This window comes from Bufo gargarizans, chromosome 7 (genome assembly GCF_014858855.1).
Source record: "Bufo gargarizans isolate SCDJY-AF-19 chromosome 7, ASM1485885v1, whole genome shotgun sequence".
NCBI lineage: Eukaryota > Metazoa > Chordata > Amphibia > Anura > Bufonidae > Bufo > Bufo gargarizans.
The window spans coordinates 175,827,181-175,899,269 of record NC_058086.1 but is presented as its reverse complement, the minus strand read 5'-3'; the positions used below and the strand labels follow the sequence as shown (position 1 = coordinate 175,899,269).

General features: G+C 45.8%; 1 protein-coding gene across 1 annotated transcript; it reads right to left on the bottom strand.

Annotated features, from left to right (window-relative positions):
- Nucleotides 1-15,153: 15,153 nt before the first annotated feature.
- PTBP2 (polypyrimidine tract binding protein 2) lies at nt 15,154-67,246 on the bottom strand. The gene is made up of 14 exons (XM_044301244.1): nt 67,118-67,246; nt 48,530-48,560; nt 46,995-47,070; nt 31,357-31,529; nt 29,813-29,956; nt 28,500-28,664; nt 28,290-28,400; nt 27,264-27,459; nt 25,018-25,157; nt 23,463-23,496; nt 22,917-23,009; nt 19,120-19,336; nt 18,880-18,957; nt 15,154-16,573 (listed from the first exon to the last, which is right to left on the bottom strand). Exons 1-14 carry the CDS (start codon nt 67,123-67,125, stop codon nt 16,444-16,446), a joined length of 1,596 nt encoding a protein of 531 aa, XP_044157179.1. The 5' UTR covers nt 67,126-67,246; the 3' UTR covers nt 15,154-16,443.
- Nucleotides 67,247-72,089: the final 4,843 nt, after the last annotated feature.

Here is a 72,089-nt window from a genome sequence, read left to right as displayed (position 1 = left end):
CTGTTGTGAGCCATCATTCTCCAAATCTCTATACAGTACAATATTCTGTACTGTACTTCCCAGCTCCTGAATCCTCATGGGAAGGAACTGTTTGAAGTTTTTCTATCCAAAGCTTAGATGTATGCAATATATACATCTCCTGTGGGTCACTGAATATCTTGTTGAGTGGCTTCATTGGACCTTCAATCCACAGGCTGGTTCAGCCTATGGACTGAAGGTGCAAAGAAGCCACTCAACAAGATATTCAGTGACCGACAGGAGATGTATAACAGTATATTACATCTAAGCTTTGGATAGAAAGAATGAAAAGAAGTAAAGGCTGGCACTCAAAATATGTGGGATCAAAAGAAGTGACAATTTAATATATAAAAGCCTATACAATACACAATCATATATAAAAAATACACAGAATAAAAAGTAATATAAATAAAATGCCGCAATATCAACGTGCACTGTGGGCTGCAATCCAGGGACAGCTCTAAATGAGTCTCTTGGTTTGCTCTTGTGATCGAGCTTGAGCAAAGTCTCACTGGAATGTGAGATAAAGTCCTCCTTAGGGTAATCCTCTACCGGGATACACACTGTAGTGAAAACGGCACTCTGGCCGAATAGTAATAGTGCGTCAGGAAGCAAATCAAGTCCCGCTAATGTGAGTCTATCACAGGGTCACTGTAGGGCCACTGAGGAAGGGGAGAGACGTCCCCGAAACGCGTCTGGCGAGTTCACCCCCAAAGAAAGACCCGGAATCATTAAACTAGTTCTTAAACCTATCGGATGTTGGAGCGCTCCACCAGATACCTAAAGCGAAAGTAGTCGGAGGAAAGAACAGACTGAACTTCCTGTAAGGCTAATCCCGCGAGACCAACGTCACGTGATACAACAGCCACGAGCAAGGACGCACAACAGTCTCGAGCGAGGACGCCGAACAGCGTGAGGAGAAGCTGGCGCATGGTGGTGAGTAGTGGTAATTTACCAGTGGTAAGAGGAAGAGATCTGTCAGCTACCGGACCCGATCCAACAGGGTAAGACATACCGGTTATACCTTACTCCACACCTGCAGCCCTACAGTGACCCTGTGATAGACTCACATTAGCGGGACTTGATTTGCTTCCTGACGCACTATTACTATTCGGCCAGAGTGCCGTTTTCACTACAGCGTGTATCCCGGTAGAGGATTACCCTAAGGAGGACTTTATCTCACATTCCAGTGAGACTTTGCTCAAGCTCGATCACAAGAGCAAACCAAGAGACTCATTTAGAGCTGTCCCTGGATTGCAGCCCACAGTGCACGTTGATATTGCGGCATTTTATTTATATTACTTTTTATTCTGTGTATTTTTTATATATGATTGTGTATTGTATAGGCTTTTATATATTAAATTGTCACTTCTTTTGATCCCACATAATTTGAGTGCCAGCCTTTACTTCTTTTCATTATTTAACCCTTTTGACTGATTGGGTGATCAGTCCTTAGGCTAGAGCACCAGCTCTGTCTGAGGAGGAGTGGTGAGCTATCCACTAGTGTGCTATTCAATTTGGATAGAAAGACTTCACACAGTTCCTTCCCATGAGGATTTGTTACACCGACTTCAGGCAGTCAGTTAGAAGTAGGGCAGTGGGATAAGTAAGGTTCTTGCACGACATCGATGTAATGAATTGTAAGGAGAGAATTATGTCAGTACAATTCAGTAAAAGCCTATGTCGGGCAGGGACACACAACATTATAAATCACTATAATGCCATGAGGTCCCAAAACAGGAGCAGATCGCAGGCCAGGAAATACCTGAGTGACACAGAGCGTTTTCTGAAGTAACCACGCTCGTCTGAAACTGTCCAACCCTGCACAAGATGTCATCATGAAATAATCTCTTCATGCACTGCACTTCATCTTGGCTTAGCAAAATAGAGTGGCATTACACAGGAAATGGGTGGGCTTAAGATGCTCAATTTTTCACATCAATTCTAGTGTAAATGTGTGTCTCACAGTAAGGACTCATGTGGTCCGTAACTTGCAGGTCCGCAAAACATGGATCCCAGCTGTGTGCATGCTGCGTTTTCTTTTTCACTTAAATAGACATGTCCAATCCTTGTCTGCAAAACAGACAAGAATAGGGCGTAATGGGCCAGATTTATCATTTCTCTGACAGCTCACTCCACTTTCACATATGGCTAAAGTCAGTTTTAGCCAAGTCAGATTTATGATCGGCCCTTTAAGACTGTAATAAATGTGGTTTGACGGTAGCAGTTTATCCGTCAGTAAGCAGCTTTACAAAAGTCGCACATCTTTACGAAAAAGTCGCATGTTCTATTAAAAAGTCTCATAAGATAAGCATGGTCCTCACTGGAGTGAAATTGCGACTTTTTTGCGACTTTTTAAATAGTCCCAATAGTAAATCTGTCTAGAGATTCATTTACATAAGAAAACACGCCCACTTTCAGAAAAATGGCATAGTGCAGAGCAGAAAAAAAAATTGTGCGCAGTTTTAGCGTTTGGGACTTTTTCACTCCATTATTCTGACCTGAGCTAATGATAAATCTGGCCCAATATCTTTTTTGCATGGCCGTGGAAGGATGGTGCAAATGCACACATTAAAATGAATGGGTCCGCAAAAAAATGCGGACTGGATGAGGAGCAAACATACGGTCGTGTACATGAACTCTAAGTCAACCAGCAGTTGGTAGAGTCACAGAAATGTGTCTATCCTTGCATCAAATTCAACATCCAGCCTGAGCCCCTGAGATAAATCTGGTGCAGGTCTAGACAGCCGGTCTAAGCTTACACCATCTATAGGGTTAGTAAATCTGGGCCATTGTGTAAGGGAAATACAAAAAGACTGAGCAGGGAAAGTAGAGTGTCATTCACTGTGCTTGGGAAACAAGGGGTGGAGCATGTCCAAATATACCAGAGGAAGAGCTCTAGTAATATCTGTCTCTCATTAGCAAAAGTAGTATTACACACTGGGGGATTTATCAAAGTAGTCTAAAGTAGAACTAGCTTAGTTGCCCACAGCAGCCAATCAGATTTCACCTTTCATTTTTCAGAGCTGCATTAGAAAATAAAAGGTGGAATCTGATTAGTTGCTATGGGCAACTAAGCTAGTTCTACTTTTAGACTACTTTGATAAATCTCCCCCAGTGTGTTCTAGCTTTTTTTTTTTTTTTGCAAAAAAATGCTGGGGCCAGAGCGTTTCTTTTCCCCCAGGCATTCTCCTAAGAAAATAAAATGCATGTTAAAAATTGAACAACAAGCCACCCAAAAAGAACACGACTATTTCTTGAAAGCAAAAAAAAAACTGTGTTGGAAGCCTTACTAACATGAAAATGGTACAGCTGAAGCAACGAGAGAAGGTTGGTTCTGATTCGTCTTTATTTTTTTCTGGAATATGCTTTTAACCCCTTAAAGATAGTTTGGCCACACACTCTGGCACCATATTTAAATTTTTTAGTTTTCGCTTATTTTTCTCACCATATACCTGATTAAGAGAAGTTGCACTTGCTAATGGGTTTATTTATTATTCCATATGATGTATTGGGAAACTGGTAAAAAAATAAGATAAAATCATGGGTGCAATTGTTTTTACAGGCTTTGTTTTTTATTGTGAGATAAAAACGTTATGTTATGCATTGCCATATCCTGACACCTTTTAAATTCCTGTTTACACAGCAGTTGAAGCAATTTTTACAAGACACGCTGTAGTTTTTATTGATACAATTTTTGGGGCACATATGACCACTTGATCCTTTTTTTTTATTACAATTTTTGTGAGATTAGGGACCAAAAAAATGGCAATTTGAGCATTTAGATTTTTTATCATGGCGTTCATCATATAAAGTGATACATTCTTTAATAGTTTAATACTTAAACCATTTTCAGATACCGTGAAACTAATGGTCAAATTTTTTTATTTTGAATCTTAAAATCTGAATTTTTTATATTTTTAAAATATGGTTTTATATTGTATAACTTCACCTGTAGCTCTCCAGGGTGACTTGAATTAATTGGATCACTTATACCATAAACAGCAATAAAATAGTATTGCGGTTTATGGCAAAAAAATAAAATAAAATATGGGGGAGATTTATTATAACTGGTGCAAATTAAAATTGGCTTAGTTGCCCATAAACAGATTGATCCCATCATTTTTCTCTGGAGAATTAAAGGATCAACCTTACTGGTTACTATAGTTTTGATAAAACACCTATGATGCCATTAAACCCTATGTAAAGCACGGCTTAAAGGGGCTGTGCCATAAACTACTTTTCATGTATATTCATCAATTACACTAGCTTTGAATCCTTTTTTTTTTTTTATTTACCTCATTTGCAGTTTTCTCTCATCTCCCATGCTTGAACCCCACTTCCTAGTTTATCATGTGTCTGCTGTGTAAAACAGCAGGTACCCACCGACTATATTGCCAGCTCAACTGTTAGGCTAGTGCCCTATCTGAAGACCTGACGTTTACAATACATGTATGGGGCCGCAAAGGAATTAAAGGGATTTTCCGGGATTACTATGCTCATGTAGTTGCTTACCTCATGCACATCTTCCAAATGCTTTTTTCAATCTGGACTCTCGCGCCCAGTTTTCACCATGTAAACAAATTTCTTTGGTTTGTTCCCATCCTGTATGTAACACTTCCTGTTGCTTTATCTGACAAACCCATAATGCAGTTCTCCTTTCTCTGCCTCTGCCACTGCTCCAGCACCACCACCCCCCCCCCCCCCCCCGCAACAATGCCCAGCTAGTTTATAGCTCCTCCCATCCAGCTACATAGACACTGCTCTATTACTGCTTTGACAGGCCCATAAGGCATGCCATCACAGAAAATAAAGAGGTGCACCAGCATGGTCATGTGACCACAGCCCAGAACGCAAGATAGGAGCAATAAAAGTAAAAGAAATTTGTTACAAAATTACTGCTACCTTCATAAAGGACTTTAAAGGATGTTGATGCAAACAGGACAACCCCTTTAAGGGATCAATGCCATTTATAAATGACAGCATTCTGGGTACATGCATTGAATATTTTGTTTATAAAATTGTTTTGTGGAGGTGACAATGGGGAAAAAATAAAATAAAAGTTCCACCAAATTTACATTTTATTTTGTACTATTGTTGCACAAAAAACACAGCTTTTGTTTTTTCTGTTGCTGTGAAATTGATGTTGTAGTTGCAAAGTGCAAAGCTCGACCTGCTGCCCCAGTAAATGGGTGGACAGGACCTCAGTTCTCGAGATTGGTGGGTGTCTCAGTGGTCCAACTCCTGCTGATCACTGAGATAACTTGTAAACTTAGCACAAATCTTTTAATAAGGCCTTATTTTTTTTGATTCTTCACTAGTGAGGTGAAGTGCCCACCTGCCTCTTAACTGACAGAGCCAATCTCTCTCCATACTCTTCTTCCGCTACTGAAGTAGCAATTGCACATGACCTGCTTCACTTTCAGTTGCTGCTCCAGTGATATCCAGCCCTGTCAATCAAGAGGAAGGTGGGTGCTTCTTCACGTGTGTGTGTGGGGGGGGGGGGGGGGGGGACAGCTCCTCACTGGTGTAGAACTCCTGCTGACAAGACAAACCAATTTGTTAGAATTTGGTCCACTCATCTATATCCAGCAGCACCAGAGTTGACCTGCAAATTTTAATTTGCTGCCATGGATCTGACACTAAAAGCCCCTTTATGCTGCCCGATATTCGGGCCAGATTATCGCTAACGAATGTTGGTATGAATGCTTGGTAATGATAATGGGCCTGTTTAAAGGTGCTGCGGATTACCCGAATAATGAGCGAAATGCAGTCATTGGTGCAGTCACCAGTTGCTTGTGCATCTTATTACACATTATTTACCGTATTTTTCGCTTTATATAGGGTTTAGAGAAGGAAAAAATAAATAAAAATTGGAACCAAAATGTGTGCTAAAATATGTTTAGTACATGGGTGTATTCCTATGGATGAAGGGGGTTAAGGTTTAAAATAAACACTTGGGCCAATTACGGTAGAATCCCTGGACAGTGTTTATATTAAATGTGACTATAACCTCCCTCATCCATAGGAATGCACCCATATACTGCAGTACATGGGTGTATTCCTATGAATGAGAGGCTTAATTCATGCATATTGAGGCTGCTGAGCTCCCCTTCATATCCTGTCTGTCACTTCAGGTGTAGACAGTCCCGGAGTCTCAAGGCATAGCACTGCTGCTGGTGGATTGGAGGGTCAGTAACACTCTCTCTTTCTACCTCTTATCCTATGGCAGTGGCGAGTGGCCGGCCGGGAGACTGAGCTGATTGTTTGAAGCAACCGAGCAGCAGTTCGCCGGCGCTTAACATCAGCTCAACATGCAGGTGGCACTGAAGAGGAGAGGGAGAAATAATACTCCTCTGCCTTGGAGCGTGACCCCAGCTGCAGAGGACAAGACATGCAGGCTGGCGGCATTCAGCTTCAATGGCTGCCGCCTGCCCCACACTTCTAGAGGGCGCCGTTACAGTTGCTGGTGGCACGCTCCTAGTTATGAGCTAGCAATGTGCCGCCACGTGCCTGCCATCTTTTTCAACATGCCCCGCCTCTTAATATGTGCAGTGCGGTGCCTACACCACGCGCACGCTGGGCAGGTTCGCTTTATAAGACGTGTGGAAAAGTGCGTCTTATAAACCGAAAAATACGGTATACAGACAGTAAGGTCTGGACTGGTGGTCTGAGTAGAGATCATATAACCTTGCTGCCTGTAATGACAGATATATGGATGCAACAGAGCTTGGATAAAAAAAAAGATTTTTTGTGAAACTCACCTGTAAAATCTTTTTCTAGTCTTTTCCATTGGGGGACACAGACCATGGGTATAGCTTAGAGGCATTAGTAGGAGGGACACTACGCAAATACAAAAGAGCTCCTCCTCCTCGGGCTATACCCCCCCCCCCCCACCCCGACTCCACCACGGGAAACTCAGGCGTTGCACAAGCAGTAGGAGAAGGAGCAAGAAAAATTGATGGAAACCATCGGACCAAGCCATAAGATCCAACCATAAACAGAACCTGAACTCTGAAGACCCCTCCTGCAACAGGCAGAATGGGTGGGAGCTGTGTCCCCCAATGGAAAAAATCTCCTTTTCTCGTACTTTTTTCCATTGGGGGACACAGACCACGGGACGTCCTAAAGCAGTCCATGGGGTGGGAAAAAATATCAGCACCGCCTGGAGGAACGTCCAATGGTAAAACAGGAACCACAGCCTGCAAGACCCTGCGGCCAAAGACAGCATCAGCCGAAGCCAGTGAATGCAACTGATAAAACTTTGTAAAGGTATATAAGGACGACCAGGTGGCCGCCTTACATAGCTGAGACGCAGAGGCACGATTGCTTCTTGCCCAGGAAGCCCCCACCGCCCTAGTGGAAGGAGCGGTAATCCTAGCCAGGGGAACTCTAACATGAGTGTGATAAGCCGCGGAAATAGCCGAGCGGATCCAGCGTGCCACAGTGACCTTGGAGGCCGCCAGACCCTTGCGAGGCCCCTCAGGAATCACAAATAGGGAATCTGAACTGCGGACGGAAGCAGTAGCCGCGAGATATACCTTCAGGGCCCGCACGACATCCAGGGAATGCAGAGTGCGTTCCTTGGGGTTAGCCGGAGAAGGGCAAAAGAAAGGCAGGACAAGATCCTCATTAAGGTGGAAGGGAGAGACCACCTTGGGAAAAAAGGAGGGGACCGGACGGAGCACAACCTTATCCTGGTGGAAAACCAGAAAAGGCTCCTGACAGAAAAGAGCAGCCAGCTCCAACCCCCTGTTTGATGGAAGTTATGGCCACAAGGAAGACCACTTTCCAGGTGAGAACAGTCAGACCTCCCTCAAAGGCTCGAAGGGGGCTGACTGCAGAGCGCGCAGGACCAAATTGAGATCCCAAGGTGGCAAAGGGGGAACATACGGAGGAACCGAATGTGCCACTCCCTGAAGAAAGGTCTTCACAGGACCTCTGAAAAAAGACGGCCAGCGCCGAAACCTGACCTTTCAGGGAACTAAGCGACAGTCCCTTCTTAAGCCCGGACTGAAGAAAAGACAGCACCATCGGGGTGGAAAAGCAAAGCGGAGGAAACCCCGAACTCTCACAAAAGGACAACAAGGCCTTCCAGGTACGATAATAAATCCAGGAGGAAGAAGACTTCCTCGCTCTGATCATGGTCCTAATCACTGAATCCGAGAACCCCCTCTTCTTCAGGATGGCGGTTTCAACAGACACGCTGTTAAACGAAGAGACCGTAAATTCTGGTGGAAGAGCGGGCCCTGAGACAGTAGGTCCTGTCTGTCGGGAAGAGGCAATGGGGCGTCCGCCAGCATCCGAGCCACGTCCAAAAACCATGCGCGGTGAGGCCACTCTGGGGCGATGAGAACGGTCGGGATCCCTTCCGCCTCGATCTTGCGTAGAACCTTTGGTAGGAGAGGAAATGGAGGGAAGACATAGCGGAGGCTTAAGTCCTGCCACGGAGACACCAGCGCGTCCACTCCGTACGCCTTCGGATCTCTGGCGCAAGCCAGGAACACTGGGAGCTTGTTGTTGAGCCTGGACGCCATCAAGTCCACATCCGGGCGGCCCCATCTGTGGCAGATTTCTTCGAACACTTCTGGATGCAGAGACCACTCGCCTGGATCCACCTTGTTGCAGCTTAGAAAGTCCGCTGTCCAGTTGTCCACTCCTGGAATGTAAACTGCTGACAACACCGGAACGTGCGACTCCGCCCACGCCAGAATTCTCGTCACCTCCTGCATCACCATCCGACTGCGGGTCCCGCCCTGATGGTTGATGTAGGCCACAGCCATGGCATTGTCCGACAGACTCACCGGGAGGCCCGCAAGGAGGGGCCCAATGGGAGAGAGTGGAAAATCGCCCTCAGTTCCAGAATGTTGATTGGAAGGCGAGACTCTGCCGCCGACCAAATCCCTTGTACCGTGCGCGACTGGAGAACGCTGCCCCAACCCAGGAGGCTGGCATCGGTGGTGATGACCGTCCAGGAGAAGGGATCTCCCCGACCTCAGGTTCAATGATACTATTCAAACTGATAGTGATGAGCCCCAATGGCGAAGCGCAGGAATCGTTGGCGAGATGAGATTCTGCGATCGGAACATGCAGATAAGCGTCCTGGATGCGAGGAACTCACCTGGAAGAAGAGAAACAATAACGGAGCGGAGGGATTCCATTCGAAATCTTCGCACCCGTAGAGATTTGTTGAGCAGTTTTAGGTCCAGGATCGGACGCACCGACTCCTCTTTCTTTGGGACCACGAACAGGTTTGAATAAAAACCTGTGCCCTGTTCCTCTGGAGGAGAAAAAACGTTCCGGTGGTCTGGACACGAACTCTATCTTGTAACCAGACATTACAATCTCTAGAGCTCATGCGTCCTGAACATGAGCCCTCCAAACCTGCTGATAAGAAAGCAGGCGGCCCCCCACCATGAGGTGTGGGGGCACCCCTTCATGCAGAAGATTGCTTGGGATCGGCAAGGCGGGTCGACTGTCCTCGGGCGCCAGGTAGGCTGGGGTTTAAAAGAGGGCTTCTTGCGGGAGTCCTGTGACCCTCCTGCAGAGGAAGCAGGCGACGACTTGTTTGTAGAGAAGCGGCGAAAGGACTGGTACCGAGAACCGGAAGTCCTCGCCCGAAAGGGGCGCTTAGCCCTAGGCTGGGGAAGGCGAGTGCTCTTGCCCCCAGTAGCGGCAGAGATTAACTCATCCAGTTGAGCCTCAAAAAGTATGGCACCCTCAAAAGGGAAGGTACGCAAGGGAACGCTTGGAGGAAGCGTCAGCGTCCCATACCTTCAACCAGACCTCCCTGCGTTGAATGACCGAAATACGGGCAAAAAGGGAACCGATGTCCATGGAAGTGGGGGGGCTGAGTTAAGAGAAGAGGGGGAAAGGTGATTCTGTCCAGGGGCAGGGCAGGAGGCACAGGCACCAGTGACCGAAAGTGGGAGCAGACACTCCATACAGGACCCCATTGGTCTGAGAAGAGGTCTTACCGGACTTAGGCTTAGGCATGATGGTCTCTTCACAAAAGTGACTGGAATCAGTACAGAGAGAAAAAATCCTACCGCTCAGGCAAGAGCACAAGCAACCAATACAGAGAGGAGCGGGGGAGCAGCCGTTCAGTGTGAGAAGCTTCTCAGCAGCAGCAGGAAGGAGCCGGAGCGCTGATTAGGCTCCGCCCCCCGATCGCATCATAGGAGCGTGCGCTCCGCTCTCTGTTTAAAGAAGGGAAATAAAATGGCCCCCGGCGCCGCTCTGCGTGGAAAAAAACTAAAGTAAAGCATCCCCAGCAAGGGGGATGACAAGCCCATAGAAGCGGAGACCGGAGGGGGAAGTGCGCTGCTTGGGAGATAAAGCGGCGCCGCTCAGAGACATGATATGCCGCCAGAGAAGGAGCAGGAGCGCCAAGAGACGTCTGCCCATTTAAGTGCCTCCATGTCCCTTGCGCCCCAGACAGAACAACAATGCCACCTAGATCCCCATTCACCCAGGAGGCCCATAGGTCTCAGAGCAGAGAGGTAGGGAGAGGGGTGACACACAGAGGTGCAGCTTCATACTTATCTGCTCCTGCAGATCTTCTCCCTCGACTCCAGGACCAGCATGGATGCACCGCTTCAGACATTTGACTCCTTGCTCAGGAGAGCAGTGCTCTGGTGGAGGGTGGCAGCAGTTGACCCAGTAGCTGGTGGGATGCCGGAACTGACAGGTCGATCCACTTGCCTTCTTGGGGGAATAATGGAGGCAGCCTGGCAACGTCCAACAGACGGCGGCAGGCACTCTATGGGGGACCAGGAAGGCGCAATGCCGACCCGCGTCCCCAGCTGGAAGAAAAATAACAAAAGGGAGTCGAATGAAAAAAGTGTCAACCTCCTTCACCAGACACTAAGCAAAGACTGAGTTCCTCCTGGTGGAGTCGGGGGGTATAGCACGAGGAGGAGGAGCTCTTTTGTATTTGCATAGTGTCCCTCCTACTAATACCTCTAAGCTATACCCATGGTCTGTGTCCCCCAATGGAAAAAAGTACGAGAATTTTTTATTTTTATTTTTTAAATACTACACTGATAGTGCCAAATAACTGCTCAGGGCTGTTGAGTCGGTAGATAAATGGTCCGACTTCTCAGTCTTTGGTACTTCCGACTCCCACCCCTCTGTATTTAATATGCAAATGTATTTTATACATTCCTTGAAGGAAAGAAAGGCAACATACATGTCATTACCACAGAACTACTGGCTAGGAAGCTGCTGCCTTTTCCTTTGTGTGCTGATCTTCTGCTGAAGATAGGGCAGTGGGAGGAGCCAGGAAGGGGTATTTATTTTAAAACATGATTTCCCTAGTAGAGTCCCATAGTCATGTTTAAAGTTTAAGCTAACAATCTGAGTTTACAAGGTTTTTATAGCCTTAGCTGAATGACAGCAGTTTTTTCAAATGGTTTACAGCTTCAGTCTTGAACTATTGACTATTTATTCCCTTCCCTTTGTCTAGTCCTACAAAAAACATATTTACTTAAATCAGTTATCAGTGAGAGGCTAGGTTAACCATAGGCGTTGCGTTCCCTGTAACAGCGGAACACAACACAATGGAAAGTATAAGTATTGCTGCTCCTTAACTGTGCGTTGCGTGCCATATAGTGAAGCATATGAAAAGCATGCTTCTTCATGGTCACTTAACGTGTTCGTTTCGCGGTAACATGACGTACTGCATGCATTGGCCTTTATTTTTACAGTAGAGAAGTACCGTATTTTTCGCAAAAGTGGGTGAAAAATAGCAGTGCATCTTATGGGGGCGAATGCTGCTACCGTACGGTGAATAGGCTGAGGGAGGAGGGACTGGGGGGGCGGCGTCTGTTTCTGTAATGGCAGCGGGGCCCGGTGCAGTCCCTGTATTCTACTACACCAGGTCCCGCTCACTGTAGTATACTGGTAATCATATCTAACTTGTGGGTATTGTTAATGTATTCCAATCATCTTAAATCTAGCGCTGTACTACTTACTACTCCTTGGCAGTCAGGAGGCCGGGTGGGTGCTCGTAGTGTAGCTCACTAAGTCACGCGCCTGCTCCGCCCACTTTATGAATGAAGCAGGCACTGGGCCCCGCTGCCATTACAGAAACAGATGCCGACCCCAATTCACTACACAGCGACACTGTTATGGGGGGGAATCTGTGGATGACACATAAGATAAGATGCTATATATGTGTCATCCACAGATGCCCCCACAATGATCCCCCAAAACAGTGCCACCCACAGACCACCATTAGTTCAAAACCCACCAAAAGCACACCTTTTGGTTCAAATTTTATTTTCCTCCTCAAAAACCTAGGTGCGTCTTATGGGCAGGTGCATCTTATAGGGCGAAAAATACAGTAATTATAACTTTTTGTGAATTGGGACATTTAAACTTTTTAATTTCAATTTAAATCTAGTAGAAGTCGGAGTCTGTTAATTTTTTGCCGACTCCGACTTCAGGTACCCAAAATTGCCTCCGACTCCACAGTCCTGTAACTGCTGGAGTGCTTATTTAATGGCGCTTTACATTCCTAATATATCATTCTTCGAGTATTGTCATGTCTTTGCTTCAGATCTAAGCTGGAATACTACTGAAGGCAAGAGAAAAGACAAGTAATACTCCAACCGCTCTTCTTCCATATGGCCGTATCAGAATTTCATAAACTTAAGCAAAGGGTGAACAATCCAATTAAAATACATAATGGTAAATTATGTAAGATTAATTGAAATTAGAGAAAGACTTAACAGTAGAGCTGTATGCAATAGGGAAAGTTTTAGAAGAAGCAATATAGATTTGAGATAGAAAAACAGCAGAGGCAAACAGAGAAAACGGCAAGACATAGTATAAGGTCAAGACTGAGGAAGGTATAAATATTCCTAGGCAATGCATGTTGGCAGTGATGACCAAGCAAGTCCTGTACTAATAGTTTACGTCATAAATGAAATTCTAGGGGTGCAGTCATGTTCTGAAATCACAGCTACGATGAAGCTGTTCAGGAAAGACATTAAATTAACTGAACACGAAACTTGGAGGGGTGATCACATTGATGAAATGTTAACTAATAAAATTAATAAAAACCAAAAATAATCTATAAAATGTTTGGGGGTCTTTTAAGTGCTGCAATTAACACATCTGTTGATTGGGTGTATTAGATTTCCTTTTAACTTTCATCTCTAGTAGCGACCTCCTCCCATGTTAGCAATTGAAAAGAATCTATCTGCAGAATATATTGCTCTAAATTGTACACTGAACCCGACAGAGCGGTTTGATGTACAACCCTCATCTTTTTATGCCTGACAGCTCATTAACCCAGGAACTTGATATTGATAACCTATCCTCAGGAATCCATGCATATCAGCTGTTCAAAGAGGCCACAGCCCTAGGTGAGCATTCAGACCCCTTACTAGTTCAGTGATTTCACTCTACATTGGTCATGAGTCCTATTCAAGTGAATAGGGCTGAGCAGCAATACCAAGCACAGCGCTATGCTTGGTAAGTGGTGAATAGATGGCAGCAGCCTCTTCAAACAGCTGATCAAAAAACAGGGGGGGGGGGGGGCTGTCGTCAGACCCCACCTGATCTGATATTGATGAACTAACCTGAGCATAGGCAATCAATACCAAGTTTCTAGATGATTCTTAAGCCATATTCGTATCAGTTTGATCAGAGATTAGCTATGAGCGTTTATGAGCTATTTAGGAGTTCAGAGGTAATACATACAGCAAGCCATCAGAGCAGCAACCTGACGGATTCAGCATGAAACTGAAAGCAAGGACACTCTGCAGACAAACTTAACCTTGTAAAACAAACACTGTTGATTTTTTTTTTTTTATAAAGAATAATTGAAATAAATATTTTTGGACCAAAATTATTGAATTGCAATCATAAAAATAAACGTCCCGAAGGTGTTAAATGGCCTTTAAGTAAGCAGCTCATGAATTTACAGGCATTTTAAGAATCTGCTAAGCGCCTTGAGGTTGCCAAGAAACACATCTTACGGCACTGTTACATTTAGGGAAGTATCCTTTTGCCTGCAGGGTAACAAAAAGTATCTTTCTGCATCCAAGAAAGTTGCAGCTGCCTCATGGAATGAGACATTCTTTATTTGATGTGCTCTTAGGTAAATTTGAATTCACATATTATAGGCTTTCCAGTAATTTGCCAATTTTGGAAATATAGAATTAAAGGGTTTCATGAGAAAGAACATTATGTAGCTGACTGACATTAGCGATGTGCTAATGTCAGCAGTACGCTTTATAACTCCCTGCCTGCCGTCGGTCTCTTAAAATAAAAACTTTTAAAATATGCTAACGAGCCTCTATGTGCTCTTAGGGCGTTGCTTCAGCACCTAGAGGCTTGGTCTACGCACACTTTGGCACGCCCAGGTCCAGTTGATTGACTCTCGAGTTCTCCTCAGTGCCCCGTACATCCTCTCGCCTGCACTGTTCATTTTAGTATTCGGCGCAGTGAGTGAAGGACACGCTCCTGCTTCCTCACTGCGCCGAAGGAGGCTGGCAGCAGAAGCGCGTCCTTCACTCACTGCGCCGAATACTAAAAGGGACAGCGCAGGCATGGGATATACGGGACACTGAGGAGAACTCGAAAGTCAATCAACTGGACCTGGGGGTGCCAAAGGGTGCGTAGACCTAGCCTCTAGGTGCTAAAGCAACGCCCTAAAGTGGTAATATTGTCCAAAAATGAATAGGTTATTTTAACCTTAAAGTAACAGCATATTTCTAGGATATGCCATTACTTTATGGTTGGTGGAGGTCTGACCGCACCTCTGCAATCTTTCCTGAACAGCAGCGCCATTCAAATTAAGGGATGCGGATCCCAGCGTTGTGCAGGGAACCTAATCAGTGGCCTCTCATTAAAAATCCAATAGGAATGGTCTGTAAAAGCATGAGATTGGAAAACAGTGGAAAAGAATTAAGTGTGAGTTGCTTGGTTCAAATCTTTCATTATCAACAAATGTGTGTTATTGACTTTAGGGTAATAAAATCCTTTTTATGCCAGTTAAGTAAAACTGTAATGTTTCCCACCCTGGAAGAGAATTTAGAAAAATAGTAGAAAGAAACAGAGCTGAGGAAAGAAGAGGCAGCGAGAGAGACAGAAGAGAGAATACAGAGCTACAGAAGTGTTTATTGAGCATGCTACAGAGGTAAGCAGAATACACACAAGATGAAATCAAAACCACCGTCAAACCTTCCAACTTTGTTAGAAAATTAATTTTTAATTGTGCCGCAACCAAACTAGACTGAATTTTACATTTCTAAAGATGTAAAAACTTAACTAATAGAAAATATACATGACCATTTATTTCCTACATAAACAGAATCTATGGATTTTAACCAAATACATCAATTCGAAAAATGTACTTGTCCTGCACACAGTCAAGGTAGCGAATCGCTGAAAAGATGAGCCGCTCTCCTGACTGCAGCCTGTAGATTCTGAGCCATGTCTATAAGTCAGGTCTGTTTCTAAATACAAAATATTTCTGTTCTTTATTAAAACATAATATTACAATGCAAGGAAAAAAAATTAAGACTAAAGGCACATAAACTTTGGTCCCACCTGGTTGTCAGTTATCAAAAACTGCCACTATTCTCTTCACTAGTCAAAGGCTCCCCCTGCCATAGTAAAAATACATGCGCCAGTTTCGGAAATTGCTTGACCGGTCTGCACATGCTCAGAAAATCCACAACTATATCCAAGTAGAATTTACAAACAGAAGATGGCAATATATAGGTAAATGCACATCAGTCATGTCAACTTCAAAAACTACAGAAAATATTCAGCCACAAACAAGACATTACTTTAGTGCCGACATTTAAATGATACGTCTCACAAGAGTGTACAAAAGGTTAAGGTTTTCTATACCGTGGTCAACACTTTAGGGATCTTTCTCAGTCAAAAAAATAAAATAAAAAATTTAGTCCTCTGACAGTAAACAAAGAAACCTACAAAATGGAACAAAGGCAATTAACAGGGGCAGAAGGAGGGGAAAAGGAAAAATGAAAATGGCAGATGAATCAAAACTTAACCTTTTTACACAACTCCTGGTGCTTAATGCAGCTATACACATGTAACAATGTGCCCATGAGGATTCTCCCGTGTTCTAAAATGGTAGCACGTAAGGAAAAACAAAATACACATTTTTCATAAGGCACATGTCCATGGAGAGAAAAAAATAAGAAAAAGAAAATTGAAATGGGAACTTAAACACAAATGGCTTCCCTAGTCACCGTGCACAATCTGCAGCTAAATGTTAACTGCGGTTTAAATCATTTATATAAAGAACCAAGGAATGATAACAGAGTGAAGAACAAAATAGGGTCTGGTCCCCACTTTTCTGAACAGTCTATTGGTGACAACACACTGAACAATGCAACAACACCAGACGCTTTTTTCTTTTTCATCCTCCTCTCTGGTCTTTTAAATGGTTGATTTGGAGAATGAAACTCTCAGATGGTGATTATCACCAATGTTGTAGTTGTGGAGGTCAATCAGTGCCTGTATAGCTTCTTCCACAGTGGACATCTGAAGGAGGGCCATTTTATGGTCCCTAAAAATTCAGGAGGGGAAAAAAAAAAAAAATGAATGGTAATCTCACAGTGGATTCCTAAAACATTTAACGAGATGTTTAAAAAAAAGGAAGGATTTCTAAATCACATACACGAAGCACTTAGTGCATTATAGGGGTGGGCGATATAGGCGATATGCGATATGAATTTGGGCCACGATATGGATTTTCGCCATATCGCCTATATCGCCGGACCGCGATATGATCGCGCGCACCATGTTCTGAGCCGGCCGGCACAGCGGAGGGAGGAGGAAGGAGGAGGGAGTCCCTCCCTCCCCACTGTGCGCGGCTGCCGCTGAACACCAATGAGGACCGAGGAGGAGGAGGGGAGGGACTGTGGCCACTGCACTACCAATGAATGTGCCGGCCATATCCCTCAGGGTCCCCCTCCTCCCCCCCATCATTGGTGGCAGTTTGCAGTTCCGATCGGAGCCCCAGTAGTGTAATGCTGGGGCTCCGATCGGTTACCATGGCAGCCAGGAGTCACGCTGCTGAAGTCCTGGCTGCCATGGTATGTTAGTGAGCAGAGAGCAGCGCATTATACTCACGTGCGCTGTGGCCGCCGGTCGCTCCTTCTTCTGTCTGTGCGGCGGATAGCTAATGCTTACAGCATTAGCAATGCGCCGCACAGACCTATGAGAAGGAGCGACCGGCGGCCACAGCGCACGTGAGTATAATGCGCTGCTCTCTGCTCACTAACATACCATGGCAGCCAGGACTTCAGCAGCGTGACTCCTGGCTGCCATGGTAACCGATCGGAGCCCCAGCATTACACTGCTGGGGCTCCGATCGGAACTGCAAACTGCCACCAATGATGGGGAGGGGGACCCTGTGGCCACTGCCACCAATGATTAATACTGGGGAGGGAGGGAGGGGGGGTTTGCGTTACCAGAGGGGGCAGATCAGAGGTTGGGGAAGGGAGGCAGATCAGAGGCTGGGGAAGGGGGGCAGATCAGAGGCTGGGGAAGGGGGGCAGATCAGAGGCTGGGGAAGGGGGGCAGATCAGAGGCTGGGGAAGGGGGGCAGATCAGAGGCTGGGGAAGGGGGGGCAGATCAGAGGCTGGGGAAGGGGGGCAGATCAGAGGCTGGGGAAGGGGGGCAGATCAGAGGCTGGGGAAGGGGGGCAGATCAGAGGCTGGGGAAGGGGGGCAGATCAGAGGCTGGGGAAGGGGGGCAGATCAGAGGCTGGGGGGGGCAGATCAGAGGCTGCCGCCATGGTCAGCTCCCTGCTGTTGTGTGCACTATGCACAGGGCAGCAGGGAGAGTGTAAAGTCCTATTCACCCTAATAGAGCTCTATTAGGGTGAATATGACAAGGGTTCTAGCCCTTAAGGAGGCCAATAGTTAATAAATAAAAAGTAAAAAATAATAAAATTTAAACACCCCCCCCCCCCCCCAATATAGAAAACAATATATCGCAATATATATCGCATATCGCACATGCTTAAAATTATATCGCAATATAGATTTTAGGCCATATCGCCCACCCCTAGTGCATTATACACTTTTTGGAGGCTTTGTACTCTAGCAATAACCAAGTACACTTGAAGATTGCATTAGCGTACTTGAAGAACGGCCGCAAACAATTTTATTCTCTGACCTGCTAGAAAGAAACATGATGTAATCTTCTTACCAGTATCTGTATTCGTGAACTCTCAGCTATGTCATGTGACCAGCAATCAGACTTTCCAAATAACACAGCGCCTTATGTGTGGACAGGAAGTCAGTTTCTCTATGTATTTCTATGGGAGCCTCAATGTCAGTCTGATAGGAATAAATGGAGAAGGAACCGACTTCCTGTCCTGTGTGAGTTGGAGATCAGAGAGTTGGGTCACATGACACAGCTACAATTAGGAGAGAGGGGATAACTCACAAATACAGTCACTGATGAGAAGATTACATTCACTACAGATTACATCATGCACCTTTCTAACAGGTCAGAGAATAAACATTTTTGTAGGAGTTCTACTTTTAGCAGACATGTCTGGAAAGCTGAAAGGTCCTCTTTAAACATTAACCATATGATACAGAAAAAAAAAGCCTAATGCCGGCTGATATTCTGAATACTCTAAACCAGGGATGTCAAACTCTGGCCCTCCAGCTGTTGCAAAACTACAACTCCCATCATGCCTGGGCATACTGCAGCCATCAGGGAATGCTGGTAGTTGTAATTTTGCAACATCTGGAGGGCCATGAGTTTGACATCCATGCTCTAAACCATGTACTTGACTGGAGGTACTGGCTCTCAGATGAAGGTTGGTTTTCAGTCTAGAAATTAAATTAACTTACTGAAAAAATTTGAAAGCTTTAACAGTTCCCCCTGTGTTTGTAAAAAGTGTGCGCAAGTCGTCTTCAGTAATGGTTTGCCTACAGGAAAGAAAAATATATTAAAAAAGAAGAACAATGAAGTTTATTTGTCTACATTTTTCTCTCATTTTGTTCTGCAGCCATGAAAACATTCCAAAACTATTAAAATATAACAACTACAAGACAAGATGAAACATGGCCACAACATGGACATTGACTTACGGAATGTTCGACAAATGAAGAGTTGCAGAAGGTGGGAAGATATTCTGAAAATTTTTTGAACCGGGCTTTTTGAAACGATGTAGCTGAGAGTTGCCGAAATCCTTTGTTAGCCCTTGATCATCCAGCCCTTCTCGAGGTAGCTGCACTGTCTGATGCTTGGACAATGTAACCCTGATAATCTTTCCGTACATCTTCTGCCCATTAAGGTGACTCATAGCTGACCCAAAAAAAATAATATATATATATATAGCACGCAGATATTACAGCTGTACATAAAGACAATTTGAATACAGTCACGGGCAGCTTACTCATAATTTCAGGTTATTTCACAGAGCACACAGTGTAACAAGAGAGTTTAAAATTGCAAGTCAATATGATCATATTCTACCTAGTTAAAACATTAAAAGGAAAATTAATAGTTGAGCTTGCTTATATTGTGGCAGGGCTAGGTTTCTGTGTTGCACTAGCTCCAATACACGCTCTGTGAGCATGAACCTTATGAAATTCTGCACACTGGGTGATGCTACAAAGAGCATAGTAGAGGGGGCATCACTGGAAATGTATCTTTCACTGTATAGCTATAACTAATGCGCCCCCCCCCATGAAGTCAAGAAGGGTCTGTGCTGTGCTGGAAATGTACAAAATGTTTGCTTCACTACATCCTTCTATACAGTCTATTTGATGCAGGACTTTTTTTGTTCATTGTCAACCATCCTCCATATACTCGCACTTCTTTGTACTCTCTGTAGGGCCATCATTTCCCAACTTCACTACAGAGAATCAGGAACCTGCTTTAAACCCTCAAAATGTGTATTAGGCTACTTTCACATTAGCGTTCGGGGCTCCGCTTGTGAGTTCCGTTCAAAGGCTCTCACAAGCAGCCCGGAACGCATCCGTCCAGCCCTAATGCATTCTGAGGGGATGCGGATCCGCTCAGAATGCATCAGTCTGGCAGCGTTTGGCCTCCGCTCAGCAGGCGGACACCTGAACTCTGCTTGCAGCGTTCGGGTGTCCGCCTGGCCGTGCGGAGGGAAACGGATCCGTCCAGACTTACAATGCAAGTCAATGGGGACCGATCCGTTAGAATTTGACACAATATGGCTCAATTTTCAAACAGATCTGTCCCCCATTGACTTTCAATTTAAAGTCTGGACGGATCCGTCTGAAGCTACTTTCACACTTAGAATTTTTTCTACAATATAATGCAGACGGATCCGTTCTGAACGGATCCCATCGTCTGCATTATATGAGCGGATCCGTCTGGGCAGACCCCAGACGCTCTGAACGCAAGTGTGAAAGTAGCCTTAAATGGGCGTTCAGTCTCCAGCACCAAACCCATATGTGACTGTCAAAGGAAGCAGCAGAAAGCACAGCAGAAGGGTTCACGTGACTGGATTGCGGAGAGGGTAAAAGCGGCGATCTACCTAAAGACACTATATTAAAGCGAGAGATCACTGCACATTATAGTGTATGGTAAACAAACAATGGAAAACCCCTTAAAGTATATTCAGCACGTTTCTGTTGTAAACGAAAGATGCTATAAAAAACCCTGTGCTCTAGCACTATACCTGCCTCATTTCTGTCATTTTCATTGGTAGGCTAGAAGTCTTCATGTGTTGTGTTCCATACCCACAAAGCTTCTCCTAGTATGCATCATTAATGAACAACCTATTCTAGGATCTACACTTGCTGTGCTTCACTCAGCAGACAGAAAAATCCCTTTCCAAATTATGTATTCCCCCCAAAAAAACAACAATATTGCTTTGTACAAGAAGACATCCTGCCTTCATCCCAGGAGTTGTGTCTTCCTGCAAGAACATTACTCAAATACCTTGAGAAAAGTGCTTTAAGTAGACAGATTAAAAATAGTCTAAAGAGGTAAACCCTCTAAATTATATTTTCCCCCACTATCTTCCCATCTGTAAATGTGCTGCTGTACATAACTGCTTGTTTAACAAGCCTACATATGGATTTATTAATGTATTTCCAGCTTACATGACATTTGCCAGTTGGATCATAGAACCCTGATGAGACTCCCTGTCCCACAAAGTCTGCTACGTGGACAGGAAGTCAGATTCTCTATTCTTCGCTATGAGAGCCTCAGTGTCCGTTTCACAGGAGTGGAAAGAAACTGACATCCTGTCCAAACAGCAGACGCTGTAAAATTAGTCTCATCGGGTCACATGACCTAAGTGCCAAAAGAAAAAAAAAAAAAAAAAAAAAAAAAAAAAAAAAAGGAGGCTGAAAATACATCAAGAAATCGATACAGAAAAAAATAAAAAATAAAATAAAAAAGTCCTTCAAGTGTAACTGCTGTTTCATGTTTTTTTCCCCCCATAAAGAATAGTAAAGGCAAACACAAGAAACTTTGTAATACATCTCATCAGAGAAAGATGTTTTCTTCTGTTGTCAGGGTCCTCTCCTGCTCCCCCTCCTTCTCTAAATGTCAAATCACCACTTGAAGATGTGCCGTGTGCTCAGTGAAGGATCAGATTACATAGAAGTCTATGGAGAGGGGAGGAGGAGAGGTAGATGGAGGGCCTGCTGCATACACGCACAAGCAGAAAGAGTGAGGAGCGACTTGTATGTGATTGACTGTCTTATTTCACTGCTATATTCACGCCTAAGCTGCTCAGTTCTGCTGTGTAATGTTCTGATGCTTTGGAGGGTGTGCCACAGACAATTAGTGAACAGGTACAGCTCTTTATCCACATCTGCTGTTGTGGTAGACACGATCAGCCAGTTTCCACCCGACAGCTCTAACAAAGTTGATAATTTTCAGATTGTGGAGGAAATTATTCTAAATATGCTTGACAAAAGTATAATAATGTCCAGAAATAGTGGCATTCTTAATGTACACCCACATGGCAACTTATTCTGAAAAATTATGTAAAAGGACATTCAAACTTTAAAAAAAGTTATCCTACAAAAAGGTAATATAAGAGTGAGAGGGGTCAAGTCACTGGGACCCACAGCGTTCCTCAGAATCAAGGTTTCCCTATCTGAATGGAACAGCAGTGCGTTAGCCAGTCCACGGCTCCATTCACTTCTACGGTATTGACATAGATATCGCTCTGTCCCATAGAAGTGAATGGAATGGTAGAAAACCATGGGCAACATGGTGGCTCAGTGGTTAGCACTGGCGCCCTGCAGTGCTGGAGTCCCGGGTTCAAATCTGTCCAAGGACATCATCTGCATGGAGTTTGTATGTTCTCCCCATGGGTTTCCTCCGGGTACTTCAGTTTCCTCCTGTGGGGACCTTAGGTTGTGAGCCCCTATTGAGCGACAGTGTGATGTGGAATATAGTAGCAAAGTTATATAAAAGAGAGTATAATAAAATAAAGAGACACAGAGACAGAGAGAGAAAGATAGAGAGACAGACAGAGAGAATAGAAAATAAAAAATTCTCCACTATAATAAAATGAAACTTTGGTACAGACATTGCATGTGCTTATATTTAAAAGGAACTGATCAGGATCTATCAAAATATCTAATATTAATAACCTGAGCATAATGACAAACATAGCTCTGCTAAACCATGAATTATGGCAAGAAGGGTTCCAACTAAGCTTTTCCTAGATTTGACAAGGCCGTGAAGTCTTCTCAGTTTATCCCTGCCTCGGATTGTGACGAAGGAGGCATAAACACATTACTTGATGACCTTTACTTTACCTTATCTTTCACAACTCCAGGAAAATCATCTCAAAACACGGGGCATTTAACAGGTTAGAAAAATAAAATTATATTTAGCTTCTGGCCGTTTTTTTAAGAGCTTAATGCAAAAAGACACATCTTACCCAGCTGTGACTGGTTGCCATCAGCCATCTGTATAAGAGCACTGTCTTTCTTATTGTATAAAATCTTCACGCGCTGCACATCGCCATAGACACCTTTTATTAAAATTCAAACACAAGAGGGTAAATGGCAAGTAGGAGTTTGATTGCCAAGTTTAAATTTGAAAGGTCAAATGAAACAACCAGACACCAAAAGGACCATTCAAACAGGCCTAACATACACAAGAATGACAGATCTTGAACAGTGAATTTTTGGATAAGAAAATATTTGATATACCCTCAAACCTATGTGAATGACAAATAAAAAATAAATAAATTAATTAATAAAATACCATGCAAAATAAATTCACATGCATTAAAATAATTTCAACTATGGTGAGTTTTTAAAAGAAGAAAGCAATGATAAGAGAAACAAATTGTAAGATAAAAATAAATAAAAATAAATGACTATTGAAAATTACACCAAAGTGCTAGCTACAAATAAAAAATAAAAAAAGGTGAAATAAAAATGAAATTAATAATAAAAGTACAGTGCTAACAATAACATACCGAAGAGGGTAAACAGACTTTGGGGCGAAACCATCTTTAGAAGGAGAGAAGAGCAAGCAGCGTAAGACAAGAAGAGAGAAGAGTCGAGGAAGAGCGGAGATGAACAGATCATCCATAACGAAGGGTGGTTCCCGTAGAATGGTGAAGGTGGTCATGGATCATGGTTCAAGGCAGTTAATTGGGGCAAGTTGGTCCGAGGAACATATTGTTCAAGCAAACAAGCATGAACACAAGGAGAGGGGAAAAGGGGAGGGGAAAAGGGAAGGGTGGGGTAGGTAAAGACAGACACATAAGATGGGAAAAGTTTGACAGCAGTAGTTGGAAAACAATAAGTAACAGGAGGAACGTCATACACAAGGAGGAGAAGGATGTAAAGGGGGGGGGGGGGGAGGGGTTGGGAGATGATGCACAACAAAAAGAAAAAAGAAGGGAGAAAATAAAATAAAGGTCAGTACAAAGGAAATGCAGGAGTTTGGTCAGAATAATGGTTGGCTTATGTACTGTACAAGAAAAACTAAAATGTAGTCATCCAAGACAAATATGGGGGAGGAAAAAACCAAAACACATTCATCAGAGTTCACAGTACTAATCTGGTTTGACGTTGGGAGGCATGCTGTAGAAACAAACTATGTTTTACATTTTAATGCATAAAGCATGGCTGGCTTTGAAATGAGTAGGAAGTGTCAAACGTGGATGGCTGGCTAATTATTTTAGACAATGTAAAATGACGAGACGTGACCTATGCTTCCCAGAATTGGCACAGAAATGGACAGACCTTTTAGAGTGAAGGAAAACAACTTGCACCCCTCCAGGATCTAAGCCTCTGAAAGCAAGGCCTGGAAAGCAGCAAGTCGCTCGCCGTCAATCTAAAATGTGGCGACACAGGAAACAGAACGTGAGAAAACAGCCATCAGGGAATGTCATCAAACTTCCCACATTTCATCCAGTATACTCAGCATCCAAACAGAAATGAAGGAGAGAGTACTGCCAGAGGAGAGACAGGTCTCAGAGATAGATACAGCGACAGAGAAGGTGAAAGTGTGGCCAGATACTGGAAAGAATAAGAGATTACTAAGACAGGAAGAGAGCTTCATCAAAATCTTTGGGAGAACCTTGAAAGAAAAATGTATTAGAGCAGTTGATACAAATCGAGATTTGTAGAAATAATAATAGAAAATAAAAAAAAAGCACATATGGAGAATATAGAAAAAAGGTAACTGATGGAAAATAAATCAAATGGAGGAAAGAAAAAAAAACACAAGCATGGCAAGAACTCATACAGATGATGTGGCCAATACAATTAACAGAGAAACTAAAAACAGGACCAGAGGTTTCAGGATAACCATAACTGCGCCCTGGTCGTGGCGACCTTTCTACAGCATTTACAATAACTCCACTTCACCTGTGTAAGTTTTTCCACGTTAGTCCAATAGCGCAAAGTAAAAAGTTTTAGCAAATAATGAAATAAGGACTGAATGTTATAAATATATATATAAAAAAATAAAATCAGAGTAGTCATGATTACACACATTTAACTTGAATTTGTGTCACTGACCTCTTCATTCAGATTGCTTACAAGAAGAACAGTGTTACCACCCGTTGTAACACCATGCATGCCAACACGGCCCGCGGCGGCGGCTGCAGCAGCAGCAGCTGCATTGGGTATTCCTAATGGGCTTAGTGCACCAGGAACAGCTGTAAAATTGAAACATACATGAACAAAATCTCACCCAAAAAATCCTTTTTTAAAAAAAAAATTTTTATTTATTAACCTGCAGTGTGATTAAAATGAAAAAGCTACGGGGAAGTCTAACAGAGCCCTTATTCATAATCCCCCCAGAAGCATGGACAGAAACTAAGAGGGGTTGTCTGAGTTCTTATGTTATAGTTCCAACCTAAAGCAAGAAAAAAACTACAGCAGCCCCCTCTCCCATTCATGTCTATGGGGCCGACGGAAATGGCCGAGCCAATGCGCAGCTATTTTCGGCAGCCCCATAGAAATCAATGGAGGGCGGCTGCACATGCGCAGTGCACCCTTCACAATGTTCCTCGCTCTGTTCTTCGTGTAGGTGCGAGTCCCAGGAGGTAAGACCCGCACCTATCAGACAATGGGAGCATATCCTGGTGATATGCCCCCATTGTCGGCGATAGCAAAACCCCTTTAAAGGGGAGCAGGTGTAATTACAGCTCCGCCATCCCATTCATTTCAATAGGACATTTCCCTCCTATTCAAGTGAAGTGAACAGATTACACCTGCTTGCCACTACAATGTCAACAGCGAGCAGGTCAACAAAAAGGACAACAGTGCTGCATTCCCTTTAGGCTACTTTCACACTAGCGTTCGGCTGTCCGCTTGTGAGCTCCATCTGAAGGGGCTCACAAGCGGACCCGAACGCTTCCGTCCAGCCCTAATGCATTCTGAGTGGACGCGGATCCGCTCAGAATGCATCAGTCTGGCGGCGTTCAGTCTCCGCTCTGCTCAGCAGGTGGACACCTGAACGCTGCTTGCAGCGTTCGGGTGTCCGCCTGGCCGTGCGGAGGCAAACGGATCCGTCCAGACTTACAATGTAAGTCAATGGGGACGGATCCGTTTGAAGATGACACAATATGGCTCAATCTTCAAACGGATCCGTCCCCCATTGACTTTCAATGAAAGTCTGGACGGATCCGTTCAGGCTAATTTCACACTAAGACATTTTTTGACAATATAATGCAGACGGATCCGTTCTGAACGGAGCCACCGTCTGCATTATATGAGCGGATCCGTTCAGAACGGATCCGCTCTGAACGCTAGTGTGAAAGTAGCCTTAAACAGCTGATTGGCAGGGGTGCCGGCAATCAGGTCCCTACTGATCTGATATTGATGACCTATCCTAAGGATAAGTCACTGATATAGCATAAGCAGAAGACCCCTTTAAGGAACCTATTGTGAGGACCACTGGGGGTCTCAGCAGGCAAAGCAATCCTACATTTGCCGCCTATCCTGCAAATAGGAGATAAATGCTGTTTGTGGGATAACAACCTTTCAGTGCTCACCAAGCTTAAGTAGTGATATAGTGAAAAGGAGGTTGGAATCTGTCTCTTCCCTCTTCCCATAGCTTTTCATTCACTTCCATATGCAGACATCATGCCTATTTACACATACTCATCAGCCCCTGAAAACAAGCCGTCCTTTCAGGATTCTACACCCAAGAGCGAGGCTGAGCTGAATGTATTGGAGTGGTAGTCTTAATAATTTACACTATGATTCTAATGTCAAACTATAGGCATTTTCAACATATTTTGGTAAACTTGCCTTTAAGATAACAAAATATTAGTAATGAAGGAACTAAGAATAGAAACCCCCCCCCCCTCCCGAAAACTGGAATTGTCAGTGCATGTCCATACAGACAGCGTCAGCTATTGAGAAGCACTGGAAATTGTGTCTGTAAAGCTCTTCTATGGCATGCGGTCAGCTCTGATACTAAGCAGACTGTACTGTATGAAATTTGTGGTTTACGAGGGAACCCATCTACACAGCCTGGCTTTAAATATCACTGTTTAAACGCAGTTGTCCTGAGGGGATGGGGTGAATATTTCCAGATGCACAGAACAGTTTACATCAGTCTCTTTATTTATGCAAGCACACCATATTAGGTTAACATCAGGGATCTGGAGCAGAACTGCAGCCACATAAAACATTGCTATACAGCACAGAAAACTATCAGATCATGGAGAAGAAAGCTGTATAAGGTAAAAGCAACGTAACATACGAGTATGTTTGGGACTCCACTAATGTGGAAAGACATTTGAAAGGCATACCTAGGAGGGACGTTTCCTTGGCAAAAGCCGCAGCTATAGCTGGATCTAATGCAGGCTGCCCATCCCCAGACGGCAAGTCTGGTCGTGTATAGTCTCGACTTTTGTCATTGTTGTACTTCACATTTAGGTTCACCAGCTTGGAAAAATCGATCCGGAGGGTACAACAAGCATTGTATATATTTTGCCCATCTAATGCCTGCAAAAAACAAAAACAAAAACACATTTAATATGTAGCACACTGTTAGTTATGCTCATTTCTCAAGTTTCATGTCATGAAGCTTATAGAGAGTGCCTAAATGGTGCAAGGAGTCTTATAGGCCAGGCAACGCTCCTCTGGAATTTTGGGAAGATATGCAAATGAGCTGTAAGCAAGCTCTGCCTCTACTGCCACCAGATGGAAGGTAGCTTTCCTATAAGTCAACGTTCGACCTTTTAAATGGACCTCGAGACATGACTTAGATAATATTTAAGCCAGCACCTCACCTGCAGACAGTTGTTTTGGGGAGACTGCCCCTTATCTGTGCCAAGCAGAGAGTACTGGCTTAACTGGGTGAGAGGCCTAGGTCAGGATTAAGGTGGTATACTATATCTCCTTGTGAAGATACACTGGTGCAGAACTGAGAGACTTAAAGGGGTTTTCGGAGATGTCAATACTGATGATCTATGCTCTGTATAGGTCTTCAGTATCTGATTGGTGGGGTTCCCCTGCCAATCAGCTGTTTGAGAATGCAGAGGCGCTCACCGTAACGCCGCAACCTTCTCGCTGCTTTCCATAGGCCAGTGACGACACGTTTGTTGGTCACATGGCCTTAGTGCAGCTCAGGTTTATAAGTGAATGCAGCTGAGCTGCGATACCTAGCACAGCCGATATACAATGTACAGCACTGTGCTTGGTAAGCATGGAAAAGGCAGCGGCACTCACTGGAGTGTGTCGGACCCCTACCAATCAGAGGACAGGTCATCAATATTAAAATTCCGGAAATGTATTCACATCCTTTTTAATGATTACACCACGAGGTCACCTACCAGCTTTGCCTGTTGTGCATTCACTGGGTCGGCATATTGAAGCAAAGCTTGAAACTGATTGTTTTTTGTGAATGTGATTATCTTCAACACTGTTCCAAACTTGGAAAAGATCTAGGGGTTAAAATAAAAATTAAAATAAAAGCATTATTAAAAACACTTACCTGCACAAATCAATTCATGAAAACAAGGAGAACCATTTGCTTCACAAACCTGGTGCAAGACATCAAGTGTTACAGGGTAGTACATGTTGTCAATGATGATTCTGAGCACTGGGCTGTGAGCAGAAGATACGGCATTCTCCGTTCCTGCTGTGTTAGCCACAGTGGAATTGGTAGTCTGAACGGCAGATACCGCCTGAAGCACTGCTTGGGCGCGCTGAAAGAAAAACACAAACAACTTTGAGGTGGTGGGAAAGAGCAGCTGCATTGTACAAGGCAATAAAAGGACATTTGCAGACACCACGTATTATATGGCAGAACAGGGAATAATACATAAGCAAAAGTTTGTTTAAATCTCAGTGAACCATTAAGCTATAAAGGCAGGCTTTCTTAGAGGCAAAGACGTTTTGACTCTTAACATTGGCATCTGCTCCTTCAAGGTATTCTCTGTGCATTACAATTTTGATTTTCCCACAACAGAATGTCCAAAAGACATTTACTTGGTTTGTAAAATTAACAGATAAAAGAAGCCCAGCATCTGGCGTTCACAGGATGCACAGCGCCCATACGGTATTCTGCATCACCAGGAAAAATGTTATCCTCCCCCAAGTCATTAATTTCGTACATCAGTTATACTGATTAAAAGGGAATCAGTCCCTGACAACTATCCTCTAAAGACTCGCTCAGACCAATCATTTCAGATTTCTGGTAGAACAGACATAGTTTACACTATATGGGAGGTTATCTTTTTATTGATCTGTTTGCCTTAAAGGGTTTCGGTCACCAGAAATACCTAAATTAAAGTGTCTGACATTAGAGATGTGCTAATGTCAGCTGAACCCAAGTAGCCTATATTTTTCTCTATGTCCCCATTTCTCCATATATGTAACTTTTAAAATATGCAAATTAGCCTCTAGGACTGGGGGGGGGGGGGGGGGGGGGCATTGCTCCTGCTCCTAGAGGCTCCGTTCTCCCACCTCTGTCACCTCCCACAAGTATTGATTGACAGGGCTAGACAGCGTTCGTATCCTCCTGTCGGCCCAGAGTGCACGTTAAATCTTGCGCCTGCGCAGTGCAGTGTTTGGTGCAGGCATAGCGAAGGAAGGACGCTCACTGGCTGCCGACTTCCTTACTGCGCTGAATACTGATCGACGCGGTACAGGTGCGAGATTTACCATGCACTCAGGGCCGGCAGGAGGATCCAAACGTTGCCTGGCTCTATCAATCAAGACTTGGAGGGAGGTGATAGAGGTGGGAGAAAGCCGCCCCCGGAGCAGAGCAACAAAAAAATAAAAATAATAATAAAAACTAAGAAAAAGGCTTTGAAACTCAAAAGGAAAAAGTTATGTAAATGAATATAAATACCTGGTTCAGTGCACTGTCTGTCTTAAGTTCTTTATGGTTAGAGTACTGAATATAGATTGGTTGGTTACGTAGGTGAGGTGTCATGGAAGTGTAATAGTTAACCATTGTGGAAGCAGATTCCTCTGTTGCCAATTCCAAAAAAGCCTAGAACATCAAGAGACTGGAATTAGGCAAACACAAGACATCAAGAACAATAGAAGATATTACACGGGGAGAACATGTATTCATATTAGGTCTGGATTTAAACTAAATATTCATGTTCAAAATTAGCAGATTAAGGAGATTCCCAGAATAAAGTACCGCTAATTCCACAGCTATACTGAAAAGAATGGTGTGCACAATATACCCTGTTTCCCAGCCTCAAACTACTAGGCATAGGACTGCCTAAGATGGAGCAGACACTGGATCTGTTTCGCTGAGAAGTGACATTTACTACAGTTCAGCAGGCCCAGGGAAAAAAAAAAATCTCTGAAAGTTAATGTCTCATGAGAAAAAGGGAGCTTTAAAAGTTAGAGCTTAAAGGGGGTGTCCCTTCTTGCAGTTTCCTTGGAGGGACCAAGCACCAGTCTGGATGGCTGGGCTTAAGGGGGTTGTCCGCTTTTTACTAATGACAACTTACCCTCAGGATAGGTCATCAATATCATATCAGTGGGGGTCTGACTCCTAGCCAATCAGCTGTTTGAAGTGGAAGCAGCACTCATAGAAGCGCTGCCTTCTCTTCATTGTTTGCCTGCTCGCCGCAACAATTTAAGTGGTGAGCAGGTGTAATAACAGGTATGGCGTCCGCATTCCGTTCTACGGAACAGTTGTCTGTACAAGTGAATACTACAGAGCCATCCCATAGACGTGAATGGGGACCCGATACATCTAATTACACCTGCTCACCACTGCAATTGCTGCAGGAAGCAGGTAAACAGAGCAGAGAAGGCAGCGCTTATATGAGTACTGCCTTCTCTTCAAACAGCTGATCGATGGGGGTCCAAATCCAGGGAGTACAGGTCATCAATAGTAAAATGCAGACAACTCCTTTAAGAAAAAAGCAGAGTGGGCCAGGGGGTCAGGAGTTACAGAAGCAGTGTGGCTTGTTCCACTATGCCGATTGCGAAACTACCATTGACTACAACTGGCGTCGGCGCTTAATTCCATCTTGCCATGGAAACAGCAGGATGTGACAACTCCTATAAGAAACAGTAGCACTTTTGGGTAAGGGCTCAGTGATTTTCATTTCAGACAACACAAACCAGCACAATACCCTTTTTCCCTAATCCCAGGGGATGTCTCTGCAGAAATTTTTTAAAATAAGGGTTATTCGGCAATCTCTAGAGTTGCAGTAGACATGTGCAACCACCACTCTATTCAAACCAGGAAATATGGGACCCCCATTTTTCATGATCGTGATGCCCCCAGCCAGCAGACCCTCATGCCCCTACTGTGTATAGGGGGTGGCTTTTGTGGGAAAACCTTTTTAAGCTTGTAGAAAATGGTGCAAGTGTTGTTTCATTTTGTATCGTGGTGAAGTGTGAAAGGGGAAAAATTAATTTTACCTGATTTTTTCCTTTTAACATCAGGATATTTGTTACTTTCCCAAAAGGCAACCCCAAAGCAATGACTTCAGTCTCTGTTACTTCACCGGGAAGTTTTCGGATATGAAGCACCCGGGAAGGTGCATTTTCCATTTTATCATCTCCTTTAAATTTTTTGTTATCATTTCCATTGGCTGGAAAACAAAATCAATAATGACATTAATCAATTGGAAAACATCTCAACTGGACCCGTAACCTCTTCTGACAGGTTTGTTTCAGTAACTACTTGCGTATCTGGAGCATCTATTCTTAATTGTGCCATTCCTTTATTATTCCTCATAGACCTTTTACAGGTGACTTGCCAGCAGTAATGGTCCATCTGGGTGTTACCAGTTGAGGGTGTGTCCCTGCGAAGCCCGACACTGACGGCACTGATTGGAGAGTGTCAGACTGTGCAGGGACGCACCCCCAACTGGTAACACTCAGATGGACCATTACTGCAAACAATTTAGTCAAACTTCTAGTAGGAATAATAAAAGAATGGCACAACAGAGTCATATGAAAAACCGCTTGAGAATTATTATTACAATTAGTTACTGAAATAGACATGTCAGGAGAGGTGACAGGATCTCTTTAACAAAGTCAAACAATCTTTACTATGAAGCTGACAGCCGTCAGTATAATGTTCATAACGGAAAAACAAATCAAAACGCTGCTTCAATCATTACGTAATCTTTTGTAAAATTTCTAAAGGATATAAAAGGCAATTTTTCAATTTAATAGAAACTTCATTTCAAATAACCTTTCTAACATGGCAGATTCCCCTATCACCAGGAATCTTTCTCCTGGGAGGTGGCAGAATCAACTTTTTGGTATTGGTAAAAAAGTTGCCCGATAGTGCAACTGCCAGGAAATCGCTGCATGGCAGAGCTCAATGAAATGACGGGGTTTGTATAGGATTAGGAAAAGAAAACTTTTTAGCAGAAAAAGCACCACAGCTTCCACGGGTTGTCTGGTATTGCAGCTTAGTGTGATTGAAGTGAATGGGGATGAGCTGCAATTCAACACACGTCCTGTAGTCCAGTTTGGAGGAAATCTGCTGGGCTTTTCAAATTCTTGTCAACCCCTAGACATCTGTGCTTTGTGAAGCTTTGGGACACACTTCAAATTAGTTGAACATATACTAGTAGGAAGGCAGACGACCTATGTAAAGTATTTGCGCGGTAAGGACAAATCTTAATAGGGTATTCCCATCACATACAATGGGGATACAATTGCTAGGACTAGGAGAGCGGAGCGGGGAGAGCTGTGGCTGGAGGACCCTAGATTTACCGGGGTCCATCCACCACCAAGCGCCGCTCCCATATAAGTGAATGGGAGAGCACCACACACGCGTGGCCCCTGCTCCCATTCATTTCTATGGGGCAGACGAAAATAGCCGAACCAGCGCTCGGCTATTTTCGGCAGCCCAATAGAAACGAATGGAGGGTGGCTGCACATGTGCAGTGCGCCCTGCGTTAATCTCCCCGCTCCGTTCTCATTGTATCAGACAGACAATGGGGGCATATCCTAGCAATATGCCTTCTTTTTCTGAGATGGCAAAACTCCTTTAAAAGGGGCAATAAAAATATGAATGAATGCTAAAAGCAAGCAAGAAATCTGGTTTCACATGTGGATTGTCAGTTTGCAGCACTATGTGTCAGGATAATGCAGAAATGTAGATGTCCTGCATCCAAGTCTACATGCACATGGCAGTGAAATAAAAATGGCAAAGAAAGCCATTCTGCAACCATTTTTCGTTTCCGTTTTTCTGGCCATTTTTAATGCCAGTTTTGCATCCTTTACTTTAAAAAATGTCACTAAAAATGGATGATAGTCACTGGCTTTTTTATTTCAATCTCAGCCCCTGGCATTACTATTATCCACCATAGTGGCACCCATCATTACTAATGTGCAGCATATTGTTTTTAAGCATGCACAGGGACTGTTGTTCTTCACTTGATGCAGAAGGACCTGCTATCCCAGCGTGATGAAAACGCTAAAAGCACAGGTCCTTCTGCATCAAGAGAAGAGCAACTGTCTGTGAGTGTAAGCGGAGGAGGAGTCATTTTTATTTTAAATCCTAAAAGGCAATTTTTTTACTATTTCACGGATGCATTTCCTGTCTAAGCCGTGAAAACAGCCAAAAATAGGACACGTCCTGCCATAAAAAAAAAAGAATAAAAAAATAAAATAAAATATATATATACATACACACACACACACACACACACACACACACACACACATATAAAAAAAAGTCTTGTGAATTGGCCCATAGACTTCAACTGCCTCTAAAAACATGTTTGACGTTTTTTGTGTCGTGTAAATGCAGCCTTAGGCTGGAGGCTGAATCAATCTTTGTCCTACTGCACACAGGACTCGTTAGACATTCTCCTGCTTTAGCCACTTGTCTTACAGCTTGTCACACAAGGGGGGACATGGATGACAGACTTATTCCTTACATATTTCTCAGTTTTACTTGTAACATGAGACAACAATGCATTTTCTGTTTTTAGAATTCCTTTTAACATATGCAATGTTCATGTTAGCCCCAAGGCTCTTGCTACTAATGGAGCCATGACAGCACCGATTGATCCGACTCAATATAGGTTCTAAAGAAAACTTAATGAATCTTTTTTAAAGCAAAAACAGCGCAGGCCAATTTCACCAATTTTCGTTTCTATTTTCCGGTATCGAGGTCTGTCATAGGCTCTCAATACTGGGGAAAAATAAAACTTCTGTTTTGTCCCTATTCATTGTCAATGGGGTCAAAGTGTAACTGAACAGAAGGGAGAGCTCCAAAATACATTCTGTTCCGTTTGGTTGCGTTCCCATATGGGCATGCTGCGGTTTTCTTTCCGTCATGGGATGCAGAGCCAGACGGATCCATCATGACCCACAATGCAAGTCAATGGGAAAGGAGCCATTTATCTCTGACACAATAAAAAAAAGGGAACCGTCCCCCATTGACCTTCAATGGAGTTCATGACAGATCTGTCTTGGCAATGGTAAAGATAATACAACCGGATCCGTTCATAACGGATGCAGACGGTTGTATTATCAGTAACGGAAGCATTTTTGCTGAACCCTACCGGACACAACAAAAACGCTAGTGTGAAAGTACCCTTAGAAAAGTATGTACCCCTCCTTTTACTATACCACATTTCAGGACTGTTCCCATACCTGAGTAAACTGTACAATGAAGTGTTCAAAGGAAATCCTTTCCATAAACAAACACTAGCACCCCAAATATCTATAATACATAAAGACGGGAAGGACCTGGCTATATGTAATAATTATCGACCGATCTCTCTTCTTAAGGGTCCATTCACACGTCCGTTTTTTCTTTCCTGATCTGTTCCGTTTTTTCAGGAACAGATCAGGACCAGATCTGGACCCATTCATTTTCAATGGGTCCTGGAAAAAAATCGGACAGCACAATGTGTGCTGTCCGTTTCCGTTGTTCCGTTCCGCATGTCCGTTTAAATATAAAACATGTCCTATTCTTGTCCTGAAAAATCGGATCCTGGTACAGTACAAAGTCAATGAATCCGCAAAAAACGGATGACATTCGGATGTCATCCGTTTTTTGCGGATTCCGTTCCTGGAAACACAACATATTTATTTATTTTTTTTCTATTTTTTTTCAAAGAAATCCAAACAACTTTATTTGATTATTGAAATGTATACATGTTTCCGTTTTTTGCGGATCCGCAAAAAACGGATGACATACGGATGACATACGGAAACATTTTCAGGAACAACGGATCCGCAAAAAACGGACCGTTTTTCAGGATGAAAAAAAACAGGACGTGTGAATGGACCCTAACACTGACTTGAAACTTTTTTCAAAAATTATAGGAAATAGGTTGCAGAATATCCTTCTCTCTCATTGCCCCTGATCAAGTCGTATTTGTGCCTAAGGCCTCTTTCACACTGGCGTGTGCGGCCGGTTGCCGTATTGCGGCCTGCAATACACGAGCGCAATCCGTGGGGCAGCCGCAGCGGATCGCGGACCCATTCACTTGAATGGGTCCGCGATCCGGCCGTTCCGCAAAAAAATAGGACATGTTCTATCTTTTTGCGGAACGGAAGTATGGGATGTACCCCCACGGAAGCACTCTGTAGTGCTTCCGTAGGGTTCCGTTCTGCATCTCTGAATTTGCGGACCCATTCAAGTGAATGGGTCCTCATCCGTGATGTGGAATGCCCACAGAACAGAACCCGTGTACTGCAGATCCGCAAATGCGGTCTGCAATACGGCAATGAGGCGTACACGCCAGTGTGAAAGAGGCCTAATAGAGAGGGAAAAGACATCTATAGGGTTTTACAACTGATCTAATTTGCCAAACTCACAGCCAAACCTTTGATGCTGCTCAGCACCGATGCCAAAAAGGAATTCGACAGGGTTGATCGGGACTACTTATTATCTTCGCCTTTAATTTCTACATGATTTGCTCCTGATGTTCTGTAGATTTTATTATTTTCCCTTATAACATGGCTATAAGGGAAAATAGCATTCTTAATACATAATGCTTACTAAAATGTGCCTTGAGGGGTTAAAAAAAAGGAGATTTTTGTATAACTTACCAGTTAAATCTCTTTCTCGCTCTTCCTTGGGGGACACAGACCTTGGGTATAGCTCAGCTCCCTAGGAGGCGTGACACTAAGTAAAACTGTTAAGCCCCTCCTCCATCAGCTATACCCTCAGCCTGGAGATAGAGGCTACCAGTTGCGTGTCCAAGTAGTGAAAGGAAAACAACCAATAACAGGAACAACCAACCAGCAACCCAACGGGGCGCCAAACCATAACCCTGTAACCAAACACAGAAGGGTGGGTGCTGTGTCCCCCAAGGAAGAGCGAGAAAGAGATTTAACTGGTAAGTTATACAAAAATCTCCTTTTCTCGCCCATTTTCCTTGGGGGACACAGACCTTGGGACGTTCAAGAGCAGTCCAAGAAGGGAGGGACCACAAACCCAAGGCGGAACACCACCAGTGCATCAGGAAACCGCTGCCTGCAAAACCAGGCGACCCAAAGCAGCATCCGCTGATGCATGCGTATGCACTCTATAGAACTTTGTGAAAGTGTGCAGAGAGGACCAAGTGGCTGCCTTGCACAACTGTTCAGCCGAGGCCCGATGCCTCTGCGCCCAGGAAGCACCGACTGCTCTGGTGGAATGAGCAGTGATGCCGAAAGGCGGAGCTCTGCCCTTGGCTCGATAAGCCTCAGACACCGCCAGTTTAATGAAACGGGCAATAGCCACCTTGGAGACCGCCAAACCCTTGCGCGAACCCTCCGGAACCAAAAACAGGGAGTCCGTGCGCCGAAAGGATCCGGTGACCTCCAAGTAAATCCTCCACGCCCTGACCACATCCAGACGGTGCAGCTCCCGTTCCCTGGGGTGGGAAGGAGAGGGACAGAGCGACGGAAGGACGATGTCCTCATTGATGTGAAAGGCGGAAACCACCTTTGGCAGGAAGGTCGGGACAGGCCGAAGCACAACCTTATCCTGGTGGAAGACCAGGAAAGGGTCGGAGCAAGAAAGAGCCGCTAACTCCGACACCCGTCGGAGAGACGTGATGGCCACAAGAAAGATGACCTTGCAGGACAGAAGACGAAGGGAGACTTCCCGTAAAGGCTCGAAGGGGGTGGATTGGAGCGCCGAGAGCACCACATTCAGGTCCCAGGAAGGAACTGGAGGGCGGTACGGCGGAACAGAGTGAGCCACCCCTTGTAAGAAGGTCTTAATGGGCCCTAGAGGGGCCAGGGGACGCTGGAGAAGAATAGACAGCGCCGAAATCTGTCCCTTCAGAGAACTGAGGCTCAGCCCCAGGTCCAGACCCGACTGGAGGAAGGACAGGAGTGTGGGAAGGGAGAATCGGAGAGGAGGGATGCTCCGGGACTCACAGAACCCCAGATAGGACCTCCAACCCGATAGTAGATCCTAGAGGACACGGGCTTACGAGCACGGATCATGGTGCGGATTACGTCCGCGGAGAAACCCCGTCGCGCTAAGACGGCGGTCTCAATAGCCACGCCGTCAAACGAAGCGAGCCTAAAAGCTCGTGGAAGATCGGTCCCTGAGAGAGAAGGTCTTCCCTGGAGGGCAGTGGCCACGGTGTGCGTCTGCCAACAGCAATATTAGGTCGGCGTACCAAGACCGGCGGGGCCAATCCGGGGCGATTAAAATCGCGGGAACGCCCTCTGCCGCGATCCTCCGAAGAACCCGTGGCAGGAGGGGAAAAGGAGGAAAGACGTACAGAAGGGAGAATTCGCGCCACGGAAGGACGAGCGCGTCGGCGCCGTATGCCTTCGGGTCCCGTGCCCTGGCCAGGTATAGGGGGACCTTGTGGTTGAATTTGGAAGCCATGAGGTCCACGTCGGGGCGACCCCAGCGAAGACAAAGGGCTTCGAACACCTCTGGGTGCAGGGACCATTCTCCCGGGTCGATGGTGAACCGGCTGAGGAAATCCGCCGCCCAGTTGTCCACCCCCGGGATGTAAATCGCGGATAAGGCCGGCACGTGCGTCTCCGCCCAGAGGAGAATGAGGGTCACCTCTTGCATCGCTGCGAGTGCCTCCCTGATGGTTTATGTATGCCACAGCCGTGGCATTGTCCGATTGGATCCGAACAGGGTGGCCCTTCAGTAGATGGGTCCAGTGTCTGAGGGACAGAAGAATCGCCCTCAGTTCCAGAATATTGATTGGAAGTCTGGACTCCGATAGAGACCAAACGCCCTGGACGGACCGGGGAGGGAAAACCCCCCCCCCCCACCCCCGTAAGCTGGCATCGGTGGTAATCACCAGCCAGTTCAGTGGGAGGAAGGACTTCCCCCTTAGAGGGATATGCAACCACCAGCTGAGGGAAGCCCGAGCCAGGGGAGGCAGCAGAAAGGTCCTGTCCAGACTCCCCGGTGATTTGTCCCAGGCCGACAGAATTGCCCTCTGAAAGGTGCGGGATCGGAATTGTGCGAACGGCACCGCTTCGAAACAGGCAACCATCTTCCCCAACAACCGCATGCTGGATCTGAGGGAAGGGCGGCGATGACGGAGGAGACTGTGAACCGACCCGCGCAGGGCCAGACGCTTGTCCGACGGGAGGCGGACCTCCGCCAACTCTGTATCCAGGAGCATCCCCAGGAAGATCAGCCGTCTGGAGGGGATAAGGGAAGACTTGGGGTGGTTGATAACCCAACCGAACCGCGTCAGGGTCTCCAGGGTGAGTTCCACACTGCCGGATGCCTGAGCGAAGGAGGGTGCCTTGACCAGGATGTCGTCCAAGTATGGGAGAAGAAAAACACTTCTTGAACGTAGAAGGGCCAAGACAGGGGCCAGGACCTTGGTGAACACCCGAGGAGCCGTCGCCAGACCAAAGGGAAGGGCGACGAATTGGAAGTGATCGTCCCCCACCGCGAAGCGCAGGAAGCGGTGATGACATGGAGCAACCGGAACGTGGAGGTATGCATCCTGAATGTCGATCGAAACCATGAAATCCCCACTTTCCAGGGAGGCCACTGCGGACCTGAGAGACTCCATCCGGAATCTCTGCAGTCGGAGAAAACGGTTCAGGCGTTTTAGGTCCAAGATCGGTCGCACTGAGCCTTCCTTCTTGGGAACCACAAAGAGGTTCGAGTAGAACCCCCTGAACCTTTCCGTCGGAGGCACGGGGGCGACGACACCCTTGTCCATTAGAGAGCGAATGGCCGCGAAGAAGGCGGCCGCTCGTACGGGATCCCGCGGAGGACGGGATCGGAAGAAACGGTCTGGCGGAATGGACGCAAATTCGATCTTGTATCCGCAAGATACAATCTCGAGCGCCCATGCGTCTGAGATGTGGGCCCGCCATACGTTCCTGAACAGGAGAAGGCGGCCCCCCACCCGGGTGGGTGGGGGCGCACCTTCAGGCAGAGGGCTGCTGGCCTGTGGGAGCCCGTGCAGGCTGGGACTTGCGCCAGGTAGGTTGCGTCCGAAAAAACGGCTTCTTGCGTCTATCCTGGGCTGGGCCAGAGGAAGAAGAACTGGCCGCGGGTCTAGACCCGGTGGTCTTGCGAAAGGACCGAAACCGGGACGAACCAGCGCGACCACGGGGGGCGCCCTTTGGCCTGGACTGGGGGAGGAGAGTACTCTTCCCACCCGTGGCCTCTGATATAAGTTCGTCCAGACGGGTCCCGAACAGGCGGGAACCCGTAAATGGTAGGCCGGCCAAGGAGCGTTTGGAAGCGGCGTCCGCCGCCCAAACCTTCAGCCAGAGTTCCCTCCTGACAGAAACTGCCAGGGCAGAGGAACGGGCAATGAGGGCACCCGCATCAAGGGAGGCCTCACAGACGAATTTTCAGGCCTGAACAATTAGTTGGGCTAAGGAACGGAGGTCCTGAACAGGGACGTCCGACCCTAACTCCCGTTCCAGTTGCAAACCCCATTCAGAGACCGCTTTACCAACCCAGGCGGAGGCAAAGACCGGTCTAAGGGCTGAACCAGAGGCAGTAAATATGGCCTTGGAGAGGGATTCCGTACGACGGTCCTCAACAGACTGGAGGGAAGATCCGTCCTGTACCGGAATAGTAGTGCTTTTGGACAGGCGAGCCACGGGAGGATCAACCTTAGGCGGGGATGTCCACGTGGTCACAGAATCCGCTGGAAAGGGATAGCAAATGTCCAGCTTTTTGGGTGTAATGAAGCGGACGTTAGGCCGGGTCCAAGCCTTGGATACCACAGAAGAAAAATCAGCGTGTATGGGAAAAACCTTGGAGGCCTGTCTGGGGCGGAGAAAGGACACGCCGGCCTGTTCGGAGCTGGGGGGGGGGGGGGGGTCATCGTGTATCTGAAAGGTATCACGGATACTAGCGATAAGATGCCCCACCGCGGACGCCAATTTGGACGGAAGCTCTGAGTCCATGTCCACTTCCGAATCTGCCAGTTCTCCCTCAGAAAGCGTATCCCTTTGAGAGGATAGACTTGACTCAGCTCGCACGCATGGCGGAGAGAGCGAAGCATCTGGAGAAGATGTGCGCTCAACCCTTGAACGTTTCTGAGTATGCCGGGCCCTGGAAGATTCGCTGGGAGGCAGGGAACCAGTGGGGGCGGCAGAAACGGTAGTCCCAGCGGGTGCGACAGGGATTGTGGCAGCCTGCGGGAGAGGCGGTCTATCCACGAGACGGCCCACTACGTGTGTAAGGCTTTCCACTGCCTGAGACAGAGACCTAGCCCAGTCAGGGGGTTCAGAGGCACCGGGGGTCGCAGCGGGAAGCGGGCCCTGCACCGGGGCCTGACATGCAAGGCAATGCGGCTCAGATTGCCCACGCGGAAAAAGTTCCTTACAGGCGGTACAGGCATGGTACCAGGGTTTGGGGGCACCCGTGGGATCTGACATGCTGAAAGGTGGTTGTACTCTAATACAGAGACCACAAGGGGTTATAGCAGCTATGACCAGGAGGGTTAGGAGAGGGTTAACTGTCCTACCAGTGCCTCAGAAGAACGTCAGGAGTAGAGATGGAGCAGATCAGTAGCAGCAGAGAGCAGCAACAGCAGTGAGCCAGCAGATAGCGCCCACAGAAGCCGAGCGATGTACACAGGAGTTTAGAGTCCCCCACCGTGTCTCAGCTTCCTGTCAGGAGTGAGGAAGCGCGGGAAATCTCAGCAGAATCGCGGGGAAAACAAGCTCCGCCCCCTCCTGAGCTTGCTCCGCCCCCAACATGACGCGCGTAAGCCACGCCCCCTGCTGCCGAAAATGCTCTCAGGGCTAAGTAGAAACCAGACGCCAGAAAATAAAGGGCCCGCAGGCCCCTAGAGTGCGGCGATTTGCCCAGGTGGGTGACCCTCTGCCACCAAGTCCCCTGTTCCGCCGAGAAACAAGCTCCGCCGCGATTTGCCCATGTCGGGCATAAGCCCCGCCCCCCGATCGGAACGGAGCGGGCGGCGGCGGGAAGGGAGACCGGGCTGAAGAAAGCAGCGTGGGGGGAACGGCGTTCAGTGGGAGGAAGGCGGCCCCCCTGCTGAGGATAACCTGAGGGGAGCTGGGGAGGGTCTGCTTGAGCGCTCAGAATAAGCGACCACGGGTGCCCCCCTTACCCAGAGGGGTAGGTGCTGCAAATAGGGACGGGGTATGGGCTGGAATAGCCATCTCACCGAACGACGTCTTCACCCTCAGTTCCTTCCAGCAGGGTCGCCCCTTCAGCCACTGGCACCGCAGTGGCAGGAAGCTGGTAGAGGGGCTTGGCGTGCGGGCAACCCCCTAGCTGGCGGGATGTAGGGGAGCCATTGCTGCCCAGATCCTCCTATTGCTTCTGTGGGGGAGGCAGCAGTGCAGATAAGTTGGCACTGGCGCAGCTCAACCCCGGGAGATCAGAGAGGTCCATGCGTCTCTGGTATCCCTAGGAAAAAGTAAAATAACATAAAATATCAAGGAGAAAACAGCCCTGCAGTAGCAGGGGGTGTCTTGCCTCCTTGGACACTAAGCTAAAACTGGTAGCCTCTATCTCCAGGCTGAGGGTATAGCTGATGGAGGAGGGGCTTAACAGTTTTACTTAGTGTCACGCCTCCTAGGGAGCTGAGCTATACCCAAGGTCTGTGTCCCCCAAGGAAAATGGGCGAGAAATTAAATTAACTCACCTCATCCACTTGATTGCGCAGCCGGCATAGTCTTCTTTCAGGACCTGCAAAAAGACCTTTGATGACGTAATCACGATCCCCACGTGGTAACGCCAGCGCAGGTCCTGCTGAATGAAGATAGAAGGATCTTCTTACGTCCAAGGTCCTTTTGCAGGTCCTGAAAGGAGAAGGAAGACTATGCCGGCTGCGCAATCAAGTGGATGAGGTGAGTTAATTATTTTTTTTTTAACCCCTCAAGGCACATTTTAGTAAGCATTCTGTATTAAGAATGCTATTATTTTCCCTTATAACCATGTTATAAGGGAAAATAACACAGTGAATAGACTTTAATGGGGTCCAGGGTTGCTCATCCCCATCACCTCCTAGCAACCATGCGTGAAAAATAAATAAAATCGCACAGCACCCGCACTTGCGATTTTTACGCAGACCCATTCATTTCTATGGGGCCTCCTATGTGTGAAAAGCACAGAATATAGAACATGCTGTGATTTTCACACAATGCACAAGTGATGCGTAAAAATCACCACTAATCTGCACAGCCCCATTAAAGTGAATGGGTCCTGATTTAGTGCGGGTGCAATGTGTTCACCTTAAAGGGAACCTGTCAGGCTACTTTCACACCTGCGTTCGATCGGATCCGTTCTGAACGGATCCGCTCATATTAATGCAGACGGTGGCTCCGTTCAGAACGGACCCGTCTGCATTAGAACTTAGAAACATTTTCTAAGTCTGAAAGTAGCCTGAGCGGATCCGTTCCGACTTTACATTGAAAGTCAATGGGGGACGGATCCGCTTGAAGATTGAGCCATATGGTGTCATCTTCAAGCGGATCCGTCCCCATTGACTTACATTGTAAGTCGGAACGGATCCGCTCGCCTCCGCACGGCCAGGCGGACACCCGAACGCTGCTTGCAGCGTTCAGGTGTCTGCTCACTGAGCGGAGCGGAGGCTGAGCGCTGGCAGGCGGATGCATTCTCAGTGGATCCGCCTCCACTGAGAATGCATTAGGGCCAGACGGCTGCGTTCAGGGCCGCTCGTGAGCCCCTTCAAACGGAGCTCACGAGCGGACACCTGAACGCAGGTGTGAAAGGAGCATCACCGGGATTTTGTGTATAGGGCTGAGGACATGGGCTGCTAGATGGCCGCTAGCACATCCGCAATACCCAGTCCTCATAGCTCTGTGTGCTTTTATTGTGTAAAAAACCTGATTTGATACATATGCAAATTAACCTGAGATGAGTCCTGTATGTGAGATGAGTCAGGGACAGGACTCCTCTCAGGTTAATTTGCATATGTATCAAATCAGGTTTTTTACACAATAAAAGCACACAGAGCTATGGGGACTGGGTATTGCGGATGTGCTAGCGGCCATCTAGTAGCCCATGTCCTCTGCTCTATACACAAAATCCCTGTGACAGGTTTCCTTTAAGCATTGCACTCGCACGGAAACCTCACCTGTGTGAAAGGGGCCTAAATGTAATACTGATGTATTGTTTATACTATTGATAAAACTAATAAAAAAAAAAAAAGAGAGAGTTTTGACGAGAAAAGAAACATATGCACCTTGCAAATGTGTAGCAAGCCTAATGTACAGGAAGGTGAAAACAACAAAAGTTCTATTAAAGCACTTCAATGCGCAAAACATATCCATAAAGAGGGTTTTGTTCTTGCCGTACAGAAATCTCCTGTTTTGTTTGAAAACTGCCAATGTAAAACATTTAGGTCGCTGCTCATGGGCATTTCTGCACCTGCTTTACTGTCTTCTCCCAGCAGAAAATGACCTTGGAATAAGTGAGGAAAGCACCAATGAATAGATTCTCTACAATGTCATAATCATGGGGAATAATTCTACACTGTATGTCTGAATCCCATTTACCGGCTAACAAAAGGCTCCGCACATTCCCAACAGCTTTATTTTTAAAGTGTCCTAAATGTATGCCTTTACAAAACTGCTATTCACATCTAGTGAGAACATGCAAAGAAAAGAAGCTCCCTTTTGGAGGCCCAGATGACGGCTGTTTCAAGGTAAATTAAAATAAAGTACACAATCGAGAAATTGGACGCTTTTTCATCACCCAGAAAATTGAAACTTATGGAATCAATAATGGAGCATTTGGAGTGGGGGCGTTACAGTACAGCTAGATTTTGTTCCAGTATGATTCTGACTTTAACTCTTTTGTTGACAACGCACTGAAAAATTCATGTAAATACAGCACACCCAACAAAGCCAGGCATTGGCTGAATATGGAGCACAGATCACAAAAAGCATAGTAAAGGCAGTCCTTGTAGACACATATGTCCATGTTATTACGACCTCCAGACAGCCAGCATGTCGACATACAGCTGGGGTTTAGTGTTCCAAACCTGCCCAGTACTAAGTTACATTAATTACCAGAGGGGAGTCCGGGCTCTTCTCCAGCATCTCACCTATGCTTTGTTCCAGTAAAGCTGACGACAATGCACCTCGCCTCACTATGCATGCGCCGAATGTGCAGTGCTCAACTTGATCGGCCCGAGGCTGCTGGAAGGGAATCCGGACTTAGCGCCAGTAATTTACGTGTCCTTCATCTCTTATACAATTTTGTTAGAGGTTGCTGGTTTAGTAGCCCCAAATCTACTGACAGGTTCAGTTCAATAATTCAGATAAAAATAAATAAAAAATCCAAAACAGACTTCCAATGACCGACATGGAAAACCATGATGTGACTCAAGGCATGTAGCAAGAGTGTTTGGTGAAAATCCTTCATCAAACCTATATTTTACACAACAGCACCTGAGAGAAGCTGCTCAACGACCTGCTGTCTGCAGACACCATAGCTTGACTACAGCCCTTCCAGGTCCTTACACACAGTGGTATCAACATGGGTATGGAAATAAAAATAAACTACTACTTGTTGAAGGACTAAAGCGGGGGCTCGATCTACTTGTCCCTCATGACAACCTACTTGTCCCGATACAAAAAATAATTTTAAACCTAAACCATATTTCAATGCACCGCCACGCTTCCTTATGCAGGGAGGTGGCTGGCTTGCGTTCCAGTCTTTGTGGTGTGAAATGACTAAGTTTAGTCCTCATTCACACTAGACGATTCTGTCCAGAATGCACTACATCTCAGCCGGCTCACTATGTTGTGGGGCAGGAGGGGGCGTGACGATCCATTGAAGTGAATGGCACCGTAGCCACAGCCGCAGGCAATGGGATCGCAAGGCACAATTATGCCTGAGGTCCGGTCAAAATGCTGCTTGCAGCATTTAGTTTGGACTGGACCACAGGCATAATGTGCCTTGCGATCCTGTGCAGCCGATCGCATTGCAGCAGTTGGCCATGGTTATGGTGCCAATCACCTCAACAGACCACTACACCCCCTCCTGCCCTACAATATAGTTAGCCGGCCGCAATGCGGTGCAGTGCATTCTGGACAGAATCAGGCCGGAACGCACTGCCTGGTGTGAACGAGGCCTTAATGTGATCACAGCAATCAGTTTAGTGCACACGCTTTCTCTTAGCACATTACTACCCGTACCTCTAGGTGGTTTAAGCAAATTAGCTGCTGACGTGGCATGGAAAGGGGGGTCCTCTGAGGGATGCTGGAAGAGTTGAGAGTTCTATCAATGCCCTTGGCTGGCTCTGTCAATGCTCCTCCCCCCAAGCTGGAGACGTGACAGAACCTTTCATTGCGCCACCCCTCCAGCTCTGTCATTTTTTTCTTCCCCACGCTGTAACTACACCACGGTAGAAATGGTTCTACAATTTTTGCAATGGTGGGCAGTGCGCCCTCCCCGGTATTAAAATCATTGGTGGGCAGTGCGCCCTCCCCGGTATTAAAAATTATTGGTCGGCAGTGCTCCCCCCCCCAAATCATTGGTGGCAGCGGCAGTTCCGATCGGAGTCCCAACATTGTAACTCACAGGTCTGTGCAGCGCATTGCTTATGCTTTTAGCAATGCGTCACACAGACCCGTGAGTTACAAGAAGGAGCAACCAGGCGGCCACAGCACATGTAAGTATAATGCTGCTGAGTAACTGACCATGGCAGACAGGACTTCAGTAGCGTCCTGGATGCCAAGCATTACACTGCTGGGACTCCCACCGATCGGAACTGCCGCTGCCACCAATGATGGAGGGTGCACTGCCCACGAATTATTTTAATACGGGGGGTGGGGACGTGCACTGCCCACCAATGCAAACATTGTAGAAACATGCCCGGCACCCGACCTCTGACAGGGAGCTGCCATCCGTGCAATTAACCCCTCAGGTGCCACCATGGGAACACCTCGGGTTTAGAATATACCATCGGATCAGAGGGTATATTTTAACTTCAAGCGTCCCCGTGACCATGGGAACGCCTCTCCACACCCAGCTCGTCGCCGATCCACTGCATCCACTGCTCCGGTAAACAAAGCCATCTCAGCCCTGCTACTTGCACGCAGCAGGGCTAAGCTACTGAAAAAACTACCTGCCTGGCACAGGGCGATACGATTTCCACACCCTTGTATCAAGGTATATCAGTTCACTGGTCAGAGAGGGTGACCACCAGAAGCAGCTCACATTATGACTGTCAGAAGGAATGGAGGAGGGGGCAACAGCAAGAACCATGTCTTGGTGACTGGCAAACATTGGGCAATTGGTGGCAGTATTACACTGCAAGATGATCGCTAATGAGCGTTACTACGAAAGCTTGTTAGCAATCATCTGCCAAAAATAATAATAATCAGCAGGTGTAATACAGGCATTAGTCCTCTCATGAGAACTAGAGGAAGTTTTGGGAGCACTCCGTTTTTTGTATTTGGTCAGTCTCTATGAAAGGCTAATTAGACACTAAACAAACACCACTTTAAAACTTTAAGGTTGGAATAGGATGTTGTGATTCTGTGGGAGAAAGGGAGTTAGATGCCTAACGGTGTAACCAGAAGTTATTACGAAGACTGGATAACTTGCTTTACGATCCCATGTTACTTCATCGCTGTCACAAGAACAAATGGTGATCACACTATAAGCGTTCACTCACCTGTCACAACTAGGCTGGTCATATTAGAACTGGGACCATTAAGAACACTTCCTGAAAGCAGCTCGTCAGAACCTCTCTAAAGAAAAAAGAATACAAAAAAATGGTAAAAAGGTGAGAAAGACGGCTCCTGAATGTGTGTAACCTGAATCTGAGGCTGCATTAACTCACACAAGAAGCAGTATGTGCCAGGGGAAATGGGGTAAGGAGTGAAACACATTAGACATTGGACTGTGACTTTTTCACGATACAAGTACTTTAATAGTATTACTTGGATTGCAGATGTTGCGGTAATATGGGCATTTCTGCTGCACTTAGTAAATAAATATATTTATACTACATTGTGTCTTCTGTTAATGTAGGTCTTATGACTCTATACAAAGTTCTTCACAGCGGTCTGCTGAGACCACTTGGATTTTTGGTCCTTGACATGCAGCTCGGTTTTACACCATATTGGCTGCTGACACATCTAGGCGCTGTTCACATTTAAAGGGAACCTGTCACCATGAAAATGTGAAGTAATTTGCAGGCAGCAGGTTATAAAGCAAGAGCTGAGCAGACTAGTATATAGTTTTGTGGGAAAAGATTCTCTATAACTTGTCATTTCATTAATTTAAAGTCCTGCTTATTCTGGGCCTTGAAGGCAAGGAGGCGGTCCTATCAGTGATTGACAGCTCTCTCGGTATACACAGTCAGAGGGCAGGCTGTCAATCACTGATTGAAGTCCAGGAGGAGGTCCTATCAGTGATTGACAGCCTGCCCTCTGACTGTGTATACAGAGAGAGAGCTGCCAATCACTGATAGGACCGCCTCCTGGACTTCAAAGCCCAGAATGAGAAGGACTTTAAATGAATGAAATGACAAGTTATAGAAAATATATTTTCCTATAAAACTATATATCACTCCGCTCAGCTCCTCCTGCTCTATAACCTGCTCCCGTTAGCTCAGACACCATGTGAAATGTGACAGGTTCCCTTTAACATACATGAGACACACCAAAGGTGCTTGACGGAGCTGACTAAAACTTAGCTACCAAAAGGTTCCACTAAGACAAAAAAAAAAAATAATCATTTTAGATTATATATATATATATATATATATATATATATATTTTACACACACACACACACACACACACATATATACAGAATGACAGAAAAAATTAATGCAATCTGAAACGGTGACTCCTAGGACAGGTATAGGCCCCATTCACACTACCCAGACCACTGGAGGCACTGATCCGGAACCCACAGAAAGTCAGCATCTTGTGGATCGAAGAGCCATTGAAGTCAATGGGTCCGCACCATGATGTGAAGTGCACACGGCCAGTGCCTGTAATTTGCGGACCCTCTGTTTGCAGTCCGCAACACGGGCATAGTGGCCCCACGGTTGTGTGAATGGGGCCCTACTATATGTAAAAAAAAAAAAAACACAACCACTGCCACACATATGGTATATAGGAGGTGACTAGGCCTCAAAACGGGGTAGCCATTACATTCGCAAGGGCCAACATATATCACATAAAAGAAAATGTTTACCTTAACGCCCACTGCAACATCAGTAGCAATGCTGTAAAAAAAAAAAAAAAAATAAGAAAAAAAAAAAAAAAAATAAAAATAAGATAAATTAACATTACTGCACACCACTATCTGAAAGGAGAAAAATGAAGTCTACGCCTAAAACAATAAACCTCCACTATGAAAGCTCAGCAAGATTTGAAGCAGATCATGCACATAATGAATGGGATGAAAGTGATACAAACCTGTACAGGCGCCAAGAAAGTAAAACAGAAACCAGCAGGAGAGGAATGCAATAAACTCCCCGATTAATATAAGCCGGGATCACAAAGGAAATCTCTGTTTGGTAAAATGACCTGATGGAAAAATGCACATTCCAGCCAGTAAGTGCAAATCAGAGCCAGGACATTAACCAGCCCGCAGATCACTGAGCAACATGGAGGGACTGATGGTGTAGTCTGCACTGGGGTGACGTGCACCTAATTTATGGAGTAGACATAGATTTCAGCTAGAATTGATGCCAGTCACTGGAGGCCACATCCCCTATCGCCAGGCCCCGTCTGCTTTTTGGAGAAGTGGCAAACACAACGTAAAAGCACAAAAGGTCACATATTTCTGTGCAAAGATTGTGTCCACCAAAACAGGTTACTTTTTAACAACCAAAAAAATAAAAAATAAAAACTAAATAAATAAATCCCCCTCTCCCACACACACCTTTCTGCATCCAGTGCAGAAGCAGAGTTTTTATATTCTGACACCAAAAGCGACTGGTGAAGACAAATGTTAGCCAGAAACTAATTCTGGGAGCCACATAAACCTCTGCAGCAAATCTCAAGGTCAGACATCAGTTAACCCGTTTCGGACCTACGCTGTACATGTACGACGCGGCCGACAGGGAGTTCTGGAGTTGCTTGCTCAATCTATGGCAACTAACAGCCGGGCCCCTGAAGTATCAGTACTGTAGTTTCAATACTGACTGCATCATCTAAGGGGTTTACAGAGGGAGGGGCTCACTGAGGGAGGGGCTCACCCCTATTGGCCCCCTGAAATGCGAATGAGGGGTACTGATGGCTGCAAGCCTGCCAGCTATGGAGACCTATGAGGCCAAGCCCCCAGAAGGAGTTTCATAGGCGAACTGTCAGTGTAAAACTGACAGTTTCAATGCAGTACAATACGGCATGTACAGCACTGTAAACAGGATCGAACTCTGAAAAGCTGAAGTTCACTAAGGGCTCTTTCACACTTGCGTTCTTCTGTTCCGGCATAGAGTTCCGTCGTCGGGGCTCTATGCCGGAAGAATCCTGATCAGTTTTATCCTAATGCATTCTGAATGGAGTGAAATCCGTTCAGGATGCATCAGGATGTCTTCAGTTCCGGAACGGAATGTTTTTTGGCCGGAGAAAATACCGCAGCATGCTGCGCTTTTTGCTCCGGCCAAAAATCCTGAACACTTGCCGCAAGGCCGGATCCGGAATTAATGCCCATTGAAAGGCATTGATCCAGATCCGGCCTTAAGCTAAACGTCGTTTCGGCGCATTGCCGGATCCGACGTTTAGCTTTTTCTCAATGGTTACCATGGCTGCCGGGACGCTAAAGTCCTGGCAGCCATGGTAAAGTGTAGCGGGGAAGCAGCATATACTTGCCGTCCGTGCGGCTCCCGGGGCGCTCCAGAGTGACGTCAGGGCGCCCCAGGCGCATGGATGACGTGATCGCATGGCACGTCATCCATTCGCATGGGGCGCTCTGACGTCATTCTGGAGCGCCCCGGGAGTCGCGTGGACTGTAAGTATGCTGCTCCCCCGCTCCTACTATGGCAACCAGGACTTTAATAGCGTCCTGGCTGCCATAGTTACACTGAAAGCATTTTGAAGACTGATCCGGCTTCAAATGCTTTCAGTACACTTGCGTTTTTCCGGATCCGGCGTGTACCTCCGGCAAGTGGAGTACACGCCGGATCCGGACAACGCAAGTGTGAAAGAGGCCTTAATGGGACAAAAAAAAAAAAAAGTTTTCTACAAAATAAATAAAAGTATAAAAAAAAAATAAGTATTAAACACCCTTTCCCCCTCAAGAAGCCATTTACTATTGAAAAAATACAAATAAAAAAAATACATTAACGTATTAGGTATTGCTACATGAATAACATCTACCTGTTCAGGTGAACAAAAAGACAAACTTTGACAAAAATGATTATGCAAATGCTATTTTTCGCTGGTTTTCCTAAATGCTTGATGCAAATGACAGTCAGTATAATTTTCAAGTCATCAATCTAATTTTATTGAACAAACCTCCTAATGATAACAGTATTTTTTTCACAAATTAAAAAACTCAAAATGCACGGTTCCAAATTATTCTGCACAACAGAGTTTCAAAACATATTATAGGTTGTAATGGTCATTTGTTGAAGTTGCAGCATTAAGAGGTCACAATTACTGAAACCAAAAGCTATTTCAATCCAAAACATCTTAACAGGCCAAGTTACTTGTTAACATAGTACCCCTTCTTTTAGGGCTCATGCACACGGACGTATGGGTTCCGTTTTGTGGACTGCATATGCGGATCCGCAATAAACGGACACCGTTCCGTGTGCATTCCGCATCACGGATGCGGATCCATTCACTTGAATGGGTCTACAAAACCGGAGATGTGGAACGGAAGCATAGAACGGAACCCTATGGAAGCACTATGGAGTAGGGTTGCGGCGATACCAAAATTTTGATTTGGTTTCGATACCACGTGGAAAAAAATAAAATACCAAAAAAAAGCCGTGTGCAATCCGCATTTTATGGAACGTCCGGTCTATAATTGAATAGTCCTTATCCTATTTTTTGGGGGGGGGGGACAAGTAAAAAAAAAAAAAGGGAGAATCGCGCAGTTTTTATTTATTTATTTTTCTGTTACACCCTTTACCGCAGGAGATTTTTTTTTATATTTTAATAGTTTGGACTTTTCAGACGTGGCAATATGTGATATGTTTATTTATTGTTTATATATTTTATATGTAAAATTGGGAAAAGGGGCGATTTATACTTAATATTTTGGCGTTTTTTTTTTTTTTTTATAACTATTTCCCCCCTTAGGGGCTAGTACCTGGGATCTTTTAATCCCTTGTCCTATTCACCCTAATAGAGCTCTATTAGTGTGTATAGGACTTCACACACTGCCCTGTGCATAGTGTGCACAGCAGCAGGGAGCTGACCATGGCAGCCAGGGCTTCTGTAGCGTCCTGGCTGCCATTGTAACTGATCAGAGCCCCAGGATTACACTGGGGCTCCGATCAGAAGCTGCCACTGCGCCACCAATAAGAGGAGGTGAGAGGGGACCCTGTGGCCACTGCCACCAACGATTTTAATACTGGGCGGGTCAAGGGAGTGGGGGCGCCACCAATGTTTTTAATGCTGGGGGCGCACTGCGCCACCAATGATAATTAACGTCTAAAACAGATACAGGAGGTGGGTTCAGCGGCAGAAACACATAGCCTACACCCCACCTATGACAGGGCACTGCGATCAGCGGCAGTTAACCCCTTAGTTGCAGCACCCAGCTCCCTGCCACAGAGGTCAGGTGCAGGCTATGCGATTCTGCCACCACACCCGCCTCCTGTATCTGTATTAGACGTTAATTTTCATTGGTGGCGCAGTGCGCCCGCCCCTCTCTCCTCATTGGCAGCGGCGGCACAGGGGGAGGGAGGGAGTGACTCCTCCTCCCCTGTGCTGCTGAGGGAACATGAGAGCGCTGACAGCAGCACGCTTTAAGTTCTGTTATACTAGGCTGTGTAATAGAAGGCAAAGCCGATAATTTATACCGATATTCTGGGAATTTTCATTTTTCAAAAAAGAAAAAACATTTCCTACACAAATCTGCTGGAAATTAATGTTTATTGTTAATGTGTAGTGTTTTTTTTGTAAATCTTTTTCATTTATACTTAATATTTTGGTGTTTTATTTATTTTTTTACTTTTAGCCCCCTTAGGGACTAGAACCCTTGTCCTATTCAGGGTAAAAATAGGAGCTCACACTGTCCCTGCTGCTCTGTGCGTTGTACACACAGCAGCATGGAGCTTACCATGGCAGCCAGGGACTTAGTAGCGTCCTGGCTGCCATGGTAACCGATCGGAGCCCCAGGATTACACTGGAGGAGGAGGGGATCCTGTGGCCACTGCCACCAATGATTAATACTTGGGGGGGGGGGGGCGCACTGCGCCACCAATGAAGTTAAATCTCTCATTTATTCATATACAGGAGGCGGGAGCTGGCTGCAGAATCACATAGCCGGCTCCCGACCTCTATGAGTGGCAGCTGCGATCCGCGGCACCTGAGGGGTTAACTACCGCAGATCGCAGCTACCGCTCAGAGGTCGGGAGCCGGCTGTGTGATTCTGCAGCCAGCTCCCGCCTCCTGTTCAATTTGAATGAGAGATTTCTCTTCATTGGTGGCGCAGTGGCCACAGCCCCGCCCCTTCTCTTGTCCCCTGTACTCCCATTGGCTGCAGCGGCAGCACAGGGGGAGGGACACACTGCTTCCTTCTCCCCTGTGCTGTTGCTGAGGGAACACAGAGCAGCGCGATCCCCATGCTATCAGAATATCGGCAAAATAAATGCCGAAACCGATAACAGTCAAAATCCTCAATACCGGCCGATAATATCGGTAAAACCGATAATCGGTCGATCCCCAATTTCGATACCCGCAACACCCCTACTAGGAAGTTCTTCTGTGGGGTTCTGTTCTGCAAACCCATTTAAGTTAAATGGGTCTGGATTCATCATGGCAGCTGTACGGAGGTTGCCCGGCCCACCTACGCCCAATTTGAGTGAGCCCTTAGACGCCGGTCTTAATAAATGTGCCCCTTAGTTCCATAGCATCTCCTAAAAATGGTCCATGAAAACTACAGACCACACATGGGTGGTATCCATGTTGTGTCCACGGCTTTCACAGACCCATATAGACTATAATGTGTGCAAGGGTTCCATCATCAGACAAAAATTAGGGCATGCTTCCAGGGTATCTCCCCAGACCCTCAGTCCGTGGAAAACAACTGATGTGGGAATACACACATTAATGTCAATGCATACGTGTGCTATCTGCGGGTTCCACAGTTTACTAACGTGAAGGAGGCCTTAGGTCCCTTTCACACAGGCGAGTATTCCGCGCGGGTGCAAAGCATGATGTGAACGCATTGCACCCGCACTGAATCTGGACCCATTCATTTCTATGGGTGTTTGCACACGAGCGGTGATTTTCACGCATCACCTATGCGTTGCGTGAAAATCGCAGCATGTTCTATATTGTGCGTTGCGGTGTGATAATCCACGCAACGCAGGCCCCATAGAAGTGAATGGGGCTGCGTGAAAATCGCAAGCATGTGCGGATGCGGTGCGATTTTCACGCACGGTTGCCCAAAAAAATTTTTTTTTAAAGTTTAACTCACCTTAATCCACTTGCTCGCGCAGCCGGCATCTCTCCTGTCCCTTTCCTTGCTGATTGCAGTCAAAGGACCTGTGGTGACGTCACTCCGGTCATCACATGATCCATCACCATGGTAAAAGATCATGTGATGACCGGAGTGACGTCACCACAGGTCCTTTGACTGCAATCAGCAAAGAAAGAGACAGGAGATATGCCGGCTGCGCGAGCAAGTGGATTAAGGTTAAATAAGAGTTAAATTATTTTTTTATTTTTTTTTTAACCCCTCCAGCGCTATTTTACTATGCATTCAGAACAATCTACAAAACACCGATCCCAAGCCCGAACTTCTGTGAAGAAGTTCGGGTTTGGGTACCAAACATGCGCAATTGTTCTCACGCGAGTGCAAAACACATTACAATGTTTTGCACTCGCGTGAGAACAATCGCACGTGTTCCCGCAACGCCCGTGTGAAACCAGCCTTAAGGCCTTCTCCACATGTAGCAAACGCACAGCATCCCGACTGAATCCTGACCCATTCAGTTCAAAGGGTCTGTGCACAGCAGGGTAGTCTTTCACACATCTGCTCCATGTTCAGTAAAAATTGCAGCATCTTCAATACTGTGCGTCTTTCACGCATCCCTGGCTCCCTAGAAGTGAATGGAGATGGTGTGAAAAACGGAAGGCATACGGAAGCAATGCGTTTTTCAATAATGGTTGCTGGGAGATGTAAAGGGTTATTCTTTACGGATGGAAAAAATGCACACACTAAACGCAATCTCAGACAAAACTGACTGAACTTGCGTGAAAGACCATCAGCTTTTTCCTGAAGAGATCCTGACAAAATCTATATAGCTAGTGTGAAAGAGGCCTCACACTTCTAGGAACGCTTGGCAGTGATTATCTGGCGGTGTAAAGGTGCCGCCAATTACACGATGCACAAACAAAACGCTTGTTTATCGGGTGATTGGATCTTTCATGAGGTCAACTAAAGAATTATTTGTCGGCAGCAGATCGTGATGGCTAAACAGCCTCTGGCTAACAATGAATCTGTATGGGGATGAGCAATGGCATTAGCGATCATTCCTCCCCATACTGTGGAGGAGATCACTGACGAGCAGGCGACTGTCTTCCTGACAATCATTCAGCTTCTACAAAAAAGAAAAGAAATGAGAGAAAACATTTTGATTGAAATCTTGCCAGTGATACAGAGAAACTAGATTGTTCCCCTTTAAGAAAAATAGGAAACTAAGGCATATTTTAAGTGACATAAAAACATGAGAAGAGAAATGCTGGGTTATATAATTAAGTGCACAGATGTCTGGGCAGATGTTACGAGACATTAACAAGTATTCACAACAGATACAACTGGACTATAACAAACATGATTACCACCAGTTTCAACAGAATATAACAGGTTATTAAAGTCCAACTCCAACCTCAAAACCACCTTCTTGCTGTGGGTCTCTTCTTTCTTCCCAGTTAAGTCTAATGATTACTGCTTAACCCCTTCACGTATTTGGACATAACTGTATGACCTGATTGCATGGAATTTAAGGCAATCGGGCGTACAGTGCCGAAGCCCCGGAGTATCAGCTCTCCCCGAGAGCAGAGACTGCCGGAGAAGCCGGCAAAGGACCTATTAGAGTGGTCCCTTGCTGCCAATCACTCTGACTGCACACACTAAACAATCAGAGCGCAGCAGTGTAAAAATACTGGTCTCAGGCTCTGATCTCATCATTCTGGAGAGGAGAGGCTGAAATTAGTCATAGCCCCTCTTGTGCCCTTGAAGCCCTAAGTGCCCCTGCTGTCCTGCAGGAGCCCCCTACAGCCCGTTTCTGCTGTACCCCCCTTTCACATGCAGCTGTGATGGCAGCAGCTCAGGAACAGAGCCACCGCCATCAGCAGCGAGTGTCAGCTGTAACATACAGTCGACACTGTGCTGCAATGGCCAAATATCAACAAAAATTTACCACCAACATGAAGCAAAATGTGTCACGATAAAAGACTGTTAGAATGGCTTGGATCAATAAAAGCGTTCGAGTTATTACCAGAAAAAGTGACACACGTCAAATTTGAAAAATAGGGCTCCGGCATTTGGTCCAAACTGGCTTCTATTCTTTGAAGTGGTTATAAGGGCTCATTCACACGATCGTATGAATGAATCCGCATCCGTTCCGTAATTCATACATTGTGTGCTGTCCGCAGCTGTTGTTCCGTTCAGAGGCCCCGCGAAAATATAGAGCATGTCCTAATTGCAGAATGCACACAGATGGCATCCGTGTTTTGCAGATCCGCAACTTGCGGACCGCTCCGTACAGTTATTAAAATGTATTGGCTCCAATGAGCTGAAGTTATTACTTCGCGAAGTCTCGTGAGACTTCGGGTAATAACTTCAGAAATTAATTTCGCCTGTTAAAAACATTTTACCAAACTCTGTTTCGGTTCCAAGTAGTGCCTTGGAACCGAACCAGAGGTCGGTAAAAGGTTTTTGGCTCACAATAACTGATGGAAATAACTGAAGTGTGAACTTAGCACAGAGATCTTGTTAAAAATACTGGGTCACTTACTTGGGACTGAAAGAGTTGTTTTCATAAAAATGTGAACTGGAAGCGAGTCTCGTCTGTCAAGGATAGGCGTTGTTACAATGGATTTGCATAAAAACAGATCCAACATGGACGTTATACGGATGTCAATTATTATTTTTTTGCAGATCAGTGTTTTGTGGACCGCAAAATACATACGGTCTTGTGTATGAGCCCTAAATGGCATGTGAACAGCTGAGGCCAGTGAACGGACAGGGGACCGGAGGCAGAACCCTCTGCGAACAGGCGAGTGGTTTTCATTTTTTATGTTAACACATTCCAGCTCTCCATTTCAGCTCGGAGGTTGTACATCCCCTTTAAAATGATAGCATATACTCAAGTTCACAAAACTGGACAAAAAGCAACAGGTTTTCAGCAAATCTTGCACACGGCTACAGGTTAATTGCACCTACAGCCATTTCATGAATCAGATTAGGAAATTCCAGCACGCTTTGTTTTTAATTATTTGAGATGACAGCCCAGAGAACCCCTTTAATAATTAATATGTCTGTCATTATAATAGGAAAGCCAAACAATAAGCATTTATGGAAATAATCAGAGATGAGTGAATTTCATATTTTAAAATTCGTTCACGCTTCATTGGGTGGTAAAAGGTGAATTGCGTTATGGATTCCGTTACTACGGACCATAAACGCAAGTCTATGACGGAATGCATAAAGGAATGCATTAGAGGCATTCTGTCATAATAGTAGTCTATGGGTTGCAAAACGGATCCGCCCCGTTATGAAGCGGAGTCCTCTTCTGCAGAACGGAAACGGGACGGATCTGTTATGAAGGCCACAGACTTCCATTATGCTGAAATGAATAATGGAATGCCTCTAAAGGCATTCCGTCATAGACTTGCGTTTATGGTCCGTGGTAACGGAATCCATAACGCAGTTCCACCTTTTACCACCAAACGAAGAGTGAACGAATTTCATAACATGAAATTCGCTCATCTCTAGAAATGATCACTGCGGTGGCACAAAGAGCAAAGGCTTTAGACCAGTTTTATGGCGTAGAAAGGTCACCATTTTCTGCATCTTGTTTTTCTGTTGTTCAGAGCAGCGTCACAAAAAGTAGGGAGGGCTTGTCGTTAGGGGGAGGGGCCTCCACTGCCCAATATATGTAAGAAAATGTACTGTACACCAGCCCGGCCCCAGTGTGTGACTGTGTTCGGCTTTCTTTACATACCACCCCAGAAAATGCCAAGAGGATCTTCTGCGTGCATCTAAGTCTATGGAAATCTATGAGCTCAATATCCCGAACATTTTAAATATTAAAATTTTAAGAATATTTAAAAAAGGTATAGATATGAACAGTGCCTTAAAGGGGACTAGGGGTCCCTAGCGTTACCTGCAATGCAGAGACAGCGGCGGCCGTGCAGGGAGGAGCTACACAGGTGACGGGGAGTGGGGTAAATACCATCTATATGAGGGGCACAGGCATTTAATATGGACAACCTCTTAGTGGGAGAGGGCTTCTTCTTGCATGGGTATTTGACTCCCCCTCCAGCTCCTAGAAAGGGGACTACTCCATGTGGGATCCTTGCATCAGCCTAAGGCCTCTTTCACATGATCGTATTTGCAACCCGTATATGGGGCAGATTTGGTGTACCGGAATGCTAATGAATAGGCTATTCACACAGAGGCATCTTTTCCATCTTCCGATGAAATCCACAGCATGTTCTAGTTTTGCGCGTATTTGCTTTAAAAAAATATAAGGAAGGAAGGAACAAACATTCCTGAAGCAGTACTGATGACAATATGGACAGTATATCATCTGGAATATGGATGGACTTTGAAACGCTCGTGTGAAAGATGCCCAGGGGCGGACTGGAAACTTAAAGTGGCCCTGGATAAAAAAATATTAATTTTTTTATTTTAAAAAGTGGCCCCATGTTGTCGGTGGGTGCTGGCAGAAGGCAGGGACAATACCGTAAGGCAGCACAAAATACTGCCCCAGTAGGACCACATACCACAGTGCAGCTAAAAATACTGCCGCCTGCACCATGGTATGAGACTGTATAAGCTTCCTCAGGACGGTGATACAGTTGAGCTCAGGAGGACACTGCGACCGCTGGCCAGGTGCACCAGTGCCTACATTAAGTAATGCTAAGAGCATCAGATCTTTATATACCTGGCTGGGGGCTTGGGTGGCCACCTGGGCATCGGCCCACCAAGAAATTTCCCTGTAGGGTCAAGTCCGAAGAGGCCTAAGGCTAGTTTCACACGGACGTATGCGGTCTAGGAAATAGGGTCATATGTGTAATAACGGCTATTTTCTTTACAAGCAAGTGGCAGTACACAGATCAGGACGCTGCCACAGATCGTCCGAAGACGTATTACTAAGTGGCTTCCCACGTTTCTAGCACTTTTGAGTGGCCAGCCTCTTTAAAAGCTAGATAGACCATCAGCATCTGATGGGCAGGGGCCCGACACCCGGGACCCCCCAGTAATCCAGCTGTTTGAGAAGGCAGGGGTGCTGACAGTAGCGGGTTGCCTTCTCAGGCCCAGTAACCCAACCACTAGCATCACTGGCCTGGGTGTGGTTAAGCACCATTGAAGTGAAAAGAGTTAGGGTTAGCCATGCCTAGACCAGTGATTGTAGTCGTGACGTCACTGGGCCTTCGCAAACAGCTGACCGATGAGGGTCCCAGGTGTCGGACCCTGGCGCAACAGATGCCGACGTTCTACCCTGAAGATAGATCATCAGTAAGAAAAAGCTACAGAACCCCTTTACCATGTCCCAGTAGAGAATATGCAAGAGGCTTGCAAAAAAGGCCAAAACTAATATGTCATGTAACAAACCTATCACTAAAATCTACAAAATACTTTATATATCATTAGGGGTGCACCGAAATTTCGGCGGCCGAAAATGCACCTAATCTGTTTGTGCCGATATTTTTACATATCGGCCGGAAATAGCGGGGAGGGACTGGGAGGAGGAGCTGGGGGCCGGTGCGTTCACTGAGCTCCGGCCCCCAGCTCCAGTAGTTATAAAATGTGTGCAATTAATACGGATTCTATTCATGAGGCCCCCTCTGCAGTATTACATTCAATACAGCCACATCCTACTCACAGGGCTGTGCTGGCCGGCCAGACGAGCGGCAGCGTCACGACTGACGTCACATGCCTGCGCCGCCTCCTTCATTCAGAAAGTAGGCCGGGCACATGACGTCAGTTGTGACGCTGCCGCTCCTCTGCCCGGCCGGCCAGCCTTAAGATGACAGCCCTGTGAGTAGGATGTGGCTGTATTGAATGTAATACTGCAGAGGGGGCCTCATGAATAGAATCCTTATTAATTGTACAACATTTTATAACTACTGGAGCTGGGGGCCGGAGCACAGTGAACGCACCGGCCCCCAGCTCCTCCTCCCAGTCCCTCCCCGCTATTTTCTATTAATTGTACAATGGGGGGGGGGGCTGTGGATGGCACTGTTATGGGGTGGGTGGGGGTCTGTGGATGGCACTGTTATGGGGTGGGTGGGGGTCTGTGGATGGCACTGTTATGGGGTGGGTGGGGGTCTGTGGATGGCACTGTTATGGGGTGGGTGGGGGTCTGTGGATGGCACTGTTATGGGGTGGGTGGGGGTCTGTGGATGGCACTGTTATGAGGTGGGGGGGTCTGTGGATGGCACTGTTATGAGGTGGGGGGGGGTCTGTGGATGGCACTGTTATGGGGTGGGGGGTCTTTTAAAAGTATTTGGGCAAAAAGGCAGTTTCGGTTTCGGTCAAGGGGTATCCTGAATTTTCGGTTTCGGACCAGAATTTTCATTTCGGTGCACCCCTATATATCATAGGAGCCGGTTATACAACTACAAGAGCCAATCTGCTGTATGAACAGCGACTGAAATCCATGGTCTGGCTGCTTTTTAAAGGGAACCTGTCATCAACTTTATGCCGTGCATACTAACGGCGGCATAGAGTAGACAGGCGAGTTGATTATCAGCGGTCTGTCATTTAAAAGTTTAAAGTAAGTGGTTGCCGAGAACCAACATCACAATCATTGCAGACTGAGCCTGGAAAAGAGTTCCGGACACCTGAGAAGAGTCCTGGTTATTCATGAATTCCTGCTCTCCTGCCACCTGCTGATGACTGACAGTCTTCCACCTAGTTTTCTCCCTTTCTGTCTAGGAGAGAACTGCCAATCATCAGCAGATGGGCGAGAGAGCAGGAGATTATGGATAACCAGGACTCTTCTCAGGAAGATTTGACTCTTTTCAAGGTCTGGGCTGCAACGATTATGATGCTGGTTCTCAGCAACCACTTTTAGCTCATGAGTGACACACCGCTGACATCAGCATTTCTGTCACTATTTTATGCTGCCCTCAGTGAGATCAGCATAAAGTTGCTGGCAGGTTCCCTTTAAGTACAGATCTATTGAATTATTGCAAGTCTATAAATAACACAAAATGACGTTATATTAAAAAGAAAATATTAAATCCATGTGAACAGTTAACACATCAGATGCAGTTGCAAGCACTGCTTTTTTTTTTTCACTCCATGAAACCTATATCCATTATTACAGGGCGTTCACAGGGGCTAAGCTCACCCAGGCCATTGTTTTGTCTGCCTTTTCACCACAAGGCTCAATTATCTCCATTATGCTGCATTTATGAAGGCGGATGCACTGGTCACAATAAGCAGAGACCCCCTCCTCCCTTCCATCATCAGACACAGCCACGTAATGTGCTGACTGCTTTCTCTGGATCAATTCCAGGATACAAAGGACCAATTCCATATGGCTGGAACTTCCTATTGCCAGACTGTCCTCACAACAAAGCCTCCCTGTTTCTATGTCTTTTTTACTGTGCGGCAAAGTAAACCACAAGATTATACAAATACTGTGTTAAAAGGAGATATCATATCCAAGTGCCAGGATTACAATGTGCAGAGATAAAGCTGCTGCCTTTCATTTTCCACCAGCTACTGGGAAACAATAGGTGGAGGGAAAGGTCCAGACAATGATGAAACAGAAGATACAAGGGGGATGCATAACAATCGGGAAGGCAGGGCACATACACTGCTCCATTCGCCTCTGATCTCTCTGGTGGGCTGATATTAAAGGGGCAAACACATATGCTGATTGATAAGATATCTGCAGCAAACAGAGGAAGTTTTTTTTTTGCTTTGTTTTTTACACTAAGGCACAGTCCTCAACACCGAAACTGCAACACTTAAAGGGGCCGCCCGCATTTTTTCAGTTGATGACCTATCCTCTTCTCTGTTCATCCCAACTGCAGCAGTGAGAAGGAGTAATTGTCTTCATTCACTTCAATGGGACAGCTCCTTTCTATTCACTTGAACAGACCAGAGCCTTCCAACTGAATTACTCCTACTCACTGCTGTAGTTGCAATGGCGAACAGGTAATAGTGAGGAGAAGGAGGCGCTCGCACGAGTGTTGTTTTATCTTCATATAGGTGATCGGCAGAGATGCCGGGAGTCAGGGTACCACCCATGTGATTTTGAGGACCTATCCTGGAGGATAGGTCATCAATAGAAATAAAAAAATAAAAGATTAGACAACACCTTTAAGATGGCCATACACAAGTAGCCCGGCTCGTCTATCGAAAATGTAATCCGCTGCGCTGGAAAACGTCAGATGTTCATCAACCAAAACTGCAAGTTGATGGCCTGATTGGCCGGTGATCAGCTGAATTCAGCCATTGTGCTCAAGCACCAGGGAGTCCGTTGTCTACTCCCTGGTCAGCCAGTTTAGTTGGCATAAAAAGGATCAATGACCAGCTTTAGGCCTCATGCGCACAACCGTGTCTGTGTTGCAGTGTGCAAACCACGGCTCTGCAAAATACGAACACCTTCAGTCTGCATTCAGAATTTTTCTCAATGCCATCACTAGAAATGGACGGGACATGCTCTATAATTTGCGGGACATACAGATGGCATCCGTGTTTTTTTTGTTTGTTTTTTGTTGACCCATAGAAATGAATGTGTCTTGTGTGTGATCGGAAAAACAAAGATAGAACACAGAAGCAAAACACAGTTGCGTGCGCCAGGCGTTAGGCCCCTTAATTTTTTTTTTTTCCTCAGTCTTTGATTCAGGAGCCTCTGCTCACCATGACACGCCGACAGTTTTTCATACACCGCGGTTCCCCGTTATAGCCGATAAGGGGGTACATCCCCGAATGGTGTTTTGTTTGACTTGAAGGGTAGCTACATTCCAACAGGTGGCACTAGAGCAGGGATCAACCACCTCCGGCACTCCAGCTGTTCAGGAACTACAACTCCCAGAATGCTTCATTCGCTTCTATGGGAATTAAAAGACCAGCCAAGTATGTTTGCATGCTGGGATCTGTAGTTCCACAGCAGCTGGTTGCTGATCCCTGCACTGGAGTCTGGAATCGGAGCTAATTTGCAGACCTTTATCCCAGAGCAGCACTGAAAGGTCTATAAAACACATACTAGGCGCTCCCCATGAAGAAAGATAGTGCACCCCGATCCCTGAGAACACAAGGAATGGACAGATGAAATCCCACTGCCTGATCCTCATCTCCTCCAACATAGAGTTGGGAATCCACTATGGTCAACCAACACAGCCGACATGTCTCTATATAGAGTATGACCTTCTAAAGTTATATAAAGCAGGTGACAATCTAACTAAACAGCTCCCAGACATCTACTGACAGATGTCAACAGTGGTTGGAGGTTCACCAATAACATCAATTGTGTCTAAAACACATAATAAATGTAGGCGATAACCAGAGATCAGGCTTCTGCAGATATCTCCTGCAGAAGTTGAGGCTGGTCACATACAGTATTTGTATAGTATGTTGTATCCCACGCTAGATACTAAAATGAAAATGACCATGTAATAATACTGAGGCGCTGCGTACAACACGACCCTTCACTCGGCTAATAGGTGGGTAAACCCAGTAACATTTTTATCCAATAGCGAAGTAATAAGATGTACAAAGCTGCCCTCTCACTGCTAGTTGTAAGCTGTAGATGTGGAGCCAGGTCAGATCTCATCAGGGAAAGCAGTAGTAAAGGGTTCATGCACACGGCCGCGATCCGCAATTGCATGAAGCCTAATACAGAGGGTAATATGACCACAAGCGTACTGAACAGAGACCTCCATACAACCTTGTATTACCGGATAATGGAGCCTTGATAAGGATGCGAAAAAGTGCACATATTGAGGCCTCGCGCACACGACCGTATCCAGTTTTGAGGTCTGCAGATAGCGGGTCAGCAAATACAGATGCAGTCAGTGTGCCATCCGAATTTTTTATTTTTTTGCTGACCCACTAACTTCAATGGGTCAGTGGACATATTCTAGATTTTTGAGGAACGAACATACAGATGTGGGAAGCACATGGATCTCTGTGCTTTCCACAAAATGTCCTATAATGTGGACCATGCTGGACCCATTAAAATAAACTGGTCTGCAATAAGTGCTAGGGATCGACCGATATTGATTTTTTAGAGCCGATACCGATAACCTGTGAACTTTCAGGCCAATAACTTATACCAATATTCTGTGCATGTTCATTTAAAAAAAAAATATATATTTTTTTTTTCCTGTTACGGCATTCACCATAGGAGATTTTTTATTTTAAAAGTTTGGATTTTTCGGACATGGCAATATGCGATATAAAATATATAAACAATAAATAAACATATGTAAAATTGGGTAATGGGGTGATTTATACTGAATATTTTGGTGTGTTTTTTTTTTTTTTAATAACCATTTCCCCCCTTAGACGCTAGTACCTGGGTTCTTTTAATCCCTTGTCCTATTCACCCTAATAGAGCTCTATCAGGGTGGCTAGGACCTCATACTGTCCGTGCTGCCCTGTACTTTGTGCACACAGCAGCAGGGAGCTGACTATGGCAGCCAGGACTTTAGTTACCATGGCAGCCAGGACGCTACTGATCGGAGCACCAGGATTAGGCCTCCTGCACACGACCGTAAGGCTTTTTCAGTGTTTTGCAGTCCGTTTTTTACAGATCCGTTGTTCCGTTTTTTGTTTCCGTTGTGTTTCCCTTCCATTTTTTCGTATGGCATATACAGTAATTACATAGAAGAAACTGGGCTGGGCATAAAATTCTCAATAAATGGTTCCGCAAAAACGGAACAGAAACGGAAGACATGCGGAGTACATTGCGTATGTGTTCCGTTTTTTTTATTTGCGGATCCGTTGACTTGAATGGAACCATGGAATGTGATTTGCAGGCAATAATAGGACATGTTTATCTTTCAACGGAACGGAATGCATACGGAGTACATTAAGTTTTTCTTTGTTTTTTTTGCTGAACCATTGAAATGAATGGTTCCGTATACTGACCATATATGGAACGCAAAAAACGGCCCTAAACGGGGAAAAAAAAACGTCATTAGACGGGAGCTCTGCTGTCTAAATAACCGCTTAAAACAGGCCCACTGATTTCTATGGGGTCCGTCTGACCGTTAAAACCCCCACTAATAGGACACGTCGCTTTTCACTGCACATTACAAAAAGTCCATGTGAATAGCCCCATAGACTACGGAGATTTTTCCTGTTCGTGTGAACATAGCCTAATGAGTACGTTTTTCATTGCTGAGGGTCTGACTGCTAGGTCTGCCAGCAATCACGAGAACAGGGGTCAGCAGGCGGCGCCCCACGGGAATGCAGAGATATTACATCCACTGGAGCGGTTATGAGAATGGGGTCCACAATCAGAGCGCAGTGGTGCTATGTCCACCTCTCCAGTCACTTCTATGGGACTTCCAGGAGGACTGTACACAGACGCCCCAAAAAAGTGGAGAGGTGGACATAGCACCACTGAGCTCTGATTGTGGACCCCCCCTTCTCATAACCGCTGGGGGTCCCAGAAGTTGCCCCCCCCCTCCAGCAATCACACACTTCCTCTCTATCCTGTGGATAGGGAATACGATTTATTAGTTCCACAACCCTTTTCCATAAGCATTCATCACAGAAGAGATAATATAAATGTATGCTAGCTGGGGGTCCGACTGCTGGGACCCTCTCTGATCACGAGACTGAGTTTCCTATGTCAGTAAGGCGGTTCTTCTGCATGACCAGTGACCACCGCTCTATCCACTGCTATGGGGCTGAGAGCGGTGCTCCATTCTCACAGGGGTCTCTGGGACCCCCAGCAACCGGTCTGGCGATTTCTTCTACATTAGGGCAGGGTATGACACAGGGAGAGAAGCGGAGCTCTAGGATATATGGATTTATATGATTTGGGGCAGAACTTCTATATAAAAAGAAGGGTCAATCCTGACAGGACTCCTTGGAGGCAGTGGGAGTCCTGCTGAGCCCTCCGCACACAGTGAATGGTGGTGACAGTCCAGATTACCACACACAGTCACCCACAGATTTTCCCGTATAAAGTCACATGCACACGTCCATTTTGCAGACCGCAGATGTGCAAAACACGGACGCCGGCTGTTTGCAAACCACATTGCGGTGCAGAACTAATGACGTCTATGGGTTTGCGTTCCAACCATTGCGGCCAAAGAGAGGACGCAACATGGACACGGTCGTGTGCATGGGTCCTAAAGGTGACTGTCAAAGGGGGCGGGGCAATCAGCCCTGCCACTGTCAGAGGGGGCGGGGCAATCAGCCCTGCCACTGTCAGAGGGGGCGGGGCAATCAGCCCTGCCACTGTCAGAGGGGGCGGGGCAATCAGCCCTGCCACTGTCAGAGGGGGCGGGGCAATCAGCCCTGCCACTGTCAGAGGGGGCGGGGCAATCAGCCCTGCCACTGTCAGAGGGGGCGGGGCAATCAGCCCTGCCACTGTCAGAGGGGGCGGGGCAATCAGCCCTGCCACTGTCAGAGGGGGCGGGGCAATCAGCCCTGCCACTGTCAGAGGGGGCGGGGCAATCAGCCCTGCCACTGTCAGAGGGGGCGGGGCAATCAGCCCTGCCACTGTCAGAGGGGCCGGGGCAATCAGCCCTGCCACTGTCTTTACTAGGAGTCCCATCAGGATTTACTCTCTTAATTCATTCGTCCTGCTCTGACTCACATACACCTATATAGCTGGACCCTCAGCCTCTCCATCAATCACAACCTGCTCTCAGATAGGGCTTCAGAGATCCACTGAAAATGAGGACTACCCCCCCAGATTACCAGTTACACAATGAGTAGGTCCCTCTCACAGTTCATGGTCCCTCTTCCTCTGTGGAATGAGCACAGTGTATGACAGTACTAAACAGATCAGTGAAGCCTATGATCGGTGACTACAGTCGGCAATGGCTGCTCTCAGAGACAATAGATCGCCGTCAGCCGGCTCACTGGCCCCTTCAGCAGCACCATTATGGCAGTGAGAGGAGCCGCCGGAATACACGGCGGGAGGTGAAGGCCCACACAATGACACATGGCAGGTGACAAAGACTCCAAGAGATGCTGTCCCCCGGCAGCTCTGGGCTCTGGACACCGGCGGCCTTCACACGAAGGCCGTCCCTGCCTCCGCCTCCACACCGACGGGACCCCAGCCGGGAAGTCTCCCGCCACCTCCAGACCACAGCGCGCGACCCCATCCTTCCCGCCAGGGGTACGCACAAGGTCCTGAGGTAACAAAGCTCCTCGGTCACAGCACAGCGGTCCTCACACACACACACACACAGGCCCAGCCTCCAGCCAGAATAAACCTACCCGTCCATTGCCGGATTGGTGTCCGCTCCTTATGGGATCCTAACCTGCACCTCAACCGCCGACTCCACACATAAACAAAATGGCGCCGCCCGATGGGACGGAAACAGCCGAGCGCTGGGCGAGCCGAGCGACGACACTGGCCGGAAATTGCCGAACGTGGGGCTCGGGGTGGGGCTGGGATGTGCTGCGTGAGGGAGGCTGCCCGGCGAGGGGGGAAGAGGGGAAAACGGACGGTTCCGTCAGCCTGGGCGCGCGCGGCGGCGGCGGTTATCAGGCAGTTTACCACATAAAACACTGACGTCTTTTATTTTTCTTCTTTCTTTCCACCAGTTTTTGTTCCCTGCATGTGGTTAAATCCGCACTGAAACCTACCTCACAAGTTTTTGTACCGTCTAACACATATGGTTTAGGGCTCATACACACGAGCGTATTTTTTTATAAAATTTTTTTTGCAGACCGCATGAAAACCCATTAGTTTCATTGGGTCCGCAAATAAACAAGTGTGCATTCTGTTTCCGTATGTCCGTTCTGCCCAAAAAATAGAACATGCCCTATTTATTGTCCGCATTATGGGCAAGGGCAGGACTTTTCTGTCAGGGGCCAGCTGTTCCGTTTCTGCAAAATACAGAATGCACACGGACGTCATCCGTATTTTTTGCGGACTGCAAAATACATACGGTCGCGTGCAAGAGTCCTTAGTGTGTAAAAGACCCGTTTTCCCTGCACCTTTAGGCCTCATGCACACGACAGTAAATAATGGCCGTCACCTGGCCATTTTTAGCACCAATGAAAGTCTACGGGGCTGTTCACATGGCCGTTCTTTTAACAACTAAATGCAACCGCAGACCAAGCTGACTGAGCTTGCTTGCAAAATAGTGCGAGTTTCAGTGAACGCACCCGGCCCCAATCCGCAACGCCCGTGTGAAACCAGCCTTAGGCCTCTTTCAGACGGGGGTTGCGGGAACATGCGTGATTTTTCCGCTCAAGAGCAAAACATTGTAATGCGTTTTGCACGCGTGTGAGAAAAATCTGCATGTTTGGTACCCAAACCTGAACTTCTTCACAGAAGTTCGGGCGTGGGATCGGTGTTCTGTAGATTGGATTATTTTCCCTTATAACATGGTTATAAGGGAAAATAATAGCATTCTGAATACAGAATGCATAGTAAAATAGCACTGGGGGGGGTTAAAAAAATAAAATAAAAATTAATTAACTCACCTTAATCCACTTGATCGCGCAGCCGGCATCATCTTCTGTCTTCTTTCATTGCTATGTGCAGGAACAGGACCTGTGGTGACGTAACTCTGGTCATCACATGGTCCATCACCATGGTAAAAGATCGTCTCCTAGCAACCGTGTGTGAAAATCGCACCGCATCCGCACTTGCTTGCGGGTGCTTGCGATTTTCACGCAACCCCATTCATTTCTATGGGGCCTGCGTTACGTGAAAAACGCACAAAACAGAGTATGCTGCGATTTTCAAGCAACGCACAAGTGATGCGTGAAAATCACCGCTCATGTAAACAGCCCCATAGAAATGAATGGGTCGGGATTCAGTGCGGGTGCAATGCGTTCAAACGACAAACTTATAGGTCCTACAGGAGGTGGTCACGCTATTTAAATTAAATATATAAGTTTCAGGGGTCGCTAGGACCAAAGCGTGGCTTGATTCACCTCTCTGACTGTCTTTTTACTTTTATTTCATAAAACATATGCTTTTATTTATTGCACTTAAAAACACTATAACTCTAATCAAAAGGATTAAAATTCCTCAGATTTAGAGAGGTGGGACTGTAGTTTTTTCGTCGTCCTGTGTATCACTTCTCCAGATACACTTTGAATTCTCCAGGGCGCCTGATAATGTCTCAGGACATACCCTCTTTCCTATTATTGACTATTGAATGTCTCAACAACAGCTGTATATTTAGCTGTGTATGTTTCCCCACAGGGGGGGCCCTGCCTCTCTAAATCTGAACTAAAGTTGCGCCTGCATCCCTACATGTTTCGCCGTACTGCCGGCGTCTTCAAGGGATAGCGTGCAGGTTGTGGCTGGAGGGGGGGGGTCCCTAGATTATATACCCTCGGTTCCTGTGGGCGGTCTTTAGCCGTCCAATCATCACTGGAATCTCTGTATGTGGCACTTCTTTTAGCCAGTCTCTATTCAGTTCCGGCGCTCACCATCCGCGTCACTCGTCCTTTACCAGTGACGTCTCGTCGATGTCCTATGATGTTTCGCTCTTCTCTGTCAGGCGCTCTGTGATGACGTTGAACTCTTACCGTCATCACAGCTCTCTTCTGCGCCTGCGTCGGGACTTAGAAATTTTTCAATGATTACTGTATATTCCTGCGTATAAGACTACTTTTTAACACATGAAAATCTTCTCAAAAGTCGGGTGTCGTCTTATACGCTGGGTGTCGTCTCATATGCCGGTATACAGCGTGCTGAAACTTACTTTCTAGCAAGACTGGAGAAGCTGTCCTTCTCCAGCTTCAGGGACAGGCGCCCTCTAGCTGAGCCACCGTGCGCTGCATCCCGGCCAGCCGCTCCTGAAGCAGCCCCCTCTTCCTGCTCTCAGGGGTTTTCTCATGCCGGCAGTATCACATTGCGTACTACTGCTCAGATCGTCTTGAAGACAGGGAGGGCTGGGCAGGCAGGGAGAGCTGACCCACCCAATCCAAGCAGGCTTTGTATGCAGTGTGCACAGAAAATACCAGTACATTGCTTGCTGTGATTGGCTGGTTGTTGTATACTGGGTTGGATTGGCGATTCTGAGGGAAGGCAGGGGGGGAGCAGGAGTATCTGCACTTCAGCCAATTCTAATGTTGGCGGATCTCTAATGAAGTTTGGTGTGCATCTTATCTGTGGTGAAAAAGCAGAGTCTATCTGGGGAGCAGATACATGTGGTGGTGAATACAGTACAACACCAGTATCTGTACCTGTACATACAGTACAGCACCAGTATCTGCACTGTTTCATACAGTATAGCACCAGTACATACAGTACAGTATACAAATGTCTAACAGTCAAGACCCCATCATGTCTCTACCAGCAAGAAGAAAGAAATATGAAGCCAGTTTCAAATTTAAAGTTGTAAACTTTGCCACGGAACATAATAACTGCACTGCTGGAGTAACAGAAAAGATGGTTTGCGACTGGAAAGCAAATTAAAAGCATTAAAGAGTATGCCAAGGGGTAAGTGTGCATTAAGGAGAGGCACCCCACATTGGCCAGAACTCGAAAAACATGTAGCAGACATGGTGAATGAGCATCGCCAAAACGGTTATGTAGTGACACAAAATAAAATACGTTTGTTTGCACTTCAGTGGCCAAATCTAACCCAGATCACAGCAACAGATTTAAGGCCACTGCATCCTGGTGTACTAGATTCTTGGAAAGGCACAGTATGGTACTGAGGCAAAAGACGAAAATTGCACAACAATTACCTGCAGATCTTGATGCCAAAGTAAATGTTGTTGGAGGGGTAGTCTTATATGGCGAGTATAGCCCAAACCCTATATTTCAACTGGAAAAGTTGGGGGTCGTCTTATACGCCCGCCTTGGTATTGAGCCTGCGCCAGTACTTAAACGGATTTCTGGAGTCTATCTGGTATGAGACTACTACCTTCATTATTATAGGAGGATTAGGGTCAGGATGTTATATAAAACCCATGAGTGTATACTAAAATTTCTATTTTTCTATAAACAGGTCTCCCGTTCTATTACATGTGTGCCTATATATTGCCATATTTCTGTGAACATTACCTATATGTATTGTACTATAAGTACCTCATACTATGTGCAGTAATCTACTATACCAGTGCTGTTACTCATTCATTTATAGCTCATATTTTACATAATCATGATGTACTTATACTTCCATGATTCTACTAATTCTGAGTGTAATTTATATTTTATTCTTATTATTTATTTGCTATTTCTATTTTTGTTTTTTATTTTTTATATTTATTTTATTTAAAAAAAAAATTTATAACTCATTATTTTATTAATTTTTGGTTTTTGTTCATATTAAAATTAATTATTTGTAATTTATTTCTATTAAATCATCCCTCCTCATCTTACACTGTTCCAAAATATATTCTCGCTATATATATATATATATATATATATATATATATATATATATATTTATATATTCTATCCTTCTAGATGTCTATATTTTATCTTTTTGATCTTTTTTTATATATATTTATACTGACTCATCTCTCTTCTTGTTCATCCTCCACAATAAAGTTTTTTTTTTTTTTTGCCACTTTTTTCCTCCTTTATTTATTTTCTTGATGATTGAATGGTTACTTCCCTTTATATTTTATTGGGGCTGAGTCCACTGAATTTTGATCTTTCAGAGACTCCTCTCTGTGCTTGGATGCTTTTTATTTTATTTATTTTTTATTTATTTTTTATATAACTGAATCAATTCATTTTCTTTTTGTCTCATTTATTATGTTATTCTTCCTTTCCAAGTGGATTTGATCCCTGATGCCCACACTTTTTGGTAAGTCTTTTTATTCTTTTAGAGGTTCCCTCCTAAAATCACTCTTAGAGTATCATTAATTTCTTTGTGTTTTATGTTCCTGTTTTATATTCCAACTTATAAATGCCTTTATTCTCCAGGTTACAAAAAAGGAGCAAACGTAAATCCCTCATTCAGACCGTTCGGTGCTAGAGAGCTGAGACGGTGTATCCACCTAGTCTCTTCTTGCTGTAATTTTTTATCAATACTTCCTTGTCTAGGGCTTCCTTTCAATTTCTGTATCCCCCAAATTTTGAGGCCTGTCGTTTGGCCCCTGTGGAATCTCTGCAGATGTTTGTATAAGGGTGTATCTTCATCTGTGTTTAAGGCGCTGAGGTGCTTGGAGATCCTCCTCCTAAGTTCCTGGATCGTTTTGCCAATATATAGCATGTTACATTCGCATTGTATTGCATATATCAGGCCCATACTTCTGCAATTCA

Coding starts and splice junctions, on each gene's coding strand:
- PTBP2 (XM_044301244.1), bottom strand. Junction 29,957..31,356: donor TGTTAAAAGGAAAAAATCAG/GTAAAATTAATT, acceptor TTGATGTTCTAG/GCTTTTTTGGAATTGGCAAC. Junction 28,401..28,499: donor CACTTGATGTCTTGCACCAG/GTTTGTGAAGCA, acceptor TTTAACCCCTAG/ATCTTTTCCAAGTTTGGAAC.